The sequence below is a fragment of the Phyllostomus discolor genome, chromosome 9 (assembly GCF_004126475.2).
Source record: "Phyllostomus discolor isolate MPI-MPIP mPhyDis1 chromosome 9, mPhyDis1.pri.v3, whole genome shotgun sequence".
Taxonomy (NCBI): domain Eukaryota; kingdom Metazoa; phylum Chordata; class Mammalia; order Chiroptera; family Phyllostomidae; genus Phyllostomus; species Phyllostomus discolor.
The window spans coordinates 86,242,833-86,314,323 of NC_040911.2; the positions used below are offsets into that span (position 1 = coordinate 86,242,833).

The 71,491-nt window shown below is 45.0% G+C and overlaps 2 protein-coding genes across 2 annotated transcripts; one reads left to right on the forward strand and one right to left on the reverse strand.

The window, feature by feature from the left end:
* Positions 1–13,659: 13,659 nt before the first annotated feature.
* On the forward strand, positions 13,660–20,080 carry LOC114506111 (agouti signaling protein). Its single transcript, XM_028523612.2, has 3 exons — positions 13,660–14,139; positions 15,338–15,399; positions 18,551–20,080. Exons 1-3 carry the CDS (start codon positions 13,980–13,982, stop codon positions 18,803–18,805), a joined length of 477 nt encoding a protein of 158 aa, XP_028379413.1. The 5' UTR covers positions 13,660–13,979; the 3' UTR covers positions 18,806–20,080.
* Positions 20,081–24,101: 4,021 nt separating this feature from the next.
* AHCY (adenosylhomocysteinase) lies at positions 24,102–39,225 on the reverse strand. The gene is made up of 10 exons (XM_028524119.2): positions 39,020–39,225; positions 34,865–35,055; positions 33,672–33,747; positions 32,154–32,303; positions 30,974–31,086; positions 30,314–30,521; positions 30,137–30,224; positions 29,920–30,037; positions 28,932–29,126; positions 24,102–25,003 (listed from the first exon to the last, which is right to left on the reverse strand). Exons 1-10 carry the CDS (start codon positions 39,045–39,047, stop codon positions 24,872–24,874), a joined length of 1,299 nt encoding a protein of 432 aa, XP_028379920.1. The 5' UTR covers positions 39,048–39,225; the 3' UTR covers positions 24,102–24,871.
* Between the last annotated feature and the right edge of the window lie 32,266 nt (positions 39,226–71,491).

Here is a 71,491-nt window from a genome sequence, read left to right on the forward strand (position 1 = left end):
CATGCTAGTAGGCTCACTGGCCTGTAATTCTTTACTGCATCAGTGAGAAGAACCAAGTTTCTGGGAGTTTCTCCCATAACCGTAGGTCATACAACAAATTAAATTTTAGAAAACATTTACATTTTTGGAGTGCTTCACAGTTTTCAAGGTGTCTGCATGGTCTCATTTGATACTCTTTTCAGCCCAGGGTAGTAGGCAGAGGAGACAGTGGGTTTAGAATGTAACAAAGCTTGATCTCCCCATGCCTTAGTCAGTTCTCCCTCCAATTGCCCCTGTCTCTACAAGCTACCAAAAAGAAGTTGTTCCCTAGAAATAAGGAAAAACCAGTGTAGTATTGTGTCACACTCTTCCACCACCATCCCCACAAAAACCAACACAGCTTACTACAGGGCCCTGTGGCGACCTGCTCCCTTCTACAGAGCCTCTAGGCTTCACATCACTCAGGGGGTCATAAATTGTGATCTTGTATAAATTCTAGCTCCATCAAGAAAAAACTGAATGAGTAAGAAGAGGAGAACTACAGCCTAATAACTTACAGAGCCAGCAAAAGAGCAGCCCCTTCAGCTGATGGAAATTTACATAGAAATTTGAAAATTATGAGACCAATATTGAAAGTCCCCAAAGAGATTTTATTAATAAAATAAATAAGATTGCCTCCGTAATCTGTCCTCCTAAGGTTTAACTTTTCTGTGTGCCCCTTAGCCCTCCGAAAGAAGCTGAATTAAACCCTTCTCTAGCAGGATTTGTTTTTCCTCATAATTAACTCATTAGGCTCATTAGGCTCATTAACTCAAAGTTTTACTCTGTCTCCATTCATTCCTTCTTAAATTCTGCCCATGAATATCCTCAGTGCAACTACTTCCCTTCCAACCCCTTCTAACCCCTTGTGACCTCACTGTCAACACCAATTCCAATGTTAAAGACTGGGAAGAAATAAGTATAGGGAGATCAGAGCACACAAATTGTGGCCATCTCTTAAAAGCCAAGAGACGAGCTGGAGAAACTGGTAGGACCCAGGGTCTTTTCAAAATCTCAGCAGCACATCTGGCCTCTGCTGCCTAAGGACAGGGAAGACCCTCAGCTCTGGCTCCCCTTAGAGAGGCTGATAAAGGGTGCTGGAAGTAGGAGGAAAACCATTTTCTTCCTTCCTTTTTTTTTTTTTTTTTTGCTGCCTATAGATGTTAACAGGAGAAACCTGGTTCTTTTTGCTGACACAGTTAAAAAAATTACAGATCAGAAAGCCTATTAGTGTGCAGGCAAAGTTTATTAGTGCTAAGTTCTGATGAGAGAGCAAAAGCAAAGGTGGCAAGAGCAAGGTGGCCAGAGCATGGGTGGCCAGCACCCCGCCCGCCCCCCCCCCCCCCCCGTGTGACAAGAAAGGGCCAAAAGACCAAGAGAAGGAGTACTTCGTTCTGAGGAGTTACATAGTTGGTGGCATGGAGGTGAAGAAGTTACATACTGATGGACGGGTAAAGGTGGTGCCAGCTTCCCTGGGAAGACATGACCATCCAAACAAAGGTATGTGTGTGGGGGGCTGTTAGCCTGATCCTTATCTTTTTTTCTTTATCATTTTTTATTGTTTTACAAATACAATTATCTCTGTTTTCCCACCACCACTTTCCCCTGTTCCATCCACTCTCACCTCCTACCCTCCATCCCTCCTTATCTTGCTCCAGACTCCATTGGTTCATTTTGCATACATGATAGGAGGCAGGCAGTTAACAAAAGTTATTTTGTGGACTTTTTCTTTGAGCGCTGTGGATCCCTCCCCTCCCACCTTCTAGGCCTTGGGATGAATACTGTCTTCAAGGGTTTCCCTTTCCTAGCTAGTGGAGATGATACATATAGACTTTCAAGGGCTCCCCACTGTACTAGCATAGTTTTGCTTGTGTGGAATGCCTGGCAGCCTTATGGAACCAGGCAGGCTCAGGACTACTGATCAATGGGTGAGACATGTTTTCCTTTGCTTTTAGCCTCCTGTATTAAGTTCTTGGATAGATTGCAATGGTGAGGGCCCTAACTTTGTTTCCCCTCTGGCCACTCATTCCTACTTGCTACCTAACTGCTAAAAGGTATTGCCTGGCACCAGGATAGCCACTCGCCAGCAATGGCAGCACAGTCTCAGGGTTCTTCCTCTGCTGTCTCCTGCCTCATGGAATCCTATTCTTTAGGTTTGAGTTTCAAATAAATAAATGCTACCCTGTACTTTTGCTTCTTTTATAAAACCTGCTTTCCTGGTCTGCTTGCTGCTGCTTTTCAACTGACGAAACATTTCTTCTTTTCATTGTGAATCGATGAAAATCTTCTTCCTGTGAGACAGAGTGAAGTTTGAAATAATTTTTGTACTATGGTTGGTTGTGTTCTTCTCTTCGAAATTACAGACAAGCAAGCAGAAAGCGCCCTCTCCTGCATAGCAAGAAAGGAAGCTCCTTTGGCCTCTGTTCTTTGCAGGAAGGATATGAGTTTAGTTGGCAACTTAAATATGCTTTTAAAGTGAGTGAAGCTGCTGCTCCTTTGGACAATTTAAAGACCTTGTCAGTCACCTCTCATTTCTTAATTTTCAGGAAAGCTAAACAGACTTTTTTTTGTTTTACTTTTTTTTAGGTCAGAATAGTTAGGAGTTTAGAATAAAGGAAGCAGTCTACTTTTCACTAGCTAGTAGCTTCTTATTTCTCTTTACCCTGCTTTTTCCATTTTCTAGCACTAAATTATAAGATTCTTAGAAAGAATTAACACTTCAAAATCTAAACCCTGGTACAGGAGTCACATTTTAGCACTTCTTTAATGTCTTCAGAAAGTTACTTATGGTATCAGATTTCTAATGACTTTTACAAAGCAGAATTTAGGATTTGGGATTAGTCTGCCTGTGTAGAACTGGTTCATTTCATATTTTTAAAGTTTTGTTTAAAGATTTTTATTTATTTATTTTTAGAGAAAGGGAAAGGGAAGCAGAAAGAAAGGGAGAGAAACATCAGTGTGTGGTTGCCTCTCATGTGGCCACCATTGGGGACCCGACCTAAAACCCAGGCATGTGTCCTAACTGGGAATCGAACCAGAGACCTTTTGGTTTGAAGGCCCACACTCAATCCACTGAGCTACACCTGCCAGGGCTCATTTCATATTTATTAGAGCTGAAACAGATAAATAAAATTTGATTTGTTGCAAATCCTCGTTTTCCTTTCTAAGTTCTTTATTTTTCAGAATGGACGCCCATTTGGGCACATTTTAATGACTACTAGAGGAAATCTCAGGACAATGTTTTCAGTTGTAGATGAGTATGCTCTGCTTTAGCAACATTGTACATTTGTTCCAGGAGGCTACAGAGAGGGCACACTGGAGTTGCTTTTTGTTTCTTTGGTTGTTTGGGGAGGTCTTTGTGGTGTCGAGAGATCTTGACCCACTCTAAAAAACACTTTCATTTTTTAAAAGATTTTATTTATTTATTTTTAGAGAGAGGGGAAGGGAGGGAGAAAGAGAGGGAAAGAAACATCAATGTGTGGTTGCCTTCTGCATGCCCCCTACTGGGAACCTGGCCTGCAACCCAGGTCAGGGAATGTGCCCTGAACTAAGGATCAAACTAGTGACCCTTTGGTTCCTAGGCCAGCACTCAATCCACTGAGCCACACCAGCCAGGGCTGAAAAACACTTTAATAGGTATCTATCTCAAAACCGTTTCTACTTTCTCTAAACAGAACTAATTCATACACAGCCTTAAGGTTTGCTAAGGTGTATTTCCTTAGTTCTGCTTTGATCCTTTTCTGCAGAAAATCTATCTGACATCAAAGCCTCTTCCCTTCCTTCTGCTGTCAAGTTGTTAAGAGATGTAGCAGACCATTGGCTCAGCTTCAGGCCAAGCATAGTGAGTGCAGAATGTACCCCTATGGAAAGTAAAAGGATTTCAGAAAATCAGAAAACAGCATGATTACTAGGGCTAAGAAACGGGAGAGAAATGGTTTCTGGAGGGCAAAACCACAGTCGATAAAGTCACCCCTATAGTCTTTGTTGAGTGAAGAGCACTAAATCAGGCTGAGGAGAATGATGTCAGGAGATCAATAATTTCAGCAGCTCTCTTCCTTGTACACTGTGGGAATGAGTATCTGGGAAGCCTGAACTCTGATCCCTGTTTCAATGGAACAGAGAGACAGATTTCACACCGACAAGTAGCTGTGTGGATGATTCGTGTCCTTTTGCCCTTTAGGCAGAGCCTGGGCCTGCCACACGTTTCTTAGTCTCAGACAAATCCTGAAGCAGGCTGTCCATACATGACCCAAATCACCCATTAAAATATTATTCAATTTGGCATCTGTTAGTCATAAGAATTAAACTAGTTAATTAAAAAAAAAAAATTAGTCCTGCTGGTATGGCTCAGTGGATTGAGTACCAGCCTGCGAACCAAGAGGTGGCTGGTTCGATTCCCTATTAGGGCACATGCCTGGGTTGTGGGCCAGGTTCCTTTTTGGGGGTGTGTGAGAGGCAACTAACTGATGTTTCTCTTACACATTGATGTTTCTCTCCCTCTCTTTCTCCCTCCTTTCTCCCCTCTCTGAAAATAAATAATAAAACCTTTTTAAAATTTTAAAAAATTAACTATTAAAAAAAAGAATTAGACTCATCAGTTCAGTCACAACAGGCAAATCAGCCTATGTGTATAGATACAACCCAAGAGATCAATCATTTTGGTGTTATTAAAGAAAAATTATCATGATGCTTGTTTAATTGGTAAGGAAGACTTTATCGAACACTGTCGTAATAGGGATATTGCAATGAGGGGTAGAGGGAAGATCAGGCTCACCTTTAATACAGCAAAGACAGTTAAGGAAGTATAGCTAATGAGCAGAATGAGGAGGTCAGTGAATGAAAATTACTAAGAAGAGAAAAGGTGCTAAGGTGTAAGGGTAGGAGGATTCTTGCAAAATTGACCTAATTGGATTCTTGCTAAAGGCAGGCTTATACAACAAAAGTGGGGGATGAGGAACTTGATCAGATATCAGGTGATCAGATATGAAGGGTAGAGGAATCCTCATTATATTATCAGGATTCTTGCTAAAACTGAGGTAGGTACGCCAAAGATAGAATGAGGGCCAAGTCTGAGGCCTAGCTGAGAAGAGGGTTCAGAGGAGCCTAACTAAACATTGGTCAGGGAGAGAGTCTTTCTTAGCATCCACAAGTTTTTTTCTCTTTCTCCCCATCCTTTCCCATCCGGCTTCCCCAACCCCAAAAGCTATAAGAGAGAAGTCTCCACTTTTCTTCATGGCCTGTCCCTTATACTTCCCAGACTTCCTCATTTTAAAACAACAACAACAACAACAACAAAAACCCCAGCATGCCAGACTCTCGAGACTTCAGGTTCAGAATCTAAACCAGCAGATGTGTCTCTGACTCACTCCAGTCCCTGATTGCTAGGGTGGGTTTTCTTCCCTAAGGAAAGACCCAAGACCCTCCTCACTTTGGGAAACTTGCTTCCCAGACATGGAGAGCCATCCCTGATGGACCTACAGCATCAGCCCCCACCTCTGTGGGGAGACTTATCAGTAGAGGAGGAGGAGCTAGTGATTAAGCAAACACATCACCCTCCTCTTGGCTGGCACATTTTTAGGCAATCTGACCATCACTTATTAGTGATGGAACATTGAGTGTACAGAATTGAAGGAATTCTAAAGCCAGGGCTTGAGAAGTGAGGTAAATACTATTTCCTTTTCTCTTTTATTTCTACCATAGCAAGCTGGACTGGGACAGGATGGCAGATCACGAAACCAAGGTGCTTCTAGTTTCCCCTATTTTCACTTCAGGAAAAGATACGAAACTTCTAAAATTAAGCAAACTTGGGCTTGTCTTATCTCTCCTTTACTTACCACCTCTGTCCCTTAGGCTGCTCTGGGTTTCAGTTTCTTCAGCTGTGCTGTGTGGCTGGTTAAGAGGATTAAATGTACATAATTGCCTAGAGTCGAGTCTGGCATATAGCAGATACTCAAATGAAGCTATTATGATTCATACCCCTGCCTTTGTCACTAATTAGAAGTTTGAGTTGTCTTACAGTGGAAAGAGTAGCACAGTAGAAGAGGTTCTAGTCTTGGCTCTTACTGATTCAAGTGTCTGCTTGGAAAACCTCCTTCCTACTCTGAGCCTCAGTTTCTTTATTTGTGGAACCTGAATGGATGGACAAACTAAGTGTTTCTCACTCATGGCTGAACATCACAATTGCATGGAAACTTTTTAATAATGTGCTTCTCATGCCCTATCCCTGGAAATTTGGATTCAGTGGTCCTAGCGCAGGCTTTGGGGTTTATATTTTGTAAAAGCTCCCCAAGAGAATGGGTGAACAAATTTGGTATACATACAGTGAAATACTAATCAGCAATAAGAAAGAGATCAAACTCCTAAGCATACAACAAAATGGATAAATCTGAAAAGTATTATATTGAGAAAAAAAGTCAGACACAAAAGACTTCTATCAGTATGATTTCATTTATATGAGTACAGAAACCAGCAAAATTGACCCATGGTGCTGGGAGACAAAATAGATGTTGCCTCTAGTGGTGAAAATGGGTACTGACTGGAAAGAGGTACAAGGGAACTTGCAGGAGTGAAAAAAAATGTTCTTCTATACCTTGATCTGAGGGTGATTATACAGGTGTATATGTAAGTTAAAATTCATCAAACTGGATACTTAAAATTTGTACATTTTACTATATGTAAATTATATCCTAACCAAGTACTATTAGCCTGGGGGCAAAAAGCTTCCATGATAACTTCAATGGATAGCCAGGTTTAAGTTCCCTGACCAGATAATTCCTAAGATCTCTTTTGGTTCCAAAGCCTTATGATTCTTTTCTTTTAAAGTTGATTTGAGAGAGAGAGAGAGAGAAACATTGATTTGTGCTTCCACTTATTTATGCATTCATTGGTTAATCTTGTATGTGCCCTGACCAGGGACTACGCCTGCAACCTTGGTTTATAGGGACAACGCTCTAAGCAACTGAGCTACCTGGCCAGGAAGGAGGCCCTATGATTCTTATATCCTCATCTCAGTCTCCTTGCCTGTCACTTTTACCCACAAATTAGATCACCTATTTTACCTTTCTTGATCAATACAAGATCAAAGATATTAAGAAAAGTCAGAGTCCGGAGCCTATCCTACCACTCAGATAAAGGATAGTGATGAAACTTAAGAGTCATCTATGCCCCAGTACTTCAGAACAAAGGCCAAGGAAAAGACATGGAATCACTATCAGTCTGGCTGGTAACCTGTCCTCTTAGCCCAACAGGACCAACAAGCCTGAGGATTTTCTGTTGGTTTTCTTTTCTACCCATTCATTCATTTACCAAATATTTGAGTGACTGCTTTGTGCCAGCTGTTACTTGGTAGTGGGAGAAGCAAAATGAATATGACAAGGTCCCTGACCTCAGGCTGTTTAAATTCTATAAAAGAGAAGGAAAGCCAATATGAAGATAAACAGAGATCATTGCTAACTGTGGTAAGAGTTATGAAAGAAATAAGATGATGGGATAGGTAAAAACTGGGGAAGAATACTTTTAGATAGAATAATCAAAGAAAGAGGTGATATTTGTATAAAGATTGCCAGTGATCCAGCCATGCAAAGAGCTGAGGGAATCAAGTTCAAGGGCAAGGAGTGAACTTTAGGACCAAGGTAGGAAAGAGCTGAGCATATTCAAGGAACAGAAAAAGAATTACAATATATCTAAAATGCAGTGATTGAGAGGGAGAATCTATCAGATGAGGTCAGAGAGAGTAACAGGGCTTTGCAAGCAATTTTTGTTTTATTTCAAGAAACTACTAAAGGTTTTAAGCAGGGGTGACATGTGATTTGAATTGTGCCCCTCTGCCTCTCCCCCCGGACCACTCTGACTGCTACTGGGAATGGATGGAATAGGGCAGGAGTAGAGGCAGGATGTCAACTAACAGATATTAAGAGTTATCCAGGAAACAGTGATGGTGGCTTGACCTAGGGTAGCTTTGGTTAGTGGTGCAGCACGCAGTCAGAACCTCTGGGACTGGGTTAACCAAAGACAGAGAGCAAGAATTATCCATTTGAGAGGCTGATGAATTCCTCATGCTTAGTTGCCCTTGTCTTTTCCATTATTTTTCCCACATGTCATAGATGAAAATAATTAAAGAATTCATTGGGATATTGGGCTCAGTCCCTGAAGTGCCTTTCTTTAGACCCATTCACAAAGTGGCAGTCTTGAGAAGCAAGCCACATTTATGACAAGGGCTTCTCCAGGCCCTTTTCATCAGCCCTGTCCTACCTTCTGGTGTCCTATCCCCACCCTCAGCAGAATCTGCCTTTCTAACACCATGCACCAAAGTTCCCTGGACCCTTATTTCTTTGCTTCTCCCTTTCTTCCTCTCCTCAGAGGTAGGAAACAGAAAACTAATCCAGTAATACTAATTGCTACCAACCTAATCATGACTGAGAGCATTTTGCACTTTACCCTGGTAGCCCACAAGACATGCTATGGAACCTGGCTGGTTTAAATCCTATTTTGTAAATTATCCCATTCTGCCTTCCCATAGAATTCAGGCTAGCAGATAGAGGTTGTCTGAAGAAAAGCATTAACTGGAGACATTGTTGATCTCGGACCACGGTGGCCTGGGTCCCCCGGTGTGGCAGATACCGGCCAGCAGTATCCATCTCTGCTTCAGATGCTCGTTGAAGCACAAGAAAAACATACACAGAGACAACCAGGTCCTGTGGGGAAATAGGGACAGAACGGCCACTCTCTAGTGGAGAGTGCCCCGTAACCATTCCCAAGCAGATTTTTATTGAGAATACAGACTTAGTTTGTGGGTTCACAGTCTGGAAGCAAAGATCAAAAGAAGCAGGTGACTTACAAAGGTGCAGACAGAACCCCCGCTGTGATTCTGGGCAGAGCTTAGAGTTTTAACATATGGCCCAAAGGGCTAGTTTTGGTTTCCTGTCTGTGCCTTCAAATTCTAACCTAATAACATCCTCCAGCAAACAGATCTCACAGGATCTTGCATATTCTATGTCCCAGGCCTGATTACCCCGGGGGTCTGCCGTTTCTGGTCTGGGCTGCACTGCCCCTGCTATTTCTGCAGGCCTGAGTCAACAGCAGCCAGAGACAAAAGCAGCCAGGAAACTTGGATTTCTCACTTCTAAGAACAAGGACTCAGGCTTTGACAAAGCCAAGGGGACAGGGGTTGATGTCCTTCGCCCCTTCATTTCCATAGCCCTGAATCTCTTCCCAGAGGCCTCCTCATGATCATGCCTGTCTTAGGCAATTCCCTCCGTGGGAAATCTTACCCATCATTGGCTAACTGATCAAGCTTAGGAGGTCAGGCACAGAACAGGCAGCGTTCATGCCAGGGAAATAAGTTTTGTCTCCTTAGTGGCTCCTGGTCCGGAGGTCTTTCACTCAGCCTAAGTCATGGGGGGTTACAGCTTCCTGAGACCAGGCAGGGCAGTCCCCAACACTCAGGTAGAGGGATTTGGAACAACATAGGCAGAGACTGGCTTTCCACAGAAACCTTAAGAGATGACAATCCAGGCAGGGGTCCAAGAGGACACCACTCTTATCTGGCAGAAGATAAAAGCCCAGACATAGGCCAGAGAAGACTGGACCTGGAAAAGGCAGGACTTAAAACAGCTCCTAAAAGGAAGGGTAGGATTTGGAAAAGGAGATGACAAATGGCCATGGCTTCTACACAAGATGAAAAGAAACTCACATTTGCAAACTAGAAGCTACAAGTCCAGAAATGTACAATCTGCCCTTACATTGCTCCCTATTCCCCACATATGGCTGTAGAGAGGCATGCTGGGGGTCAAGCATCAGCCAATGTCTGACAACAGCTGACTCTGACCTATGCTGTTGGGGCTGTTTTCCTTCCTTCACTCCCTTCCCCAATTGGGAAAGCTGGAGTCCACTTAGGAATGTGTAACACTAAGTCACAAACTCTCATCTTGTGGGTAAGATGAGCCATGCTGTATTCTGGTTAAAGAGAGCCATCCCATTCACAAAGAAATGGAACTACCATCTTGGCTTGACAGTAAACAATTGCCTCACTCTTATTAAATGATCTATCTAAAGACTTAAGAGCACTGAACCCCTAATCAACATTTTAAAGGTCCATAATCTAGCAGATAGCAACCAAACTAGAGTACAGTTTACCTCTTTTTTTCCTTTTTAATATTGTAAGAATATTTTTAAGTATAGAAAATTTCATGTAACTTCCACCCAGAATTATCCTTAATTATCATATTTGCTTCAAGTCTTTATTTTATTTTATATTTTTTTAAGTCTGACTTTTTAAAAGATTTTATTTATTTACTTTTAGAGAGAGGGGAAGGGAGGGAGAAAGAGAGGGAAAGAAATTCCTGAAAGATGCATCATTCAGTTGCCTCTCGCATGCCCCCAATTGGGGACCTGGTCTGCAACACAGGCATGTGCCCTGACTGGGAATTGAACCAGCCACTTTTCGGTTGGCAGGCCTGTGCTCAGTCCACTGAGCCACACCAGCCAGGGCCAAGTCTCTATTTTAAAAAGTTACAAATAAAGTTGTTCTTTTTACCCCGCAACTCCAATCCCCATAATTCTTCCATTTCTTTGCTTTTTCCTTCCTAGTTTTCTTTCTTTTTCGCCTACTTTCCTTTTCTGCCTTTTCTTATTCGCTTCATATAAATTCTAAAATCTAGTGAGCTTATTATTTTTTTAAAAGGAGACTAATTTACATTGATATTTACTTCTTTAAGGCTTTTGATTACTTTTTGGGTACATATCTGGTCCTCAGTTGAAACAGGCTGCCATCCCCAAGATAAAAGTTGTGATTATTAAGTTACATGGTGCTTTTTCTTATATGATTTTTAAATTGCCCCTGAAGGCATGTCTAGAATTGTGAAGATAGTTTAAGCAACTTGCAGCATGAGGATGAATGTATGGCCTCTCAAGGTGACAACTTTGAGGAAAAACACTCAAGTAGCTCTCTTAATTCTGGTTGTGTCAGCTAAAAAATAAAATCATTTTTTTAAATTGTGAAATCCCATGATTTAGGCCACACATTATTATCCTTACCATACATACTTGGCTACAAGTATGTATTTCTTTACTTTCAGAAATTAGATTTATTCCCAAAGGGAAGTTCTTGCCATCAAAAGGAATATTCAAAAGGATGCCTTACAGCCTCTCTAAAGAGGATGCTGCTCATTTGGAATTATAGCAGGTCAGAGTTAGAAGAGAACTTAAACATCTAATTCAGATCCTTTCTCGTATAAGTGAAGAAAAAGATGAACATAGAGAAGAAGTGTCTTGCCAGGAGTTACACAATGAATTACTTGCAGGGCTGGGTCTAGAACCTAGTCCATTCATTAGCTCTGCTCCACTGAGATGTCTGATGCCTGGGGCCCTGGTTAGACAGCTGCAAGTGATGCCTATGAGCAGTCCCATTGTTACACAACCTACTGCTGACACTAAGTGTATTTTAATGTTTCCCACAATACACAAACTTCTTTATAGCCACCATGCCACATCATCAGTGTCAACTTTCTCAACCTTGAAACCAGAGCTGGCTTCATGGGGGTGCAGTTTGTGCCGTTGCACAGGCTCCACATTTTGAAGGCCTCACACTTAGTTTAATACTCTCCTGTAGCCTTCTTGAAATTCTTAATTTTCTAACAAGTGGTCCCATATTTTTCTTTTGCATGGAGCCCCCCCTGCAAATTAGGTAGTTTGCCTATAACTTATATCCTAGGAGACAGGGACAAGAAGGAAATTGGTCTCCCTGTTTTATTGGGAGAGAGGTAATGAAATGCCTATAATTATCCCTGGTGAGAGGATCGGGAATTTGGCACCTATAACCCCTGACTCGGGCCACCCACTAGTTCCCATTACCCCAGGCTGCTGCCCTGATTTGGATGTGTAGGACCTAAAGGTCTTTCTCCAGTATGAAGTTTGGCTTCTTAAGAAAAGGTCTAGCCAATATAACTGATTAAAATAGGATGGATGGAAATCTCAGTTGTTGGCCTTGGCTATGCTCACCTGGCTACCACTGGCCTGATAGCTATGAAAGGAAGCCACCCTGTAGGGCAGGAAGTTCAAGGAGACTGCCAAGGGGGAAAGGTGACAGAGGGTGGAGAGGAAAGGCACCCCTGTCTGCCACACAGAACCACGTAAGAGAGGGAGGACCCAGCAAGAGCAGCACAGAGGTGAGTGTGGGAGTACTCCAGGAGCTGCAGCCAAAATTGGAAGGAGGCAAAGGAAATCAGAGAGGTCCTGGCTTGAGAATAACTCGCCATATTATACAAGACACTGTACTGTTTAACCACCCTCTTTCTGCCTACCCAAGGCATTTATTTCTGTCCTCCTCAGCTCCAGTGCTATTCTCCTCCCTTTTTTGTTAGTTGTCTTCCTTGCAGGACCAAAAGTCATTTAAAGACAGGGACTCTGTTATTCATCTACACTGAGCATACAATAAATTGATTCCATTGAGAGAAACAGTAACTGAGGCCTTATTTTGTGCTGTGCATGATGCTAGGCACTGGCTCCAGGAGGCGGAGGGACAGCGGTGGGCATGGGGAGGAATAAGGCACAGGTTCTTCCCTTCAGTCTGAAAGAGACAAGCAAATTAACAAATCATCACAGTACAATGTGTTTAGGGAGGAGGAATAATTAAGTTCCCTGGAGTGGGGGATCATGGAAGGCTTCCCATGGCATTCAAAAAATATTTGTTGCTTGATTGCCTATTCCAGGACAAAACTAAGTAGATAAAACATATAACCACCCTCATGCTACCCCAGAAATTATTGTCACAGATAAGCCTGAGTGAACATTAAAGAATGGGCCAGTAGCCCATTGCAACCTCCTAAGCTCAGACCAACTGCACTTATCACAGATGTGTACCACCAGCTACCCAAGTGGGTGAAAGGTGTGTCGAGCAGTGGGATCCTTTTGTAGCCCTTGAACATCTGGTGGGGGACATCTAGGCAACTATGAGTAAGAGGTATTTCTCCTCTGGCCCTGATCTCAGTATTTGATACAGCTTGTTTGGCAGAGAAACTGAATTACAATAAAAGTTGTGTTACCTCTCCCAGGATTTGGTGTATCAGAAACAATGGCTGAAGAACCAATAGAATAATAGGCTTTGAGAGTGTTCCAGGGCAGTTAAGGGGCCCCAGGTAAAAAGAAGATACACTTGTAGAAAGTCCTATGTTTTAGTGACAAAGCAATAGGTGCTGAGAGCAAACTTTACCTTGAATTTGAGGTACAAAGAAGGAGGGAGTTACTGCACATTCCCTTTCCTCATTGTCACTAATCAAATATAACTCTCTATTCAGCTTCTTTAAATACTTTGATGAGATGTCAAGTGGCATCCAATATTTATATCATTCTTCATTGTTTTTATTACAAAGTAAATACACGCTTGTAAAAAAATTTCAAATACAGAAGTACATGAAGAAATGCATGTTTCTACCTCAGTCACATCCTCAATTTCACTCCTGAGAAGTAATCATTATTAAATTTTAATGTGTGTCCTTCCAGGCTTTTTTTTTTTTTTGCATATGTAAGCATATACACATTTGAGGGAGATTTGATATTTTTCACAAATGGGACCACAATGTTTATAGTCTTCAGTTTGCTTCAATGTTATATTTCTTAAATATATTCTTTTTAAAATTTTATACATTTTATTCAATCTTTGTATTTTTTCCCCATTACCATTTAGTCCTCTTACATTCTTCTCCCTGCATTAAATATATTCTAAATCAGCACTAGCGTGGAATGGTGTGCCCCTTCCAACGAACCCTCTTCCCCAACTCTAGAAGTGAATTTGCCTGAACAGAAAGAAACCGACAGACTCTGCTCTCATGTGCCTGTGATTCTGTGTGAGCCCCACTCAGGTTGCAGGAACATAATATGCAAAGAGAGGGTCTCCATTTTAGCTCCTAGAAGCTGAGTGGTTCTAAGCTTATAGATCCTTTCCTGTCCCACTCAGGCCTCCCGAGATGGATGTCACCCACCTGCTCCTGGCCACCCTGCTGGTCTGCCTGTGCTTCCTCACTGCCTGTAGTCACTTGGCACCTGAGGAGAAGCTCAGAGATGACAGAAGCCTGAGGTGCAACTCCTCCATGAACCTGCTCGATTCCCCCTCAGTCTCTATCGTGGGTAAGTCACCTGGACTGGGGCCCAGCTTCTGGGTTCTAGCCCATGAGAAGGAACTTCAAGATGTCAAACATGATCTCCAGGCTGATACCAGGATCCACTGCCACAGGTCAGGGCTCCTTCTTGTTCATTCCATGAAATAATCCTGGAGTATTAAAGTATCTCTCGACTCATTTGTTTTGCAAAAGCCCTGCATACCACCCATCTAAAGTGCAGCTTAGCATGTTAGAGGGTCTGAGAAAGCCTGAAGTTAAGACACTTGATGAACTTGGTGTAACTTAGCATTTCTGGAACTTACTGAATTACAGCACTCCTATCAATGGTAACAAACTTTAGGAAATCCTATAGAATATAACCAAGTGGGATGAACCAGTCTGTCATCCCAGGGTTGAGAATGACTGGTCAGGGAATAAATATACCAGAGCCATTAGAGCTGACACTGGAGACCTTCTGCTTTGACTTCATCTGGCAATAATAACAATAAACACACTGCTTGTGTGCTAGGCACTATGAGGTGAGTACCATTTTTACTCCTATTTGGCAGTTGAGGGAGTTGAAGCTCAGGAAAGTTAAGTAACTAAGATGAGGTCGCACAGTTCTCAACTGGCAGAGCCAGAATTCAGACCCAGGTGTTTAACTCCAGAACCTAAAATCAAAACTAATACCTTTTACTGCCTTGCCTCTCACTAGGAAAAGAGGATATTCTAGATATATCAGTGAAGTGAGGCAAGAGAAAGGGTTGGGGCACATCAACACGGATTGATCCCCTTCGATGTGCTAGACTTTCTACTTCACAAACATCCTTATTTATGCTCAAGACAACCCTACAGGGTAGGTATTGTAGTAGCCTATCTGCAGATGAGAAAACAGTCTTAAGAAGGTTAAGTAGATTGGCTAAGGCTATGCAGTTGTTATATGTCAGAGTATAGATTTAAATCAGGTTTGCCTGGCTCCAAAGGTCTGAGAAATGGAAAATAACACTACGTGAAACACAGGTCCATCCATGTATAAGACACTCCAGGTCAGCAGCCAGGATAACAAGAACCTGATGGCCTAAGTACCAATATGTGATTCATCCGGCCAACATCTCAGCTTCTCCCCCACCCTGGGACTTCCCAGAGCCCCCTAATCTCCTCCTACTTCACTGCAGCTCAGGGCCCCCAGAAACAACTGTCTTTGCTCTTTCTGTCTCTCTTTGAAGCACTAAACAAGAAATCCAGAAAGATCAGTATAAGAGAGGTGAAAAAGGAAAGATCTTTCAAGGTAGGCCTGGGAGTTCTCACTGTGGAGGTGGGACTGGACTTAAAAGGGAAGAACCCCCACACTTTGGCTAAGAACTAAGTGATTTTCTAGGCCTACGTGCACAAAACAAGCTGACGGCTACCTAAAGACTTCCTGGCCCTGGCAGGTGTGGCTCAGTTGGTTGGAGCATAGTCCTATAACTGAAAGGTTGTGGATTCAATTCCCAGTCAGGCACATACCTAGGTTGTGGGTTCGATCCCTGGTCCAGGTGCATGTGGGAGGCAACCAATCAGGGCTTCTTCCCTCTCTCATCAGTGTTTCTTTCTCTCCCTTTCTCCTGTCTCTCTAAAAGCAATGAAAAATGTCCTCCAGTGAGGATAAAAAAATAAAATAATAAATAAAGGCTTCCTGGCCTTGAGCCCTGAACTAGACCCTCACAGAAGCCCAAGGAACTGAAGTTTGCTGAGTAAAATAGTTTACATGCTAGAAAGCATCTCCGTATACTAGCTAACCCTACAACTTTTGCCATATCTGTGATTCATCTATTGATTAATTATACTGCTTTAAAATTAAAACTTAAAAAAAATATGTAACTATGATAGAAAACCAGTATCACTTGTTGTAAGTAGAAGGTAACCATAAGTTAAATGAAAACAAAACATTGTTAGTGGAGTCTAGCTGAACAGTGTTTCCTGTCACAGGCTCTAAATCTGAGGCTTGCTCTCTGTGTTAAAAGGAACATTGGGGAGGCATTGACATATTGGCACCAAACTGAGCCTTTCAATTTAGATGAAATTGAAAAAATCAATCCTTTCTCACTTGGATTCAGCATTATATAATATTCATGCATCATTTAAAATCATACGACTATGGCCCTGGCTGGTGTAGCTCAGTGGATTGAACTCAGGCCTGCGAACCAAAAGGTCACTGGTTCGACTCCCAGTCAGGGCACATGCCTCGGTTGCAGGCCAGGTCCCCAATTGGGGGAGTGCAAGGGGCAACCACACATTGATGTTTCTCTCCCTCTCTTTCTCCTTCCTTTCCCCTTGCTCTAAAAAATAAATAAATAAAATTGTTAAAAAAATCATGCAACTATGGTACACACACCCATACTTTGGGAAATACTGGAGTAAGGCATTGTTGAAATGCACACATTATTCTTGTCTTAGTGTGCCTCAGTTTATCAGATCAGCTGTAACCACAGCAGGGAGTTCTAGACTAGGAATTAGGAGGTAGAACCTGGCACTGTCTGTCTGATCTTGAGAAAGCCTTTGCTCCTCTCTGGGCCTTCTGTAAAGTGTACAAGCAGATCAGATGACTGACAGATAAAAGTATATAATTGACAAATATGTTTATATGCTAGATACTGGGAGTATAGAAGTGAATAAAGGAGATAATATCCCTGCTCTCATCGAGTTTACATTCTTGTGGGGAAAATACGAAGATAGCAAATAAACCAATAAATAGGTTAAATAAATTTAGAATACAATAAACACGGAAGGAATTAAAGCATGGTAGTGAGACAGTGAAGGGAAGAGTGGTTAGGGAGGGCCTCTCCAAGGAAGCAGCAATTAAACACGAGACTGAAAATTTCAGTAGTGTTGAACAGCAACACCCAATAGAAATATAATGGGAGTCACATATAATTTTAAATGTTCTAGTAGCCACATTTTTTTTTAATTTTTAAGGTTTTATTTATTTATTTTTAGAGAGGGAAAGGAGGGAGAAAGAGAGAGAGAGAGAAACATCAATGTGCGGTTGCTGGGGGCTGTGGCCTAGCAACCCAGGTATGTGCCCTGACTTGGAATCGAACCTGTGACACTTTGGTTCGCAGCCCATGCTCAGTCCACTGAGCTACACCAGCCAGGTAGTAGCCACATTTTTTAAAAGTAAAAAGAAACACATGTAGTTAACTTAATATTGTATTTGACCTAATATATCCAAAACATATCATTTTAGTATGTAGGCAATATAAGAAAGTTCAGATACTTTATATTATTTTTTCTTGTATTAAATCTTTGAAACTTAGTTCATATTTTACACTTACATCTCAGTTCTGATGCTAATTTTTACCAAAGTCAAATGTAGTCCTAGGAGAACAATGAAGTGCCCTGGCTGATGTGGCTAAGTTGGCTGGAGCGTCATCCTGTAAAATAAAGGCTGCGGGTTGGATTCCCAGTCAGGGCACGCCTAGGTTGCATGTTGGATCCCAGATCCCCAGTTTCCTGCCCCCACACTTACACGCTGGTCAGGAGGCAACCAACTGATGGATGGGCATCGATATTTCTATCCCTCTCTCCCTTCTCTCTCTAAAAAACAATAGGGAAAAGAAATGTCCTCGGTTGAGGATTTAAAAAAATTTTAGTGTTTAGCGAAAAAAAAATGTTACACTGCTTCAGTTTTAAATTAAAATTAAATTTGAAAATTTGGTTCTTCATTTGCACTACACATTTCAAAGACTCAGTAGCCACATACAGCTAGTGGCTACATGTGTGGGGCAGCACAACGAAGCATATTCAAGGGCCCTGGAGCAGGAACACCTTTTCTGTGCTTCCTACACAGAAGGAAGGCCACTGGGGAAGTGTGGGGAAGACAGGGTTGGGTGGGTAGGGGGCAGGTAATGGAGGGGGGTCAAGGGCTAAAGTTTAAGATTTATTCTAAGAAGAAAAACCATTGTGGGTGCTTTAAACTAGAGTGGGATGCCATCGTAGGTCTTCTGAGAGGTTCCTTTGGAGCACTGGAGGGAGCATCGTGAAGGGGCCAGAGCAGCAGACAGAACACAGTGGCCTGGAGGACTCAGGACAGCAGAGGTGAAGTGGGTGGACTCCAGATTTATTGTGAAGGCAGAACTGAGAGAGACTGCACGTGCACAGGAAGGGAGAAATCAGAGATGGTACTTAAAAACTGTGGAGCTAAATGGCGTCCCCTAGGGAGCGAAGAAGGCCAGGCCAGGCCAGGCCAGGTTAGTTTTGATGAGGGTGCAGGAGGGATGTGATTTCGGGGGTAGGCAGGGTTCCCTTGGGCTGCCTGCTAGGCAGGAGTAGAACAGGTGGAGGGGAGTGGGTGGGGATGTCTAGTCCAGGGCCTTCATAGCCCAAAGAGTTCCCAGGCAGAGGTGAGGACTGGTGGGACAGGAGTGGGCGACTCGGGCAGCCCGGGCATTTCCCCACAGAAAAAGGCTTCAATCAAGAAGGTGGCGCGGCCCCGGGACCGGCCTCGGGTTCCTTGCGTAATCACCCGTGACAGCTACAGGCAGCCGGCGCCCACCTGCCGGGACCCTTGCGCCTCCTGCAGGTGTTGCTTCTTCCACAGCGCCGGTTCCTGCCACGTGCTCAACACTGCTGCTGAGAGCAGTAGCCTCCCCGCCCCCTGCGGGGCGCAGCTTTCAGTTGGCGGCTCGGCCCTCCGGCGACCCTGGGGACCCTGAGAGATTGGAGATCTCTAGGAGGTGTGGCTTTTTAGAATTGAATGCAGGCGTGGCTACTAAGGTCGGGATTTAGCTTTTAGAAGAAGGGACTTAAAGGAGATGTGGTGTGGACCAGGCTAAAATCCAAATAATATTATACATTCAGGCTGATTGAAAGTGTGTGGCTGTTTCTTTAAAGGAACCAAAAGCTCCTTTTCCCTTCCCTGAACCCACATCAGAAGTCCAAGTGTTTGCACAAACGCTATCTCTGGGACCTGGGGAAAATCCGATTACCCCAACCCTAAATCTGTGCTTCGTTTAAGCCCTTCTCCCTATCCTACAGCTAGAGACAATGCTGCCCCCTACCTTTATACTGGGGAACACTCGAATTGCCTTCAAATCCGGGGAATGCAGGCCTCCAGAAAGAAACGAAGCATTAAGGAGCTACCATTCAGTCTTTTCACCTTTCTAGGAGCTCCCCCTACCCACTCTCAAGACAAACAAGAAAGGCTACAGTTCCGTACACAATCTCACTGGGCTGTCTGTCCTGGGGGATCTGCAGACAAAAACAGGTGGCTGGTTGTGGCTGGCTGATGCCATGGGTCCCTACAGCCAGAAGGTTCTGCCTTAGGAGGCTCCCAAACAAAGATGCCACTTGTGCCCACACCTCCCTTTCTCCCAGAGGTGCAGGGGCCTGGGAGGAGTTTCTCCCACTCCCAGGCTAAACAATGACTATTGGTCCCCAAGCATCTTTAACCATGACATCCTGAAGTTGGGGCTCCCAAATAAAAAGCAGGGGTTCAGGAATCCTCCCTCACTCATACCCCAGCTCTGTCAGATAGTAACCTGGCAGTGGGCTTGGATCTGGTGCTCTGATAATAAAAGAAAACCGCTAAAATGGAGGCCAGAGGCCAGAAGGAGGAGCTCAAACACAGTACTATTACTAGGCAAACAATTGCCAATTACGTCAACAAGAATGAACAGGAAAAAATCAATTATAAGCACCAATAGGAAAGGATGTGCATTGCATCTCCTGCAAGAAATCAACTACCCCAGCAACTCAGCCAATGAGAAACCATTATCTCCCTGAAATCTCACTTGTCTCCAGTGGATTTTGGTTCAAAACAACCTCTCCCAACTTCCTCTTTCTCCATAAAATAGTTCCTTTCCTTCCTTTGTTGGACGTGTCTCTGTGGCGTTTGTTACAGCATGCTTGTCCTGATTTGCAACTCTGCTCTTCCCAAATAAGCCTATTTTGCTAGTAAAATAACTGACTTTTACAAATTTATTTTGTTTTAAAATTTGTATTTAGTGATTTCAGAGAGAGAGGTAGAGAGATAGAAACATCCTTCTGTTGATCCATTTATTTGTGCATTCATTGGTTGAACCTTGTGTGTGCTGACTGGAAATGGAACCTGCAGTCTTGGCGAACCAAAACAATGACCTAACAAATGGACCTACCTTGCCAGGTAAAATTAACTGACTTTCATTTTTAAGGTCAAAAGTGAGTAGGCAACAACCTTGGTCCTGAATTAGCAGGGTCTGTCACCTAAAGTGTCCCAAACTGTTGCCTGAAGTTTCATTGTTAGAGATTCTCTGAGTCTGTGAGAAACTGAGTACATCACATCTTTAGAAGGACCCTAGAAAGGGGACCACCTGAAATATTGTTTTGGGGAGACGGGATAGAGGAGGGATAGAGGCGGGAGCAGGGTCTGTGAGGAAGGACCAGCTAAGGTCAAGGATCACATAGAAACTCCCAGCACCTTGAGGCGCAAGGGCTGCAAATGACATCATCTGCTTGAACTGCCAGGAGGGAAAAAGCTGAGATGCCACTTGTCAGTGCACCCTGGCAGAATCATTGTAAACGATAAACAGGAAGTTGCAAACTAGTATAAAATGATTTTTTAAAAGATGTATACAAGAAAGATTCTGAAGGCTGAGACAGAAAAATGTGGAGCAGTTGTCTCAGCCCTGATAACTACCATGTATCTCTGTCCCTGGAGGTGAGGACAGTGAAGCTCAGGGGCCAGCACAGCTGAAGTCACCTCCCTGCCCACTTGTCCACTCACAATCTTCCACCTTTCAAATTCCTTAAACCCCTCCTTTCCAAGGACCATGAAGACCCAGATTGTGCCTGCAGTGACACAACCTGTATGCAATAGGGGGCAAACTTCAGAACTTGGACTGGAAGAGCAGGAACCACCTGAATAGAGTACAAGAAAAATGGTGGGTGTTCTGGAGTAGACTTAGCAATGCAGTTCTGCACACTGGGCAAGTCTGTTTCTCTGGCTTTCCTTTTACTTGTCTGTAAAGTAGAAGTCCCTACTATTTATTGATTATTCCTGCTGTTATTCTTATAAGTCTGAGAGAATGATACTTCTTGTGCCTTAACAAGAAATATGGTAGGCGGGGGTGGGGGAGGAGCTGCCAGTTGCTTGTTTTGTTTTCTATCATTTAGGCTGCATGCCCACAGGACAAGAACCTTTTGTACCCTGTACACCACAGCTACTGCTGATAGATGCCATCATTAATGAGAATACTGGGAACATATTGCAGCCACTGCTCCTGTGTTTACCCAACATTGCTCACCAACCAGGCACCATTTGACCCCCAGGGTTGAGGCCAGGGACGCAAAGCCAAAGAAAGACCCAGTCCACTAGTGATAAAACCACTTAGCTGCTGGGTCCAGATGACTATGTGGAAGACTAACTATTTATCCATTCAGCAAATGTGTACTGAGCATCTACTGTGTGCCAGGTGCTGTGAATACTGTGGACAATTCCAATATGGATCCTCTCCTTACAGAACTTACACTCCAGTGGGCTGCGACCATTGGCCCTGGTAGAGGCTAGAACAATTATTAGGAATGGTTTCCTTTCTGGAAAAAAAAAAATCCAGCCATGGCCAGGTTAGATACTACAGGACCCTCAGCCAATTCCTTCTTTCCCCATGAAGCTTTCTTTGATGGCAGAGCCCTGACATCAGGAGTCAGGGTTGGGTTGGGAGCTTAGGAGACATATCCTCTTTCATTGTGAGTACCTGGTCAGTGTCACCCATGTGACAGATTAGCAGACTCAAGATCAGAGGTAATAAGGCTGAGACCAGACTGGCAGGACACCTCCAAAGAGGAAAGGGAAAAGGGCCTGGATAATAAACCAGAATCCCTGGGGACTGAAAGTTGCGGGGGGGGGGGGGGGGCTACATGGGATCTCACAGGTAGGAACATCTGGAAAGGTATTTCCTGCATCTGGGTGGAGGCAGACAAGGAAAGGAAGTGTGCTAACACCCAGGCAGGGGCCCCTTAGAGGGAGCAGCGTGGCTATGATGAGAAATAAGGCATTAATCTCTCTGGCTCAGATAAACAATGTCCTCCTCCCCCTTTCCCACTGAGAAGTCATCTTCCCGAACACCACCATGGTAGAGTGGCTGAGGCAGGCGCTGTGGGCAGCACTCTTTGGTGCTAGTCTTGCCTGTAGGGAACTTGTGCTACAGTTCCAGAGTTACTGCTCCAAGTGTTGGAGGGTCTGAAACCAGGCTCCCTTCCTCCTAAACTGGGGTCTGTGGGTATAAAAAGAACTTGAGGCTGAGAGTTCTACCTAGCACAAAAGCCAGTTCACTCTCAGGGTGTCTCTCAGAGCCTGTTTCCTGATTTGTAAAATAGGAATTTAAGTCTCTATAAGGTTATCGTGAAGAATAAATAAGCGCCTACTTAGCACAATGCCTGGCACATAATTGTGCAAGAAATAACAGTGGGCATGGTAGTGAACCTTGATCTCTTTTGATCAGTGGTGTCATGATCAGTTAAGAAGTGGGTCCCATGTCATTTTTGACTAATAACCATTTAACCACCAAAGTTGGTAAATTATTTACAGCAGAGTCATATCATATGTACATACAACTTACCATATAATCTAGGATCAGCCAGTTTGGCCTCTCTGAACCTCTGTCCTCATTAGTAGCATAGGAGTAATAACACCACCTCAGAGCCAAAGGCTGAGAACACAAAAATGAATAAGCTACAAGTGTGGAATGTTCAATCAAGAAGGGACATTTTGCCCTGACTGGTGTGTCTCAGTAGGTTGGGCATTATCCCACAGACCGAAAAGTCATGGGTTTGATTCCCAGTCAGGGCACAGGCCTGGATTGACCGCCAGGTCCCCAGTTGGGGGCATGCAAGAGGCAACCAATCAATGTTTTTCTCCCCCGCTTTCCCTCTGTGTAAAAATAACATCGTTTTTAAAAAAATGACAACTCAGGAGTCTGCAGCTCAAGGATTAAAACCAAAGGTCTTCTCTTGATGCTTCAGACCCTTCCTTCCCGTCCCCCAGGCCACCTTTCTAGTCCTCCATCTCCTAACTCCCCTAAAGCACAGCCAAACAACTCTCCTACTCCTCACCCCCTCACTCACCCCAGCTTAAGCTGTTCTGCTGCCTGGAATACCCTTGCTTTCAATTCCTTCTGTTAAATTTTCTCTCAAGATCTATTTCAAGTTCCACCTCTTCCCTGCTGCCTTTCTCTTACTGATCCTAAGACTGAGCAGATAAAGATGTACCAGTAGATGGCAAAGCTGCTTGGGTGCCTGCCCACTCCCTCTATCTTGAGATCCCAACAGGCTGGCATCAGGTCTCAATCATCCCCATCAGGCCTTCCATCCAGCAGACGACCCTTAGAGTAGTTTCCAGTTACCGTTCCCAGGTGGGCTCTTATTTTGCTTTGATTTCCAAGACCAGAACAGAGGTTCAGTAAATGACCATTGAGACAAATAGGAGGGAACCCAACTTTCCACCCACCCTTCTGTGATTTCATTCATGCTAAGACCTCTTATAAACTGTTTGATTTTAGGAAAGACACTTAACCTCTGTAAGTCTCCATTCTCATCTATAAAATTAGGATGTTAGTAATAAACTTGTGAGAATAAAGAAAATCAACTACAAAGCTCCTAGCACCCAGTAGGTGCTCAGTAAATAATAGTTCTGCAAAGATCAATCCAAAGTGGGTGTGGGGAGAAAAAGAATGTATGAACTGGGACACAAAAACTAAGGTAGAGGAAATAAATGCAAATAGGAATTATAATAAATATAAAGGGTTAAATTCACCTGTTAAATGACCATCTTAGATTGGGTTAAAAACAGCTGCTTACCACAGACAGGCCCAAAGAGGTAAGAGTTCTCTTCCCTTTACCCATCTTTCCAGACCCAAGGGTTTGCCTGCAGCCCTTATAACCCCACACCGTATCTTCATCAGCACACAAATATTACCCCTTGCTCATGGCTGACATTGCTAGCAGCAGATTATCTATAATAAAGGCTCAAACTTCTTTTAGGCACCAAAATTTTTATTTAGTTACCTTTCTGCTCAAACATAAGCATTATACAAATAAACATTATAAACCAAATTAATCTCTTTTTGATCCAGGGTTGTGATAGGAACCATTACAAAGTGGTGGCAGATCTATGCCTGCGTTTAAGATTCTTTGGCCCCTCTCAACCTCTGGCTGTCACTTCTCTTGTCTTTTCTTGGCTATCCCATAACAGTATATTTTATAACCCCTGTAAAATAGGGACTGAAAGTACCAACCTCATTGTTCTGAGGTTTAAGAGAATGTCCAGCCCTAAGCCAGACTCTCAGGAGAATTCAAACTCCAAAAGTTCCTCCCTGCCCACTGATACAGCTCCTTCTCATCTGTCATGGGCTGAGGAGCCAGTGAACCTGTAAACCAAGAACGTGGGTACAACATCAATAGGCCAGGTGAGAGGCAGTAAAGTGCACAGGCATGGTGACCATCACTTCCAACTCCCAGCCTAAGGAAAGACTGACTGAGCGAGCAGTTCCAAAACCCCTGAGCTCTTGGTTCCCATGTATATCACGGTGACCAGGGCTGGAGGAGGGGCTTCTCAATTCCTCCTGCCACACATGGAACAGTATGAGGGATGCAGCGGAGGCCAAAGACTGAGTGAGCAGCCCCAGGAAGTAAATGGGGGGACATTAACAAACCATTCTCAAAGTTGGCGCCATTTGCTCTTGGGGAGGAGAGGTGGGACCTGGGCAAGGACAGCAGCTAGAAGGCAGAAAGGGCAGGCCTGGTCCTCAGTAGCGGTAGTGATCTGGCTTGAAGGGGCCATCACGGGGCATGCCCAGGTACTGGGCCTGCTTCTCAGTCAGCTTGGTCAGTTTCACATTCAGCTTGCCCAGATGAGCTTCAGCTACTGCTTCGTCCAGCTGGGGAGAAACACAAGAAGACGTGGTATCAGGACCATGCTCTGGAACCCTTACTTGCAACCAGCTGCCAATAAAGGTAAGAACTGTTCTGTTGGGGTACATGCCACGTGTTACACATACTACCTCATCCTGTCCTCAGTCAGCCTCCGCAGATGGTTTTGCCTGTCCTCTTCCTCAAGATGGAGTCATGCTACAACCCTCCCCTCCAAGTAACCCTGGGGGGACCATCAGTTACATTTCCTTTCTCACCTTCCACCAACCCAAGAAGCTAGGGCATTTTTCTTTTCTTTTTTTTAAAAAAGATCTTTATTATTTATTTTATATTTTACTTGTATTCTAGAGAGAGGGGAATGGAGGGAGAAAGAGGAGAGAAACATCGATTGGTTGCCTCTTGCACAACCCCAGCTGGGGGCTTGGCCTGAAACCCAGGCATGTGCCCCCACTGGGAATCGAACCGGCAACCTTTTAGTTCTCAGGCCAGTGCTGATTCTACTGAGCCACAACCAGCCAGGGAAGACTTTATTTATTAATTTTTAGAGAGAAGGGAATGGAGAGAGAAAGACAGGGAGAAAAACATTGATTAGTTGGGGCCTCTTGCATACCCCCAACTGGGGACCTGGCCCACAACCCAGGCATGTGCCCTGACTGGGAATCAAAGCAGCGTCCTATTAGTTTGTAGGTCAAAACTCAATCCACTGAGTCACACCACCCAGAGCCAGAGCAGTTTTCATAGCAGGAGGAGATAGGATCTCTCTAATTTCACTGGGATTCCTAGACTGGAAGGGTATCAGTCCCAGCTTGCTAATGTTAAGTCTATTTGACAAGTGGCATTAAATAAAAATAGTAAGAGACAGAGAAACATAGAGCTCCAATAATCATTGAATCCCTAGGCCCACTATCTGAATCTTGGACTCTTCCATTGTACAGTGTGGGACAAAAGCAGGTTTACAGTCGTGAGTACATGGAATACAGCTTATTCTTATATTATTAATTATTACTTATTGAATTATTTTCCATATGGACAACTGTAAACCTACTTTTGCCCAACCCTGTATAGCCAATAGAGTTTATTTTCAGATTAAATTAGTGGTGGTTGTTTTAAAATATGCTCTTCTTTGTCTAGAAATTGATAATACTCATTCCTTCAAGAGGTAGAGCCTAATTCCTCGCCCCTTGAGTGACTCACTTCTAATGAACAGAATACAGCAGAAGTGATGGTGTGTGACTTGGAGACTAGGTCCTAAAAAACATTGTAGCTACCTTCTTTCCTTTCCTGGACCACTTACTCTGGGCAAAGGCCAGCTGCCATCTCATGAGGACACTTCACCAGCCCTACGGAGATACCCATGCAGCAAGGGACTAAGATCTCCTGCCAACAGGGAAATGGTTCTTCCAGCCCCAGCCTGGCCTTCAGACGACTGCAACCTCATGGAGAACCTCAAGTCAGAACCACCCCACCAAAGTGCTCTCAAACTCCTGACCCACACAAACTTAAATAATAAATGTTTACTGTTTTAAGCCACAGATTTTGGGGTTAAATTGTTATCTAGCAATAGATAACACACCAGTTTAAACAGGGTTTCTATCTACCAATTGCCACCAAAAGGATCCTGACTGCTAAAAAACTGCCATCCTATTTTTACAAATGTAAAAATCAAGGCTCAGAAAGGTAAAATCACTTGCCCAAGAGCACACAGCTAGTTACCCTCAGAGCTACGATTTGAACCCTAGTCCAAAACCCCCAAACTTGTCTCAAGCATCTCAACTAATGGCCTCCAAGGCAGCTTTGAAAAGATGGAACAGAAACCAAGGAGGACAGAGGCTGGGGGTTAGATAAAGCCAATTTCTAGTCTGACCAGTGCCGGAATGCATAAAAGGGTCTGCAAAGAAGGGAAAGCATTTGCACTTAGAAAAGGGTCAACTGTGTGTTTATGTGTGTGTGGGCAGGATGTCTCATTTTCTCAGTTTTTGGCTCTGGGTGGGATCTCTATCTCGAATATCCCAAGTCCCATCCTATGATGATACAACAGCCTTGGACCACAGCCCAGCCCCAAGAACTTTTACATTTCCAAGTGGTTTCACATGCACTGTCTCGTTAGACCCTCACAAATACCCCTAAGGAGGGCAGGATCTATTCTTCTTTTTAACAGATGATGAAACTGGGGAGAGGCAGGCAAAGATATGAGCAGAGACCAGGCCCACGTTCATGTTAGTCCTGGAGGCAGAATGAAGGTCTTCAATTTCTGGAGTACACAGTGAATCTTATCTTGGCCTGGCCTAGCCCTGAACACACTTCTTCCTTCTCTCTGTACCCACACTCAAAAGGCAGGGTATCATAATGGTGAACAACTTGGACAGAGAGTAGAGCTGGGTTCTACTCCCGGTCCAGTACTCGACAGCTGTGGGAGCAAGTCAATCTCTGAACCTTAGTTTTCTCTTTTGTAGGATGGATCTCTCATGGCCATTATGAAGATCAATGATAGACTCCTTGGTGCAAGTCAATAGCTTAATAAATGGCGACTGTTCTGTCATTGTTAACCAAGGTACCTAATCCCTGGCCCACTTACCAGAATGGAAGGCATGAAGCAGAGGGTGTCTTGCCCCTATCCATGTCTTGCCATTGACAAAGGAGGTAAGGATGGGGGCCATGTGCTGGGGTGGGAAATGAGATCTTTGCCTTATTCCTTCCAATACTAACCTCATTTCAAAGGTTTGTCCAATTTCTCACCATATTCACGGCCATCTTTCCTACAGGTGGGATTGGTTGGAGGTCAAATGAGACTTTTCTAACTCTACAACAAGGCTGGGCACCTGGCAGGCTGCATAGAACAGGACAGCCCTTGGAGCGCTTATGGGTAAAACATTTGGTCCAAGGAAGACTAGGGGGAAAGGAGTTGGCTGGCTCTGGGGAAAGATGGCTCAGGCCTTGAGAGGACAGCAGGCCTCTTCCTATTTCACTTTGCAGGACCAACCTTTCAAGGAGTGAGAGGAGTAGTAATGGAGACTCCACCATAGCCTCTCCAGTAGCCAAATGCTAGAGAGCAAGAGCTACTCTTACCATTTAGCTGATAGAGAAACTGAGGCCCAGACAGACTATGTGGCAAAGCCATGTTCACCCATGACACTGGCAAAAAGAAAAAAAAAAGCCAGGACTAAAACATAGCAATTCTGATCCCTGGGGGTGTGCACCTTGCATGGGGTGTTAGAAGGAGCACTGGGTTTGATGTCAGAGGACCTCCCTGTCACGGTTACTCTGACCACACACCCAGGGTATGTCAGGTGCTATGCTGGGTGTGTTAGTGGTATCTCATTCCAAGGCCGCAGTCCTACAGCCTGCAAACTGCATATGGCTTACAGATATATCCAAGTTGACCCACCTGGATATTTTTCAAAACTGTAACAAGTTGCCTATATTTAAAAATTGAGTATTTCCTACAAAGATCTTAATATCTGGCTTCTCTTAAAATGTCAGAAGCCCTGGTCCAATGGGCCCGGGTTCCAGGTTACGGAACCCCTCCCTGGGGTATGTGCTCTTCTGTTGTAGTCCCCCACAACCCCAGTTCACTCACTCACCTGCCCAATCTCTGTGGGCATGTGGGTTTGTGACCCCCAATCCTCACAATCCTTAAAGGAGGGAGAGGAGAAAGTAAGTCTCAAAGAAATTAACTTGCCCCAGTTAGACAGCCTCTAAGTGGTAAGGCTGAGATTCAAACAGGGGTGTGTCTCCCTACAAAGCCCACGCTCCTCTCACCACCTAGCCCAGCCACTCTGGGAATCATTCCCTATCCTGGGCCTGCGTTTCCTCCTCTATTAAATGAAAAGAATGATTTCTGCTCTGCGGAATACTGTGTGGATCTCTAAGAGGGTAGAGAAGTGAACTCTGGCAAAACCCTGTGTGTTGAGCCCAGGGTTGGAGGTGGGTACCCACCTTCTTGGGTAGGAAGTGGACCCCAACGGGGTACTTGTCCGGGTGGGTCCACAGTTCAATCTGGGCCAGCACCTGGTTGGTGAAGGAGTTGCTCATCACAAAGCTGGGATGCCCCATTGCACAGCCCAGGTTGACCAGCCGGCCCTCAGCCAGCAGGATGATGCGGCGCCCATTCTTCAGCCGGTAGCGATCCACCTGCAGGTGGGTAGAGCAGAACTGAGGGCTGGTAGGGCAATGCTCCCAATGGCCACCCCTGCCTCATCCTACCCTCTTGTCCGGCAGGCCTCCCTGCTTCCAACAGCACCTGTGAAGGGCCTGGACTGCCCTAGAATAATAACCTCCAGCATAGGCCCTGGCACATTCAGTAACAGACAGTATTTATCAAGCACCTCTGAGCTACAAATCTCACAGGTCTGCTGTGAGAATTTAAAGAGGATTGTAAGGTACTTGACACACGGCTTGGCACATACCAGGCACTCAATAAGTATTAAGCTAATGTTGTTATTGTCATTATTATTATTATTGCCATGTGCCCTGGGCTAAGAACATACACATAACTATATCTATATGTATGCATATACAGACAACTAATAACGGCCCCATGATTTATCCCCACTTCACAAATAAACAAAAATTTAACGGGTTAAACTTGTCTGCAGTCACATGCTAAGAAGGAGCTCCTATCTGAGCCTGGACAGTCTGAGGACAGAGCCCATGTTCTCAAACACCATGATTAGTGAGTTGAATGCAGTGGCACTAAACCTTGGCTGCACATCATAGTCATCTTGGGACCTTTAAAAAATGGGATGCCTTGGCCTCACTCTGAAATTCTGATTTAAGTGAGCCTGAAACCAAGCCCTCTTCCCCCCATCCTGCTGCCCAGGTTGCCAGAGCCTCCTCATCTGCCCTCCTTTGGTGGCCAGCCCATAAGCATGACCCCCTCAGCCCTCCATCTGCCCTCCCTGCTGGAAGGGCTGGGGCTTCTCACCTGGGGCTTGATGTTCACTTTCTCCACAGCATTCTCATTCAGCCATTTGACATCAATTTCCACATCAAAATGTCCAATGTTACACACAATGGCGTCATCCTTCATCTGCTCAAAGTGTCTATGAGAAGCCCAAACCCATGGGAGACCATCAGGGACAAAGAGCAGCCCCAAGCCAACCCCTTCCCTCACTCCCTAGGAATCCCTACCTGGCACCTACCTGCCAAGGATGATGTCAATGCAGCCTGTGGTGGTGACAAAGATGTTGCCCTCCTGACAGGCCTCGTCCATGGTGGTCACTTCATAGCCTGTGCAGACAGTGGCCACGGGTCATCTCGGATGGCCTTGCCCTTCCTCTGATCCCAGTGGCTGACAGCCATCCCTCACCCTATCGTACCCTCCATGGCAGCCTGAAGTGCGTTGATGGGGTCAATCTCAGTAATGATGACTCGGGCCCCAAAACCCCTCAGGGCCTGAGCACAACCCTTGCCCACGTCGCCATATCCTGCTACCACTGCCACCTTGCCCGCAATCATCACGTCTGTGGCCCGCTTGATGCCATCCATGAGGGACTCCCGGCAGCCATAGAGGTTGTCAAATTTGCTCTGAAAGGAGAGGGAGCAAGGGGATGATAGGGACAGGCAAGGTCCCGGGGCCTCAGACCCTCTCCCAGAACGCCTGGTGGGCCTTGTGCTGATCATCTGTGACTTCTCCCCACCAGCTAATGTCCTCATATGCCTCTCACCCTGATCAGCCCCAAGACCTTCTTGCTAGGCTTTCTCTGCTGATCCAGAAGGCTTCTTCAGGATCAATTACTAGGAGAGATTGCCCAGTCAGAGAATCTGCTTCACTTTAAAGCTCCTGATGCCCAGTTCTCACTGTATAGTTCTTCCCCTCTTTAATATACTAATTACCCTCAGTCTACAGTCTCCTTCCTCTCCTCAAATGAACCTTCAAGTCCCTAGCCTGCAGCCTTCCTGGGGGTCCTTCCTCTGGGGTCTACTCCTGAGCTGCACTGAGAGCGAACAACTAGAACTGTCATTGCCCACATGCTCACCTTTGTGACGGAGTCATTGACGTTGATGGCAGGAACCTTCAGGATCCCATTAGCCATCATCTTGTATAGGTTGTGGACCCCCGTTGTGGTTTCCTCAGAGATACCTCGGATGCCTGAACATGAGGGGGAGGGGTGAGCCTCAGGCTTGGAAGGGACTGCTCAAGGGACTGGCCAGGGGAGAGGAGCCCTCTGGAATGAAGCCCCAAGAGCCTATACCTTAACTCACCCAAATCCCTCATCTTTGCCCCCTAAAGCCACTCCTCTTTCTGGGTTCATATCTGTGACTGATACCACAGTCCACACAATTGTCCATCACCAGGACACTCCCAAACTTCCCAACCACTTCTGAACTCTCTGTTCCCACTGCCACTGCCCTAGTCCCTGATACCATCCTCACTCACCTGATCTCCCAGCCACAACCCATCCTCCACACAGCAGGCATTTTGAACATGTACATTTTCAGAGAAATCTTTTCTAAACCCTCCAATTATTTCTATTTGCTCTCAAGATCAGGCCAAATTCATTCATTCATTTATTTATCCTCACCCAAGGACAATTTTTTCATTGTTTTCAGAGAGGGGGGAAGGGGTGAGAGAGAGGAAGAGAGAGAGAGACAGAGAAACATCAATTGGTTGCCTTCTCATATGCACCCTGATGGGAATTGAACCTGTGACCATTTGGTCTACAGGACGATGCTCCAACCGAGTCACACCAGCCAGGGCTCAAGCCAAATTCTTTTAGCCTATTAAGTACTCATACATCAGGCCTTCACTGAAGTTCCAGCCACATTCTATAATACTCCCTCCCAGTGAAGGAAACTACTATGCTGGCTTCCTGTTTCCTGAGTCAGTCCTTTCTTGCTTTAGGGCCTTTGCACTCACTGCCTCCTTCACCCTACTTTCCTCTCTGCACTACTTTGAACAAAGATGACTCATTCCCAGCCCTGACTTATACTTCCTCTTGAACCACCATCTCAGCCAGACCCCCTGCCCCCACCCTGCCATCACCATCAGAAGTCAGGATGCCCAGGCCCCAGCATGTCTGCGGGGATCTGCCATTCTCCTTTCACAGAATCTGCTGCTTGAAGTGCTGGGAATCCTGCCAGGCCTGCTGCATCCTCACAGGCAAGCAGGCTCCATCTACACTGCCAACATTCAGCCTACCCATCCACCTTACTCACCTGACAAGAGCTGTGGGTACTTGGTATGGATGAGGTTGGTGAGATCGCCGCCGTCGTCCAGAATCATGTTGAGAGGCCCGTTCTTGAAGTACAAAGTCTGCTCAATGCACCACAGGTACTCTTCATCTGTCTCACCCTTCCAGGCATACACTGGGGGGGTGGGGGGGGGAGGTGGTGAGTGGCACATCAGGGTCTGCCTTCCTTACTGGTACCTGCTGCAGGGCAACTACCTGGAACAATACTACCTTCTTCCTAATTCCCATGCCCAGCCACCTCTAGCCCCTCTGAGGACTCAGCAGTAGTAAGAACACAACTTGGAACCAGAGAGATCTAAGTTCAAATCCTGCCTCTGCACTTGCCAGCTGTGTGATTTTGGGCACATCCCTTCACCTCTCTGAGCCTCAGTTTCTTCATCTGCGAGTGGGAAAACCAGTATGGATTAAGTGGGATGGAGGCCGGATATAGGTAACTGGAAATAATTATTTACTTTCCTATCCCCTTCCGTCTGGGCACCAAGGACTGGAGCATCAACCCACTGACCGGGTTCCAACTCAAAATGCTGGGATGGGGTGCTGCAGAGGCAGGGTGGCAAACTCAGGTGGACCCACAAGGCAAGATCTAAAGACTGTTCTGCACTGAAAGGACTTGAGGGCCCCGCAGTCTCTGTGGTGGGTGGTCTCAGGCAAAGTCTGGCCAAAAAATTACTAATAGCAGCTACCATGTATGAAGCACTTTCTCTGTGCCAGACGTTACTGCCAGTCCAGGCTCCTCCCATCACATGGTATGACTAGGACATGTGTTTAGGGCTCCCATTAACCTCCTGTGAGCAAAGGCCACCAGCCAAGCAGGGAAGGCTGCCCCTCTGCCAAACTGGGGTAGACAATAGTCTTCAAAACAAAGCATTTCCCAGAAAAGGGTCATGAAGCCCAACTAAAGGCTGAGAAATGGGAGACATACCTATCCAGCTCCAGTAAGTCTCTGGACGGATCCTCTGGACCCTTTCCTCTCTACCTGAGGCTAGTTAGGACTAATGAAGGTCCTACTTAATCACCATCAGAGCTAACCACTCCCCTCCACAGGCCCAGGAAAACATGCCAATTTCTCCAGCAGCTTATGAAAGTTCTTCCTCCTAGTTTTGGTCATTCCCCAGCACCCTAGACCATCAGAGCCCAGGCAATGAACCTCTGGGGCTCTTTTTCTCACCAGTAGTCCTCACCAATTCTTTTGGAAACAGATCTACTTCCTTTCTTTAAGGAACTTCCCCTCCTCCACACCAAGTGGTTCCCAACCACAAAATCCTGACCTTGTTGATCACATGACTTAAGCTGGGACAATAAGCACCTCCCATAGAATTTTAGATGACAGCAGGACAAAATAGCTCTTTCCTATGGGTCATCAGGCTAGGATTATGTGGCCATGACTCCTCTCCGCTGCCACAGGGAAGTCTTGACACAGTAGGAGTTAGTGAAGCAAACATGGAGAAGCAGAACCCCTACCCCAGCAGCAAGCAGGACTCACCCGGAATGCCGGCCTTGGCAATGGCAGCTGCTGCGTGGTCCTGGGTGGAGAAGATGTTGCAGCTGGACCACTGCACCTAGAAGAGCCAGCAAGACGGACTGTGGTCACAGAAGCACTAGGGTCACTAGACAAGGATAAGGAAAAGCCCTGGAGCTAGAGGTGACAGGCTTGTGATAGAGGCTCAGCCAGCTCTGTGAACATAGAGTAGGGGCCCTGGTGAATGAATGGATGCCAAAGCAGTGACAAGGCCCAACTTATTTTATAAAAACATCACTCTGGTGCTGTGGAGAACGGTTCGCAAGGAAGCAAGGAGACAAGTGAAGATGTTGTAAGAGAACAGACTAGAGATGTGACAAGAGTCGTGGAGGTGATAATGGGTATATTTTGATGGCTAAGCTGACCAGACTGGCTGCAGGATTAGTTGTGGGAGTGAGAGAGAAAGAAGAGTCAGTGATGACCCCAGGTTCTTGAACTAAGAAAACCTGGAAGGCTTAGCTTCCATTTGCTTATGTGGGAAAGACCACAGAAAGGGGGTGGAGAGTAGCCTATGAAATCATGAATCTGTTTGGACATGCTGAGGTTGATATGTCTATTAGATCTCTTAGTGGATATAACACATCAGCTACTTAATATAGAAGTCCGGAGTTCTGGGGAAAAGTCTAGGCCGGTACATTTTTCTGGGAGTCATCACCATGTAGACAGTATTTAAAACCATAAAATCAGATCACCAAGAGTGTGAATGTTGAAAAGAAAGAAGAGGTCCTAGGACTGAGCTCTAGTGTAGTCTGTTAGGTGGTTTTGACTGCTATGCCCTGACCTCCTTAGGAAGATATCTAGTTCAGAAACTCCTGAAAAGGTTAAAAGAGCTGTCAATCACACACACAACCCAGACTGAACCAATCAGAACAACATCCTTCTGGCAGCCATGATTGGCCCAAGGCAGGCACACAACCCTAGGAGGGCCAATGAGAGCCAGTTCCTTCATGATTCAGTTGGACACGGGGTCTGAATTTCTCCTACCACAGCTCCTCAATCAGGATGTGAATGAGGGCTATCTTCCCAGTCAGAAAAAAAATTTGCACAGCAGTCACCACAAAAAGTGACAACACTGTGACAAGGCTGGCGCCCCAGATGGGCCCGAGGGGGCACCACACTGGATTTCCCACTTTGCACGGAATAGCTGCAGGCCTCACCTCAGCTCCCAGGGCGATGAGGGTCTCAATGAGGACGGCTGTCTCAACAGTCATGTGCAGGCAGCCAGCGATGCGGGCGCCCTTCAGTGGCTTGGAAGCCGAGTACATCTCTCGCATGCGCATCAGGCCTGGCATCTCATTCTCGGCGATGTCCAGGGCCTTGCGTCCCCAAGAGGCCAGGCTGATATCAGCTGCAGAGGCAGGATGGACGGCAGTTCCATGAGCAGCTCACCCCACCAACCAGGCTGAGCAATCTAGTCACTGACTCTCACTCATTCAACAAGGATTTATGGAGCTGAGGCAGTCAAAAAAGAAAGGCACGATCCCTAGCTAACCTCAGTTTATAGTCTTCTGGGAAAACACATTGAATCAAAGAATCACACAGGTACATGTAAATAACATAGGTAAGTACCCTCTTGAAAAATTAGCTATCAGCGCGAGTGCACGCGCGCACACACACACACACTTCCCACTACCCTTTCTGCTGCCACCTACCAACCTCCTCATTCCCTAACTTTAGTTCCAGCTGTCCATCCATCTTCCACATCATCACTCATGCTGACTTCAACACTCGTGACATTATTTAACACTTTGGATTCCACACAGTTCTTTGATCTCCTTAAAGGTATGAAAATGCTTCTCCCCCACTCCTGATGTTTCCACATGGAGAGAACTCATCTGCGTAAGTGACACTCTCGGCTCCTCTCTGTCCCAAGGGAGGGAGTGACTTGTCTGATTAGTAAACTTGGGAGGAATAAATTGAGCATGCTCAGTTCATCTCTCCCTTCTTTAGCAAACAAGCACCAGTCACCCTGCCTGCAGGAAGCATGTTCTTCCACAGAGACCTACCCAGGCCCGCCTCACCTGAAACTGAAGTGTAACTGAATTTGGGGGATCATTAGACTGTGACACTAATCTACATCCTCTGGCTCCAATGTTATTAGTCATGGAGTTTTATTTTGGCGTCTATCTGCCACCCTAATGTCTCAAATTTGTCCAACTTCTCAGGCAGGAAAAAAGGATACTATTATGAGCTTTATAAAATTTACGTTATGTCACCTCCATCCTTCTGCTAAGGTAAAAAACAAACCTCCAGTGGCTTCCCCCAACCCATGAATAAAATCGCAACTCCTCACATGGCCTCAAGGCCCTACCCACATGGACTTCTGAGGTTGTCCACCTACCTTCCCACCTTCTCCCCCTCCCCGCTAGCTGCTTAACCACACGGATCTGCTTACAGGTGGCCTTCAGACAAGCTAATAAGCTCACTCCCACCTCAGGGCTTTAACTCAAGCAGTTTTCTTAGCCTGGATGGCTCCTCCCCAAGCACCTACTACAGACTTGGCACATAGTAGGTGCTCAGCAAAAACCTGGGAATAGGAAAGAACTTGGTATATTCCTGCTGGAGGAATGGAGTGAACCACGGTGACTCTAATAGAGGGAGCAGGATAAGTCAGGATTTTATTCCCAGTAAGGTGGGAAGACTACAGAATTTTAAGGGGAAGTACTGTACAATATCATGACTAGTTTGTCTTTTCAAAAGATCCCTTTGGTTGCTGCATGTATCTATGGAGCAAGAGACCCAGGAAGAACTGTGAGGTTGACCAGAACTGGGGTGGTGGCTGTGGAGATAGAAGTGGAGAGAACTCCACGCTTATAAAATGGGGACAACGATACTACATTACCTGTGTACAGGTAATGTCCCAACCTCATCCTTGAGTCACCTTTGTATGTCCAGTGCCCAGCAAGGCCTGGCACAAAGAAGTGGTCAGCAAATGTTTACTGACCATATCTGTTGTTAAGACTGAATGAGAGAAAGTCCTCGAAAGGGGCTGGCACTTGACAGGGGTGGCAAAAAAAGAAACAAATCTAAACCCTGTACAACTTGCAGCATTTACCAATGAGGAAAGGGCCCGGAGAGGGATTTGCCCCAGGTTCCACAGCCAGTCAGTGGCAAAAGTGGCACTGGTGGCCAGGAAGAACTAGAGCCAAAGGCCTTCCCTAGGCTCCTGAGAGGGGCCCAGCAGTAGTGGACAATGGCTGCTGTCCTATCCTGCTAAGCTCCACCCCCTCTGTCACCATCTGTCCCTCTAGCTAAAAATAACTCCCCTCCCCTCCTGGCAACTATGCCAGCTTCAGATTTTCCATGGATCCCTCAACCCCAAAGGAGGTTGCCCAAAGGCAAAGGAGGTCTGGCACTCGAAGCTCTGGGGCTTTTGGTCCTGCAGGAGTTGAGGACTTAAAGAAGTTGCAGGAACACCTGTGCCCGGACAAGCCAAGAGGAATAGCAAGACCCTCTCTGAGCCTCACTTTCCTCATCTGTAAAGTGGGAATAATCACCCCCAACTTTGCTGAGTCCTGAGGATTAAAGATGTCATATGGGTAAGGTCTGGCACAGTATGCCCTCCTCAATGGGGGCTTCCTCCCTCCAACCCTACCCAGCTGAGCTACCTCACTTCCAAATGCAGCCTTCTCTCCTCCCACGCAACTTGATGCCCTCAACCCTGACCCATCATTCTCTTAATAGCCTCTATTCCAACTCTGCCACTAATGTGACCTTGACTTAACCTTTCTGGGCTTCAGTTTCATCATCCACAAAATGGGGACAACAGTCTACTCTGGCCACTAACTACTTCATGAGCTACTACTGATAAGTTATTACAATTGACCCTTGAACAATGCAGGGGTTAGAGGCAATGACCCTGCTCAGCCAAAAATTTGGGTATAACTTCTGACTCCCCCAAACTTCAGTCATCCCTTGGTATCCGTAGGGGATTGGTTCCAGGACCCACCCATGTAGATACCAAAATCCATGGATGCTCAAGTCCCTCATATAAAATGGCATAGAACAATGCATTCAGTTGGCCCTCTGCATGGACTAATTCCACCAACTACTGATGGGAAAATACCATGAATGTGAAACCCAGAGACATAAAGGGCCACCTGTATATTTATTGAAAAAAAGCCGCATATATGTGGACCTGCGTTGTACAAAGGTCAACTGTATTTCACAGAATCTCTACAAATCACTTCCCATTAAAGCCCCAGCTTCTTTCTCTGTATAGCACAAATGGGATAAAATTCACCTCTTCAAGATTATTCTGTTAACACATGCAAATCACCAGATACACAAATGCTCCATAAATGTTGATGCCTTACCCCAGATTTAAAGTTGTCTTGAATTTACTTTAAAACTTACTAACCAGCCCGAACCGGTTTTTGCTGAAACTTCACTACGTGTTGTTCCAAGTGTGTTCACAAATATACACTGGTGAAAAAGCGTACTCAGAGGCCTACACGGCCTGGGTTCATATACTGCTCCACCTCGTCCCAGCTGTAAGATTGTAGGCAAGTTACCTTTATTGCCCGTGTTTCAGTATAGTCACCATAAAATGAGGAAGAGAGTAAAATGAATTAAACTAGAGTAAGGGTAGAAGGTGGAGCCCAGCCCCCAGTGAACGTCCAATAAACGTAAACTATCAGTACATCAGCTTCAATCCATAGGACAGCAGGAGGGATTTTTCTAGTCACTCCAAATTTTCTTCCAGATTCTCTGCAGGTCTGCCCCTGTTGGCCAGGCGGGTGACCCTAGAGGTTGAGTAACATGCCCAAAGTACCCTGTGAACCGACCAGTAGTGGCCTTGGGGCTCGCTGTCCAAGCCTCTCTTCAGCGGCCTTTAGGGGTTCCAGTGCTCTCGCCTTCCGTGGAGGAGGCTCAGAGGGGGACCAGCTCTTGCCCAGGACCACCCAAGTGGCCAAGAAGCCGGTCCAGACCCCGGAAGTTGTTTCCAGACCTCCTAGAGCAGGTTCTGGCATACGCTTAGTGGTCCCACTCGGCCGCCAGGTGCGCACTCCTAGCCTGCCTCAGCAAGCCGTGCAACACACGCCGGCGCTTAGCGGCTCCGCTCCACAGCCCGCGCCGCTGCACTGGGCCTCGCGAGACACGCCGGGATTTGTAGTCCACGGCCGCCTACCACAACTAGCTGGATACGGCGCGAAAACTCCAACCCCCAAACCGCCTCGCGCAGCCAGGATCGCGCCCAGCCAAGCAATTCAAGGGGGTCTGGAGCCCCCGACTTCATCTCCGCGTTCTCCGCCGTATAGGCCCCAAGGTACACAGAGCAGAAATGGCCTGCTGCATGTCCTGAAACTCACCAACTTTGTAGGGCAGTTTGTCCGACATGCTGACGGTGACTCCGCACGGAGTGATAGAGGCGAAGGGGGCCGGGCCTCAGTCTGGGTATCGGAACTGGGCGGGCTGCAACGGTGAGAGATCTGCGCTAGGCGCCCGCGTCTTTAAATATCTTCCATAGTTTGCATATTCATGATCCCGCTTGGACTGAGCCCTCCGGGGCGGGGCCCAACGCCCAAGGGCGGGACCAAGAGCCGAACTCCGATCTCTGCTGCGAAAAGAGCAGGTTTTATCCCACGTGGGTCAGGAAGGGAGCCTGAGAGCAAATGAGAGGCCGTTCTTTCGTTCAGCCAGTGAATTGGATGTCAAAACCGAGCGGCATTGAAATTGCAACCAGTTCACGTCCCTGAGCCTCCATTTCCCCGTCTGTAAAATGTGCCGAATGATATCTACCACACAGATTATATGGAAATTTGCAATTTGTCAAGTAACCAGAATTACAGACCTTCCACCCTCTTCCAACCTAACTGACAGGGGACTCAAGACTTGGAAAATTTTAGCTTAAGGTAAAAAGTTATAAGTCTCGCTAGTAATGTGTATGTTAAAGCTTTTGTTTTAGAAACTACAGATAAGGCCCATCCTGGTTCCTGGGAAAAACAACTGACCTCCTGGGGCACTGGCTAGAGATTACCGCCTGGGGACAAGTTGGAGGCATCCCGGCCTTTTGTGTGACCACCCCTCCCTTGGGAACAGCTAACTGCCCAGGACAGGAATGTTGCATCTTCTGAATCTCAAAGCCCTCACGGCACCTTGTTTGTCCTCCCCCACCCCCTCTTATAAAAGATCTGGCCAGGAAAGAGAAAGAAAGATGGTTTGTTAGGGTATGAACCTACCATCTTTTTGGATCGCCAGTCATCTGAATAAAGCGCCCATAAAAGATACAATCACTGTCATTGCTTATTGGGTTTGGTAGTGACAGGCAGCCCTAACGCCAGTGTCTTTTCCAGTTACATAACCATTATCCTGAGTTTAAATAAGTTTGTATGCGTTTTATACCTTTACTACGTGTTTAAATCATTCAATGCTTCATAGAAGTTTTGTGTTTAAAAACTGGCTGAATCCAACAGATGTGCCTCAGCCTGCATCCCAACCCATCTATGTGCTCTTGGTTTCCACTCTCCTACCTCTCTTCCCACTGTTCACAGGATTCCTTATCAGGCCTTAGCAACTTTCTCCTTCACTAGCGTCTTCAAGTGTTAATGTTCCCTTTACCTCTTTTTTTTTAATTAAACATTTTTAAAGTATTTATTTATTTTTTAGAGAGGGAAGGGAGGGAGAAAGAGAGAGAAACATGAATGTGCGGTTGCTGGGGGTCATGGCCTGCAACCCAGGCATGTACCCTGACTGGGAATCAAACCTGCAACACTTTGGTTCGCAGCCCAAGCTCAATCCACTGAGCTATGCCAGCTAGGGCTTCCCTTTACCTCTTATTCTGCTGTATCTCCTGGGCCATCTCATCCACACTTATGGCCATTGTGACCATATATATCCAGGTAATTCAAGTGTTTATGCAGTAAAACACTGTCTTACCCCAGGTGCCACCTGTTTCCCTTCTCAGTCACATGCTCCTCCCCAAGCCTGGAGTTATCGCTGCAGTGAATTTTGTCATAATCTTTTCACCATCACTAAACAATATGTTGTTTAGTTTGACTGTTTTTTGCCTTTTTGTAAATGAAATCATACTGTATCTATTCTTCAACTTGCTTTTCTCTTTCAACGTTACTTTTGAGAGTCATTTGTATAGATGTTGAAAGCTGTGGACTCACTTATTTTCATTTTTGTATAGCCCATTTATTTATTCATTCTATTATTGATGAACTTTGGGTTGTTTTAGTTTTTGCTACTACAGAGAATACTGCTCTAACATTCTGGGATGGATATATATATATATATATATATGTGAGTCGAGTTGCTTGAATGCATGTGCTCATGTCCAACTTAACTAGGTAATATGAAACTCTCAGCGTGGTTGCATCATCCACATTCTCACCAACAATGATAAAAATTCTTGTTTAATGCCCTTATCAACACTTCCTATATAAAATTTTTATTTATTTTTGGTCAATCTGGCAGGTATGAAATGATACCTTATTGTGGTTTTAATTTGCATTGCTTTGACTACTAATGAGGTTGAACATCTATTCATATGCTATAACCCATCTGGGATTCTTTCTCTGTAAAAGTTTCATTCATGTCTACCCATTTAAAAATAGATGGTTTGCTTTTTCTTTTTAGATAATAGGAATTCTTTACATATTTTGTATACTAGTCCTTTGCTAATTATATATATTGCAAATATCTTCTCCAGGTCTGTAGTCTGTCTTCTCACACTTTTAATGTGTTTTTTTTTAACCTTCACCTGAAGAGATTTTTTCATTGCTTTTATTTGAAAGAGAGAAAGGGGGCAGAAAGAGAGAAAGAGAAAGAGAAAAAATATAGAAGTATGAGAGAAACATCGATCGGTTGCCTCTTGTAGGCTCCCTAACTGGGGATTGAACCAGCAACCTAGATAAGTGTCCTGACCAGGAATCAAACCTGCAACCTATCGGTGTATGGAACGACCCACCAACCAACTCACACCAGCAAGAGTCATGTTGTTTTTGGTATTTATTTAGGTATTCTTTAATATCTTTCAGTAAAGTTCCATATTTTCTCCATAAAGATCCTGAATATATTTTGTTATATTTATTCCTATGTATTTTTTGTTATTTATTTATTTTTAAAAATTTTATTTATTTTTAGACAGAGGGGAGGAGAGGGAGAAAGAGATGGAGAGAAACATCAATCTGTGGTTGTTTCTCACGTGGCCCCCACTGGGACCTGGCCCCTCAACCCAGGTATGTGCCCTGACAGGGAATCGAACCTGCGACTGTTTAGTTAACAGGCTAGCACTCAATCCATTGAACTACACCAGCCAGGGCTGTTTTTTGTTATTTAAAGTTTATCTTTTAATTTTTTTATTTTTCGATGTTTGTGGCAAATATATAGAAAAGAATTGCTTTTAGTAGATTGGTCTACTTTGCAGTTTAATGAATTCCTATTTGCTTATAAATTCTTTGTAATAACTGTGTATACAATCATATTATCTGTAAGAAATAATAATTTTCTTATTTTTCAAATTCTGACAGTGTTGTTTTGCTTTCTATTTTCTCGCCTTACCGCACTGGCTAGACTTCCTGTACAATCGTAAATGGAAAAGGTGGACATGGGTACCCTTATCCTGTCCTACTACTTCTTATGCTCTTCATCTCGTTGACTGACTGGTGCCTCCCTCCATCCAGTACTTTCCCGTTTTATCATCAAAAGAGCCCTTAAATTCATCCCCTCCATGGCCAATAGCCTGATTCCATTTTTCATCATCTCCCATCTGAATCAGTGCACCAATCTCCTCACTGTTCTCCAAGCATCCAGCCTAGCAGGACCCTTGTCCAAAAACTTGGGAACTAGGGGGCTGGGGACTGGTGGTATGCCATTAAAGATACTAAAATATAAAGTTTTTGCCTTTCTTCTAAAGTCTCTCTCTTATCTTGTTATGGAGCTTTTAAAATTTGTAATGTCAGTCTAAGTAAAGAAAAAATTTTAAGTTAAATTTTACCATTTATCTTTATATTGTACAATGCCAGTTTTAAAAGTAAATATAAGAGCATTCAATTAATATGCAAAATCACCAAAATTACACAACTTGTATTTTGTAGCTTGTTACATGCATATGTGTTTTGTTCTCCAGAAAGAGGAAATGCTCAAAACCAATTTCATTTCACTTTTTGGTATGTGCACATTTTGTCAACACTCTATCTTCAGCTTACTGATGATGAGCAGGGAAGGTGTTTGGCTAGTGCAAAATAAGTAACATGGGAAAGACATGACAGGGTCCCTCAGTTGGAAAGTGTCTCTGGGAACTGTCGACACTCCTGCTTATGTATATTTAACAAGTCTACCTTGTATGTACTCGGGGTGCCAGAAGGAGAAGAGGAAGATCAAGAAATTGAAAACTTATTTGAAAAAATAATGAAGGAGAACTTTCCCAGTCTGGCAAAGGAAATAGACTTCCAGGAAGTCCAGCAAGCTCAGAGAGTACCCAAGAAGTTGGACTAAGAGAAGCACACACCAAGGCACATCATAATTACATTAGCCAAGATTAAAGATAAGGAGAGAATCTTAAAAGCAGCAAAAGAAAAGGAAGGAGTTACCTACAAAAGAGTTCCCATAAGACTGTCAGCTGATTTCTCAAAAGAGACCTTACAGGCAAGAAGGGGCTGGAAAGAAATATTCCAAGTCATGAAAGGCAAGGACCTACATCCAAGATTACTCTATCCAGCAAAGCTATTATTTAGAATGAATAGGCAGATAAAGTGCTTCCCAGATAAGGTCAAGTTAAAGGAGTTCATCATCACCCAGCCTTTATTATATGAAATGTTAAAGGGACTTAGATCTAAGATAAAGAAAATGATAAAAAATATGAACAGTAAAGTGACAACAAACTCACAACTATCAACAACTGAACAAAACAAACAAACAAACACACACAACAAAACAAAACCAGACTAAGCAAACAACTAGAACAAGAACAAGATTCACAGAAATAGAGATCACATGGAGGGTTATCAGCAGCAACTGATCTGTTTCTTTCTCTCTCTCTACCCCCACCTTCTTCTCTCCCTAAACTCAATAAACATATTCTCTGGTGAGGATTAAAAAAAAAAGACAACAGTTGGCACTGGTCAGCTAACTCATGTTGATTAGAGCATTGACTGGATACACCAAGGTTATGGGTTTGACCCCCAATTAGGGCACATACAAGAATCAACCAGTGTTGCCCTGGCTGGTTCAGTGGATTGAGTGCTGGCCTGCAAACCCAAAGGTTTCTGGTTCCATTCCCAGTCAAGACACATGCCTGGGTTGAGGGCCAGGTCCCCACATGGGGGCATGCAAGAATCAATATATCTCTCACACATTAGTGTTTCTCTCCCTCTCTTTCTCCCTTCCTTCTTTTCTGTCTAAAAATAAATAAATAAAATGTTTTTTAAAGAATAAACTAATGAGTAAATAAATAAATAGAACAATGTAGGAATTCTTCTCTCTCTCAAATAAATATTTAAAGCGAAGTAAAATTGGTTGAAAAAATGACAAGTCAACACAACAATAGCCGTCCAGTGTGAATTAATCAAAATTATACCTTTTGTGGGGTCAGGTCAGCAAAAAATATATGTTTTGGTGTGCTGCAAAATTTTGGTAATTAGTTCATGTGTACCATGAGATGGAAAAGGTCGAAAATCATTGCATTAATTTGACCCTTCTGATGCATTATGGCTTCAGATAAATTTCAAGAAATAGAATTGCTTGCTTAGGGAATATCAGCATTTGTCAAGGTCTTGATCCAATTTGCCAAGTTAATTGCCCTCTGGAAATTTGGTTCAGTACTCTCTGAAAATGAGTATAATTATGTACTTCAAATATTTCCTAATTTATTGGGTGACAGAACTTTGCAATAGGCTCCACAGCAATAGGCATTACCATTTATTAATTTTTTATTCTCACCCAAGGATTTTTTTTTTCATTCCTTTTAGAGAGAGAGGAAGGGAGAGAGAGAAACATCGATGCAAGGTAGAAGTACCAATTGGTTGACCATTGGTATGCACCTGGACCTGGACACCTGGACCAGAGATCAAATCCACAACCTAGGTATGTGCCCTGACCAGGAATTGAACTCACATCCTTTTGGTTACAGGAGGATGCTCCAACCAAGTGATCCAGCCTGCCCAAGGCTAAAATCTTTTTATTCATTGATTCGAGAGACAGCCAGACAGAAACATTAAGTTGTTGTTCCATTTATTTATGCATTCATTTGTTGATTTTTAAAAAAATTTTTAATCACTACTTATTTAATTATTTAGAGGGAAGGAATGGAGGGAGAAAGAGAAGGAGAGAAACACTGATGTGAGAGAGAAACATCAATTGAATGCACCCATATCAGGAGTTGAACCTGAAAGCTAGGAATGTGCCCTAATGGAATCAAACTGGTGACCTTTCACTTTCCAGGACAATGCCCACCCAGCTGGGCCACACTGGTCAAGCCTGGATTCTTCTTTTTTTTAATCCTCACCTGAGGATATGTTTTTGGGTTTTTTTTAATTGATTTTAGAGAGAAAGAATGGGAGAGAGAGAAACATTGATTAGTTGCTTCCCATATGCACCCCGACTGAGATCAAACCCACAACCTAGGTACATGTCCTATTGGAAAATCAAATCTGCAGCCTTTCGGTGTATGGGACGATGCTCCAACCAACTGATCCACCTGGCCAGGGCCATTGGTTGATTCTTGTTTGTGCCCTGACAGGGGAACACCCTTGGCATTTGGGGACGATGCTCTAACGTGATCACTCTCAGCTTTTTTCATTTTATGGCATACGTAAAGTAATTACAAAAATTCTGCAGCACACCAAAAATACATTTTTGCCAATCTGACAAAAAATAGGTATAATTTTGATTCATTTACATTGGGCAGCTATTGTGTTGGCTGCGGGCATTTTTAAAAAAGATTTTACTTACTTATTTTTAGAAGGGGGAAAGGAGGGAGTAGAGAGAGAGAAACAATCAGTTGCCTCTTGCACACCCCCAACCAGGGACCTGTCCTGCAACCCAGGTGTGTGCCCTGACTGGGAGTCGAACCGGCAACCTTTTGGCTCATGGGCTGGCACTCAATCCACTGAGCCACACCAGCTAGGGCTGGCGCTTTTTGTTTTTGTTTTTGTTTTTTTTTTTGACAATGTAAGAGAAGAGAGGTCAGCACCCCTGATTAAAGAGCCAGGTATTGCATGTTTTAAAAATTCTTGTGTCCCTGGCTGGCGTAGCTCAGTGGATTGAGCATGGGCTGTGAACCAAAGTGTTGCAGGTTCGATTCCCAGTCAGGGTACATGCCTGGGTTGCAGGCCATGACTCCCAGCAACCGCACATTGATGTTTCCCCCTCTCTCTCTCTATCTCTTCCCTTCCCTTCTCTCTCTAAAAATAAATAAATAAAATCTTTAAAAAAAATTCTTTCATCACACAGGTTGAAAATTGCTGCTGGGACCAACTGAGCTACCCAGCCAGGGCCTTTGTTATTGATTACCAAGTTTGATTCCATTGTGATCAGAGAACACACTCTGTATGATTTCAGTTATTTTAAATTTGGTAAGATTTGTTTTATGTCTCAGGATATGGTCAATCATGATATACATAAGTGCTTTTTAAAAAACTTTTTAATTATATTTTTTATTTTAATCATTGTTCAAGTACAGTTTTCCCCCTTTTACTCCCATTCCAGCCCACCCACCCAACCCTCCCCACTTCCCTCCCATTACCACTCTCCCCCTAGTTTTTGTCCATGTGTCCTTTAAATTTGTTCCTGTAAACCCTTCCCATTCTCCCCTGAAATTCCCTCTTCTCTCCCCTGTGGTCACTGTTAGCCTGTCCTCTATTTCAGTGTCTTTGGTTATATTTTCCTTGTTTCTTTGTACATAAGTGCTTTGAGCACTGAAAGGAATGTGCATGCGCTGTTAGGTGGAGTGTCCTGGATGCATCAGTTCATACTTGGCTGATGGTGTTGTTGGGTCCTATATCCTTGTGGATTTTCTGTCCAGTTGTTCTGTCAATTGTTGAGAGGTGTTGAGGTGTCCAATCATAATTATGAATTTGTCTGTTTCTCAGTTCAGTTGTGCTTTGTCTTCTTGGTGGGTTGACCCTATTATTGTTATATAATGGAAAAGAAACAAACAACGACAGGGAGGGGAAGGGATTTCTTAGTAGTGCTAGATGGGGTGGAGTCTAGACTCCTGACGTGGTTGGCTGGTGGGGTCGGGGAGAAATTTTGCAAGTGTACCGTCAGATGGATAAAAATGAAGACATGTGATAACTGTTGGTGAGACTTTGGGGAAGCAGGTTCCCTCATACTTTGCTTTCGGGATTGTACTTTAGTCCAACTTTCACGGGCAACACTCCAGTAATAGCTAATATTACAAACTCACATACCCTTTTACCAGCAGTTCCACTTCTAAGAGTTTGTCTCAGTGAGGTGAAATGCTGTGAGTGAAGTGAGGATAAGAACAAAAAATTGGAAACAGTCTAAATGTTGTTTGGTAGGAGACTGGTTACATAAAAAACGGTACATTCCACACGGTGGAATGCTGAGGCAGCCACTTTTTATAAAAGGAGATGTTGCCCTGGCTGGTTCTGGCTTGGTGCATTGAGCACCAGCCTGCGAACTGAAGGGTCTCCAGTTTGATTCCCAGTCAGGGCACATGCCTGGGTTGCATGTTTGGTCCCTGGTTGGGGAGCATCTGAGAGGCAATCAACTGATCAATGTATCTCTCACACATTGATTTTTCTCTCCCTCTCTTTCTTTCTCCCTTCCCCTCTCTCTATAAATAAATAAATAAAATCTTCAACAATAAAGAGGAGATGTTTATCTGTTGATAGGGAATGATCCATTGTCAAGTGAAGAAAAAAAGAAAACAACATGAACAGTATGTCTACTATGTTACTAGTTGTATAAAAGGCAAAAAACAGACAAATAGGTATTTTCCTGTATGTGCCAACAGGCCAGATACACAAGCAGCTGCTGACAGCACGTCCTCAGGGCTACCCCCTGTCCAACTCCACTGAAGGCTGCCTTGGATAAATAATTGTCAGATTGGCCTTCTTCCAGCCCGGGCACCAGCAGCAGACTGTACGGTGGCTGTGTGTGGGGGGCCCGCCCGAAACAATAGGCAGAGACAGGCCAAGCACGTGGCTGCACAGCCTGCCCTTTGAACCTGCCCTTTCAGTGTTTGCTTTTGTAGACACTGAGATCCCCAGTGTGGAGGCAGGAGAGGGGCGGAGAGGGAAGGAGCCTGTCCATTGGCTGAGGGGCCATCTGTACTTGGCCTCGTTCCAGCATCCAGCACTCAGACTTGGGATTAATTGGGACACTGTGAGATGGGGGAATGTCCAGATGCTGAAGACACTCACTGGTAAGGATGTGACAGAATAATGCAGTTCTGGGAAGAACCCCCACTGCTCCAATCCTATCATAATGTCTACCTTGTTCCCCAATTCCTTCCACATCTCTCCCTCCAGCCTCCCTTGGATTTATAAACTGTCCTTTGAGTCTGCCCTGATGCCACTGCCTGGGCAGTGGAGTACACAGGTAGGAGGATTTCTTACAGAGCTTGGAACAGGGCTCCCTCTCCCTCCAAGCCCCCTCATCCCAGACTGCTCCATTGTGGATGGTGAGGGAGCTCACCGAAGTTCCAGGAGCTGGCCACACTCTCCACCAACACACTTCTGCCCTTGAAGGAGTCCTCCAGACTCATAGAATACAAGGGAATGTTCCCCACAAGGTGAGTGCTCTCGCTGAGCCTCAGTCGTTCTACCTGTAAAATGGGTGTGTGTGTGATTATATATCATTATGTCAAAATTATCTGATTATGTGTATGGCTGTCCCACTACTTCTAGGAGGATCAGGAATGTGTCTGGTTTCGTCTGTTGCTATATTCCCAATGTCCAGTTCAGGTCCTGGCACACAGAAGGCACCCAGTATTTGTAGAATGAATCGTTGCTCCCAGGTGTCTGCCCGGAAGCTCATGTTGTGGTGTTTCTTGGCTTCAACCTCCAGATCGGCTGTCCTTGGGGTGGAGGTCAGGATATCCTCCAGTCCAGGCCTCAAATGTCCCTGAATGAGGCTGGAGTCTTCCCCAGAGGGGCTGGCTAGTTCCCACTGGAGTCAGTATTTCATTCTTTTATTCTAACATTTGCTGAGAACCTAGTCCAGAGACACTAGGAATTCAATGGTCTGGGGTGCTCCACTCCTTTTCATTTCTCAGATGACCCTTTCCCTTGTGAGAAGATAGACATTGCTTAAATAATCCCACAGAGGAATGCAAAATGACCCAGAAGCTGCTCTGGAACTTGTAGCAGGGGTTCCCGGCTCAGGCTGGTCCAGGGTCAGGGAAGATGTCCCGAAATGAGATCTGAAGGAGGAGGAGTTTAGCAGGCAGAAAAGGGGAGGCTGCTGTGAAGCTGTAACACTCCCCTCCCCAGCCCACTGCCCCATTTGCTGGGTGTCCTGACAGCACCCCACAACCTCCACCATCAGTCCCTGTCTGGCAGGAGCCAACCATTACCTCATACTGCCAGGAGAGGGCACCCTGCCCCTAGGTTTTGCCTGCCTCGGTTGTGTGACACGTAAACCTCCCAGCTGCCCTGACAGACTGGCAAAAGGCAACTTACTGCTCCCTCTGGTACAAGAAACCAAGGCTCAGAGAAGTTTAATGGACTTAGATAGCCAGTAGTTTTTTACTTGTTTTGAGGGCTTTTAGCCCATGGAAGCATCAGCTCTGGGTGTTGGTCATGACAGGATAAAGACACTAGTTGGAATTTATTAAATACTTCCTATGCTCCGCCCTATAAGGTAGGTGTTGCTATTGTATCCATGTTACAGATGAAAGAAAAATGAGGCTTATTATGGTCAACTGGCCCAAAGTTAGGAAGCACCAATGGTGTCTGATTCCAGAACTTCTACTGGTAAGCACTGTGCTGCTCTGCTCTCCCATCATACTCTCCGCTGTACCCGCCACCACACATTCAGACCAGATCGGGCGCGTTCAGGGTGGTATGGCTGTAGACTACACCACCACCCATTCATTTGAGAATGCTAGATGTAAAGACACAAGAAGGAAGGGGACAAAGACCCTGCTCCCCAGCTTCATCTTAATGAACACATGTGTGTTTACGCATGAATACAGTTATACAGACTCTCAGATGCCTATTCATTCACACATATGGTATACACTTTCCCCACCACCACAAATGTACACATACACATATATTCACACTCACACATATGCACACATAGTCACATCTCATATATTCAGCCACACATATTCAGACATGCACACTGTTAGGTGTTACTCAAGACCAGTGCCCCAGTGCCAGGGTCCTGGGGCACTAGGTTCAACCTGTGATCTGTGAGCTGACCATGACACCCCTCCCTTCTTCTTCCCTTCCATTCATTCCACAAACATTGCCAGCTGCCCGCTAGGGGCAGGCTACCAGGGAGAACAGCTGACTCAGACCTGGCCCCTGCCCTCAAGGAACTTCCTAGCCAGGGGGGAGAAAGACTCACCAACAATTGCCACAGTCATGGATGCCAGGGCAGGGCTGGGTGGAGCACCTAGAATGGAGGGAGGGGCTCCACTCCTGGACACACCATCCTGGGGCTGTGGGTGGTTTCTCAGAGGAAAAGACTCCCACCTGAGCCAAGTTGAGAAAGCAGAAAGAGGCCTACCCAGGTGTGGGGACAGTATTTGCAGTCATGGCAGAGTAAAAATGGGGCGAGGGGAGAATAGCCAATATCGGCTCTGGCCAGTTAGCTCAGTTGGTTAGTGTCGTCCGATATGCCAAGGTTGCAGGTTCGATACCCAATCAGAGCACATGCGAGAATTAACCAATGAATACATAAATACGTGGAACAACAAATCGATGTTTCATTCACTCTTTCTGAAATCAACTTAAAAAATAGCCTATGTCATGAACTGTTTCAAACCCTCTTTGTAGATTATCCTATTTAACCCCCTCAACAACATTGTCGGATAAAAAGATAATTAACTGCATTTTGTAGGTGAGGAAACTGAGGGTGAGGAAGACCCAGCTGGGAAGCTGCAGGGTCAAGATCTGAACCAAGGTCTGCCGGGCTCCAGGGTATAGGCTCATGGCCCCAGGGCTCTGCTGCCTTGACTGTGGTCACTTCTGCTTTGCACACGTGTACACCGTCCTTCTCTCTCCCTCTGCTCCTGAAGGGGGTGCTGAGAGGTGCACCAAAGCAGTGTACCCTCCTTACTCCAAAACTCGTCTAAGTACCCCGATGCCTCCTTCTGCACCCAGTGTGCCGTTCCGCCCAAGAACCTTTGTGCAGTGTGTCCTTATGGACCACGCTGTTCTGTTTTGTTTTTGGCAGACGTCTTTGTAAAATGTGTAACACACGCCCCTAAATTTTTCGTGGAGGACTGAAAGCTCAGAAGACCATGGACTCCTCCAGGCAGCCACCAAACCTTGGGTGTCTCTGCAACCGAGCATCCAGCTCCCAGCCTGGCCCCAGGGCAGCTACCTGGTTAAGGTTTGCAGACTGGCACGGATGATACATGGGTCTGAGCAGAGGTTAGAACATGGTAATCCTTGGAATTTTTGTCCCAAAGCTAATGTTTTCTGATGTTTTAAATTAGTGTTCAATTTTTTAAAATTGGGGGAGATCACAAGGAAATTCATATCTCCAGCTTCTGTTAAAAAATTACCAGATCTGGCAACTGAGCCTAGACTGTCCTATGGCAAAGGGTGGGTGAGCTGGATGTTAGCTACCCTCTTTTAGATGGTATGTAAGCTCTCCAGGCCAACATATATCCCCACCCGACAGCCTGAACTCTGGCTTAAAGTTTTCTCAATAGAATGGAATCCTCATGGATTCCAATGGAACATCCAACCAATGAACATTGGCTGTCTTTCTCATTTGCATAGCACCCATTGAGTTGTTTGTTCCTATGTTGCAGGACTTCCTGAATTCATCTGTTGGTTATAATTTACCTATCTCCTAGTTGCTAATCTGGATCCTAAAATGCAAACATTAATAATAACTACTCACCCTGATTGGTATGGCTCAGTTGGTTGGGTGTCATCTTGCAAAACTAAAGGTTGCTAGTTTGATTCCTGATCAGGGCATGTGCCTGGGTTGCGGGCCAAGTCCCTCATTGGGATACATGCAAGATGCAATTGATCAATGTTTCTCTCTCTCTCCTTCTCCCTACCTTTCTCTCTAAATAAGTGAAATCTTTAAAATAATAATAATAATAATAACCTCTTAAACTCAAGCTTTCAGACTGGGATCCTTACTCATTCTACAGAAGATGAAACTGAGGGGTGAGTACTTTCCTGAAGCTTCACAGAATCAGCATTGGACGAGAGCCTGGGGCTTGAGGAGCTCAAACGCAAGTCAGCAGACTGATGTTCCAGGGGGCATGTGGTGTGCGAATGAAATGGTGAGGGTTGTGCTTGGAGATTCTGGATCTTGGGGGTGGAAGAGGAGGGTCCAGAAGGAGGACAAAGAGCTTGGCATGGCGGTCTGAGGCTAATTGTGGGTAATTCTCTGCCCTGTCACTCAGTTACCCATTACTGTGTAACAAACCACCCACACTAGTGGCATAAAGCAACAATAATCATTTATTATTTATTTTTTTGGTTTGTGGGGTTGATTTAGCTCATCTGGGAGGTTCTTGCTTCTGTTCTCTTGCGTGGTTGCAGTCAGACAGTGACTGGGCCCATGTCATCTTGAAGAAGCTTCCTCACTCATATGGCTGCCAGCGGATGCGGGCTGCCAGCTGGGACCCCAGTGGGCCTGTCAGCAGGAAACCCAAACCTGGCTTCTCCATGTAGCCTGAGCTTCCTCACAGCATGGGAGCTGGGCTGAATGTCCCAAAAGAGAGCCAAGCAGAAGTATCACTTTTTAAAATGTGTTATTTATTTATGTACTTATTATTTTAAAAATCCTCTCCCAAGGATATCTTCATTGATTTTTTTTAGTGAGAGAGAGGAGGTGGGGGGAGGGGGAGAGAGACATCAATGTGAGAGGGAAACACCCATCATTTGCCTCCTGTACGTGCCCCGACCAGGCATAGAACACGCAACCTAGGTATGTGTCCTGATGGAGGGCCTAACCCACAACCTTTTGGTGCACAGGACCGTGCTCCAACCAGCTGAGCCACTCAGCCAGGGCAAATTGCATCATTTAAAAAATATATATATATATTCTTTTAAAATTTTTTCTAGCTTTATTGAGCTATAGTTGACATATAACCTGGTATAAGTTTAAGATGTGTAATATTATGATTTGATACACATATATATTATAAATGATTAATACAGTAAAGTTAATACATCAATGACCTCATGGAATTAATGGTAATTTTCTGTTGAGGTGGTGATGGAGGTAGTGAGAACATTCACGATCTACTCTCTTAGCAACTTTCAAGTATATACTATAGTTAACTATAGTTGCGCTGCTGAACATGAGGCCCCCAGAACTTATTCAGGTTAGGAAGTTTGTGCCTTCGACCAACACCTCCCCATTTTCCCTCCACCTCAGCTCTGACAACCACCATCCTATTTTATGTTTTTATGAGTTTGGCTGTTTTAGATTCCACATGCAAGTGAGATCATACAGTATTTGTCTTTGTCTGGCTTTTTCACTTAGCATAATGCCCTGAAGGTCCATCCATATTATTTAAAATTCCAAGATTTCCTTCTTTTTAGGGCTGAGTAATATTCTGGGGTGTGTGTGTGTGTGTGTGTGTGTGTGTGTACCACATTTTCTTTATCTGTTCATCCATCAATGGATATTTAGATTGTTTTTATGTCTTTTTTTTTAATATATTTTATTGATTATGCTATTACAGTTGTCCCATTTCCCCCTTAACTCCCCTCCACCCTGTACCCCCTCTCCCACCCACGTTCCCCCCCTTTAGTTCATGTCCATATGTCATACTTGTGAGTTCTTTAGCTTCTACATTTCCCGTACTATTCTTGCCCTCCCCCTATCTATTTTCAACCTACATTCTATGCTACTTATTCTCTATACCTTTTCCCCCTCTCTCCTCCTCCCACCCTCCTACTGCTAGCCCTCTATGTGCCCTCCATTTCTGTGGTTCTGTTCCTGTTCTAGTTGTTTACTTAGTTTCTTTTGGTTTTGCTTTAGGTGTGGTTGTTAATAATTGTGAGTTTGCTGTCCTTTTACTATACATGTCTTTTCTTTATCTTCTTTTCTTAGATAAGTCCCTTTAGCATTTCATAAAATAAGGGCTTGGTGATGATGAACTCCTTTAACTTGATCTTATCTGAAAAGCACTTTATCTTCCCTTCCATTCTAAATGAGAGCTTTGCTGGATAGAGCAATCTGGGATGTAGGTCCTTGTCTTTCATGACTTGGAATATTTCTTTCCAACTCCTTCTTGCCTGTAAGGTCTCTTTGGAGAAATCAGCTGACAGTCTGATGGGAACTCCTTTGTAGGTGACTATCCCCTTATCTCTTGCTGCTTCTAGGATTCTCTCCTTCGTTTTTACCTTGGCTAATGTAATTATGATGTGCCTTGGTGTGTTTCTTCTTGGGTCCAACTTCTTTGGGGCTCTCTGAGCTTCTTGGATTTCTTGGAAGACTATTTCCTTTGCCAGATTGGGGAAGTTCTCCTTTATTATTTGTTCAAATATCTTTTCCACTTGTTGGTCCTCCCCTTCTGGTACCCCTATAATTCGGGTGTTGGAACGTTTAAAGGTGTCCTGGATGCTCTTAAGATTTTCCTCGATTTTTTGAATTCTTATTTCATCATGCTTTCCTGCTTGGTTGATTCTATCTTCCTTCTGGTCTACTGTATTGTTTTGAGACTCATATTCCTTCCTTTCACTATTTGCTCTCCTCCGCGTATCTTCCTGCATCTCTTTTATGGTAACCTGCATCCTTTCATCTAAAATTGTGCCCAAAGTCAACCAATTCTGTGAGCTTTCTGATCACCAGTGTTTTGAACTGTGCATCTGATAGATTGGCTATTTCTTAGTTGCTCAAAAGGGTGAGTCCTGGGGGACTGATCTGTTCTGCTGGAAACATGTCTTATGTCTTTCCCTATCTCTCCTATTATTATTTATTTTTTTTTCCTTTTCCGGTCTGGTCGCTCTTGTTACGGTGGGGGGCAGAGCCTTAGGTGTTCACCGGGGCTGGGCACCCCAGTCGCTGGATTGTGATGTTATATGTGGGGGCGGGGGCAGGGGTGGGAGCGGGGACGAGAGGGAACGATTGCAGCAGTTCCGTTCTCCTGGGCTCAGACACTTCCTTGCTTGGGATCCTGGGCCGCGAGCTCTGCCCTGGTCCACAATCGCTGCCTCACTGGGTCCCCCAGCCGCAGCTTGCGTACTCAGGGACCACCGCTGCATTCTTGCGCCCCAGGTGGCTGTCGCGCTGATTTTGCGCCAAATTTCCCCCGACCTCCGCGCACCACCGACCCACGCCAGCCCTGCGCCCGCCCGGCTCGTCGTCCCCTACCAGCCTGGATGTACGGGTCTACTTCAACTTCTTGGCTGTCCGACTTCCATTCAGACAAATCCTCTGACAGTTCTGCGTGAAATTATGACTGTATATTATTGTTGTTCTATTCTTGGTTGTGTGAGGAAGTACGGTGTGTCCACCTATTCCTCCATCTTGCCGGAAGTCCCGATTGTTTTTATGTCTTGGCTATTGTATGTGTCACCTTTTATTTTTATTTATTTATTTATTTATTTAAAAGATTTTACTCCTGGCTGGCGTAGCTCAGTGGATTGAGCGCGGGCTGGGAACCAAAGTGTCCGAGGTTCGATTCCCAGCCAGGGTACATTCCTGGGTTGCAGGCCATAACCCCCAGCAACCGCACATTGATGTCTGTCTGTGTCTGTCTGTCTGTCTGTCTCTTTCCCTCCCTTCCCTCTCTAAATAAATAAATAAATAAATAATCTTTTTTTAAAAAAAAGATTTTACTTATTTATTTTTAGAGAGAGGGGAAGGGAGGGAAAAAGAGAGGGAGAGAAACATCAGTGTGTGAGAAAAACATTGATCAGCTGCCTCTCACACATGCCCCATCTGGGCACCAGCCCACAACCCAGGCATGTGCCCTGACAAGGAATTGAACCAGTGACCTTTCACTTTGCAGGACGACGCCCAACCAACTGAGGCACTCTGGCCAAGGCTGTGTCACCTTTTATGATCTAGTCATAGGATTCTTATGGCATTACTTCCACCATACTGGTAGTTGAAGCAGTCACAAGAAACCAATAAAGTTTGAGAGAAGGGACCATAGACTTGACCTCTGATTGGAAAGTTGCAAGGTTCTAGAAGGACATGAGGGATAGGAAATATGATTGTTATTATTTTTTTAAGATTTTATTTATTTATTTTTAGAGAGGGAAGGGAGGGAGATAGAGAGAGAGAGAGAAACATCAATGTGCGGTTGCTGGGGGTCATGGCCTGCAACCCAGGCATGTACCCTGACTGGGAATCAAACCTGCGACACTTTGGTTTGCAGCCCCCGCTCAATCCACTCAGCTATGCCAGCCAGGGCTGTTATTATTTTTTTAATTTAATTTTTTAAATTGTCAATTACAGTTTGCATTCAATATAATTTTGTATTCGTTTCAGGTGTATAACATAGTGGTTAGACAATCATACACCTCACAAAGTGTTCCCCCCAATATTTTCAGTATCCACCTATCATCAGTGGGGGCCCAAAAAGCCCGGAATTATCTTCTGGAGGGTGGGCCCTTTGTAGTACAGGTTTCCCCCACTAGGTGAGTGTCCTAGGAACCCATCTGTATCTGTACTAGCTGGCATTGTTGTGAGAGGCTGGGTTTGGCTTTTGTGAATTTTTTTTGGAAGGCTCTTCGCATTTGCCCACTTCACGATGGGTAGTTTATGAGTGCATCTGCCCACACCATGCTGAGTGTTCAGCAGTTTTTGACCAAAAATGGCATGATCTCTATGCCCCACTCTCCCTATTCACCCAGTCTCACTCCACGTGACTTCCCCCCATCCTAGTGAAGAAAGTCCTCAACAGAAACATTTTGCCAATGTGGAAGAGGTGAAACAAAAAATGGTAAAAGCATAAAAGGCATCAAAATCAACGAATTCAAGAACTGTTTTTGAGCAGTGGAAAAAAACATCTTGTAAGGTGTATTGTATCATATAGAGAGTAGCTTGAAGGTGACTAAAGTTCAAATATGTAAGAATAAATACACATTTTTTGTAAATAAATTTGGGGGTGTTGGGTCCCCTTCATACATAGTTATTACAATATTATTGACTGAATTCCCTCCACTGTGTTTTATGTCCCCATCACTGTGGTCATTTTAAAAAAATATACTCTGTCACACCAAACGGGGTGAGTTCTGGAGTCAGATGTGTGGGTTAGAATCCCAGCTCTCCCATTCATGGCTCTAAGTCTCATTTTCCTCATCTCTACAGTGGAGCCAATAATAGCACTTACTTCATGTGGTTGCTGTGAGGGTTAAACAAGTTAGGGACCCAAAGTACAAGGTACCTGGCACGTGACTGGGGCTCAGTGGGTATCACCGTCGTTGGGACAGGCCATCGCGCTAAGCTCTGATCGGTGTGGTCCATCACACTAGGCCTCTAGCCTGTTGGCGTGTGTATGAGGAAGTCTAGAGGTCTGTTCAAAGCTGTGTGTGCAAGTGGGTCCATGTGCACATGGCCACAGGAGCGGAAATGAATGTGTGCATCTGTGGTGTTAGTGGGTGGGAACTTGGGTGGAGGCCTGCCTGCGCACACGAGGGCACATCAGGACTTTGATGAGTGTGAATGTGTGGGACAGGACTGGGAATGGCTGAGGCCAAGTGTGGGCGTGTGTCCACAGGGGTGTGCGATTAGCACTGGGTGTGGGCAGCCTGAGCCATGAGGGTGTACAAGAGTGTGGGGCACGGCCAAGCATGTGTGTTAGATTGTGTGTGTTTGTGTGCACGGGTGTGCATGTTTTCTAGAAGTTGCCTGTCCCTACTTGGAGCTTGGAAAAAATGAGAAAATGTAGAAACAAAGAACCCTTTCAGAGCTTCCCAGGGATGTTCGAATCAAATGAACCCCTGGTGACTACAACCAGCTGGAAAGACGAGGCGAGCCGGGTGGAGGGGCGTGGGGAAAGGCTTTTCTGAGGTTAGTAATCACGCTTGGGCTGGGAGCCAGGGTTCCTATTAGGGCCAACTGCTTACCACACAGAGTCGCCTCTTCAGCTTGGATGACAGCTTAGCGTCGCAGCCTTCCTCCTCCTCACTCCCATTGCAATTAGTAGATAATTTGTTCGTTTATTCAAATATCTATTGACTACCTACTATGGGCCTGGCACTGTGCTAGAGGCCAGGGATACAGCGGTGAACAAAACCTCCATCCTAGCCCTGGCTGGTGTAGCTCAGTGGATTGAGCACAGGCCTGCAAACCAAAGGGTCACTGGTTCAATTCCTAGTCAAGGAATATGCCTGGTTTGTGGGCCAGGCTCCCAGTTGGGGGCACGTGAGGGATGACCACACATTGATGTTTCTCTCCCTCTCTTTCTCTCTCTCTTCCCATCTTTCTAAAAAATAAAAAAAATCTTTAAAAAATATGCCATGAACAAATATAACATCAGGTGGTGGTGAGTACCGTAAATAAAAGGGATGGGAATGACTGACTTGGGAGGTGGGAGGTCCTCTAGAGAGGAGATCAGGGCAGCCTCAGGGCGGCCTCTCTGTGGGGCAGACAACTTAAGAGTGTCTGAGGGGAAGACACTTAGGCAGAAGGAACAGCAAGCATGAGGACCTTAAGGTGAGGATGTGCCTGGCACATTCCAGGAATGCCAAGGAGGTGGTGGAATGAACTCGGGGCAAAGGGGAAGAAATTGGGTCATAAAGCCACCAGGAGGTAGAGAACCATGAGCTTTTGCAGGGAGGATGACTCTCCTTCCTTTCCTTTCCCCTTTCCCCTGCCCATATGTGTGTGTATCCTGGGGGTGGCACAGTGAATTACCGTGGACTGGTGGTGTAGAATGCAGAAATTTATTCTCTCACAGCTATGAAGACCAGAAGTCCAAGATCGCCGTGTCAGCAGGGCCACACTCCCTCCATAGGCTCCAGGGGAGAATCCATTTTGCCTTTTCCAGCCTCTGGTGGCTCAAAGATTTTACTGGTTTGGGGCTGCATCAGTCCTGTCTCTGCCTCCTTCTTCACATGGCCTTCTCCTCTTCCTCCTCTGTCTCTCTCCACTTGTTTCTCCTGGAGCACTTGTTATTATATTTAGGATTTAGTGCCCACCTGGATAAACTCATCCTGAAATCCTTAACCGCATCCACAAAGACCCTTCTTCCCAACAAGGTCACAATCACAGGTTCTGAAATTAGGATGTGGATGTATGTTTGGGGGCGGGGTGGGTCACCACTCAACACACTCACCTCATTTTTTCAGGATCTAAGGCAGAGCCAAGTGTGGCCTGTCTGGGTTTCAGTTCCCATCTTTGTAAAAGAAGACAACAGCCTGTGTTCTGAGCATTGTCAAGAGGGAGAGATGTAGCCCTGGCTGGTGTGGTTCAGTGGATTGAGCACAGGCCTGCAAACCAAAGGGTTGCTGATTGGGTTCCCAGTCAGGGCACATGCCTGTGTTGTGGGCCAGGTCCTCAGTAAGGGACCCAGGAGAGGCAACCATACATTGATGTTTCTCTCCCCCTCTTAAAAAAAAGAGAGAGAGAGAGCAAATTTAAAAAAGGGAGAGATATAATCATGAATGTAAAATGCTTTCACTAATGCCCCACATATAAAAGGTACTCAAATTTGAATTGTTATTATTTGAGTAATGTCCCCATGAAATTAGGTCACTTGATTAAGTTTCTCAAGCTTCTTTTGAGTACAGATCCTCTACTAGGCACCACGAGAGTCAGAAAGAAGGGGCAGGCCCAGCACAGGAACTTCTGCCTGCGGCTGCTCTGGTCAGCAAAGGGTACCTGCCACCCTCACCCTTTGTGATGGTTAATTTCATGTGTTAACACGACTAGGCTGTAGGATGCCCAGATTAAACATTATCCCTGGGTGTGTCTGTAAATGTATTTCTAGGTGAGATTAGCATTTGGATCAGTGGACTCAGTAAAGTAGGTTGCCCTCCTCAACGTGGGTGGGCATCACCTGACCCACTGGCAGCCTGAATACAACAAAAAGCACGGTGTGGGAGGACTCCTTCCTTCCCTTCCTGACTGCTTGCGTGAGCTGGACGTTGGTCTTCTGCCCGTGAACTAAATTACACCATCAGCTTTCCTGGGTCTTCAGCTTGCAGACGGCAGATCATGGGACTTTTTAGTCGCTGTAATCATGTGAGCCAATTCCTCAAAATCAATCTCTCTCTCTGTCTTTCTCAACATGGATGACTCTCAGATACTGAGTGGTGAGAGAAGCCCAACAAAAAAGAGCACACGCTGTATAATTCCACTTGTATAAAGTTCAAGAACAGGCAAAACTAATTTACGTTTATAGAAATTAGAATAGTAGTTGCTTTGGCTGGGAAACTGGGGACTCTCAACTTGGACAGAAATAAACTGGATAGAGGTTACATGGGTTTAACAAATGTAAAAATGGATGAAGCTGGACACTGAGGACAATTGCACTTTATTTACTTAACTGTATGTATGTTATATCTCAGCCAAAACATTAACAAGTCTGTCAGTGCCGAGTGTGGGCAAGGATAAGGAGCGCCAGGACTTCTGCTTTGTTGGTAGGGAGGAGTAAATGGGTATAAATGCTTTGGGGAGCCACTTGGTAATAACTTCCAAGGGTGAAGTTGTGCATGCCCTTTGACCCACTGATTCATTCCCAAGTCTATACATGAGAGAAACCCACAAGAGGACATGTACAATGGTGTTCATTGCACCACTGTTAATGCAAAATATTAGAAGGGAGACAAAGGTCCATGAACAGGATAATAAAATGTGGTATACTCATGTAATGTAATGCTACTTTCCAGGTTAGAGAGACGAGGTAAGAGAAACATGGGTAGCAGGTTGAGGAGGGCCTCAGAGATGAGGTCCATGCTCTGTTTTAGACATAAAGAAACTGAGCCTCAGGGAGGTTGACTGATTTGCCTCAGGCCACACAGCAAATTAATGAACAAGTCATGCTAGGCCTAAATTTTCTCCCAATCCAGCACTCACCCCTGGAAATAGAAAAGGAAATTTGTTTGTTTCCAAAATATTACAAATGAGCCCTGGCTGGTGTGGCTGAGTGGATTGAGTGCTAACCTGTGAACCGAAAGGTCGCCAGTTCCATTCCCAGTCAGGGCACATGCCTGGGTTTCCGGCCAGGTCCCCAGTAGGGGGCGCGCAAGAGGCAACCACACATTGATGTTTTCTTCCCTTTCTTTCTCCTACCCTTCCCCTCTGTCTAAAAACAAATAAATAGATTTTTTTAAAAAGACATAAAATATTACTAATGAATTTATTTATAAAACAGAACACATAATCACACATATAACTTGGTCTTATTAGTCCATCTACAAAATATTAAGCTTTTATTTACCAAGGACCAAATAAAATGCTCATTTGGGTATTATTCAAATTGACAACAAAAATAAGGGAAACCAAGCTTATCTTCACCCCCTTGAACCCAATAGGAAGGAAATTAGTTTTAGTCCCAGCTCTGTCTGGGCTGCTGGTGACATCAGGAAGCTTCCGTGGGAGCCACGGGCACAGACATGGTGGGGCAAGTGCAGTCGTGTTTGGGGTATCCTATGCCCAGCTCAGCACCATGCTGCCCCGTTACAAATCTCATGACACCTTTACCACCTTTACCCAGAGGGACCAGGCCAGGATTGCTCAGCGACCCTCAGCGTTGCTACCACCAGAGGGGGATGGGGCAGAGTGATGACACTGGTGCCAGGCCCTGCCAGGGAGACCCTCATCCCCTGGGATCTAAACTCCGTTCCCACCCTGGCCCCACCCCTGCCCTGCCTGGAGTACTCCCACCCTTAACCATACTGTCACCTTAGCTGCTCCAGGCTTTTCTAACCCTGGTCCCTCCCACATTGGTCCCTGTCTTAGATACTTTCTCTGTGGCCTCTGAGCTGCCTTTTCCATACAAAGTACACTTTTTGACCCTCCTAGCATGTCTCTTTCCTTCAGGGCCTCTGTAGAAGAGTAAATGGGGGGCCTGACTCTAGGTTGACTTCAGTAGGAGGAAGGGTCCTGCAAATTTGCAAATTTGTCCTGGGAGGTGTCCTAATCTTCACAAAGGCTCTTGCGGTGTCTTGTCTCTTCTCCTGAGCCCTTGGAAGCCGAGGCCCCTAATTCCCTGACAATCACGTGTATCTCAGAGCCGCCTTCATTCCCCAGCGCTCCTTGCACGTTGTTGCTTGTAGTGGGTGTTGAACATTCCTTTTAGATATCCAGCAACTGAACTCCTTTGCTGTGTTGGGGAAAATCCCCTGCCTCTGAGACGGAGCCCTCCTTCCACACTAGAAACTAGAAATGCCACCCTTGCTGCTAATGTACCGTCATGTGACCTGACCTAGGCCCCATCAACAGACACTCACAGGTCCACAGAGACTCTGTGTGGGGACAGCTATGTCTGGGCTGCTGGTGACGTCAGTGTTCTTTCTCTTCATAGGGCCAGTTATGGCCTATGCTTTGGGGCATGAACTGTGGCTCGGTAACCTCCAAGCCTGGGTCTATACACATCCAGAGGATTCTGAGTTATCCATTATCTTTCCATAAGTACTTTTTCTGCTAAGTTAGCCAGAACTATTTTTTGTTGTTGCTTATAACCCAAACTGTCCTGATTGATACACTCTTCTTCTTCACATCCAAACCCCAACTCTTTGGGGGTTTGTGCTACTTCATTACATCCCCCTGTACCTGCTTTGCTGCCTACCAATCTCCCCTTCATTCACTGAAGACTTTGGCCCCTGCCCCAAGCTCTTCCTCTCCCTTGCAAGTCCTGCCTTCTCATACACTGGCCTCCATCTTCCTCATCCTCCTGATTGTTAATGGCCTTCATCTGCACTACATATCGGCCACCTACTCCCAAGGCCAGTGTCCTAGGCCTTTATCATTTTGCTTGTACTAGTTAGGATTTTGATTGCAGATAACCTAAAACCCAAATAAAATGGCTTTAACAATAAAGGGAATCTGTTACCTCAGGTGACAAGAATCTGGAGATAGACCAGCTCCAGGGCACATCAGTTCAGGGGCAGCTCTGTGACTTCATCAGGTACTCAGGTTCATCCTTCTTTCCCTTCTGCTGTCCTCGGGTACCAACTGTCATCAGACCGGTTCCCCACGTGCTCATGAGATGGCTGCCCCAGGCCCAAATATCACATCCTATGACGATGTTAAGAGGCAGAAGAAAGGGACCTTCTCTTCCTTATGTCATTTTATCAGATGAAAGGAAAATTTTCCTGGGTGTGTTCTCCTCCTCCCACTCCCACCTCTTGGCAATAAACTTCCCCAGCAACCAGAACTGCATCATCTACTCATGTCTAAACTAAATCCTACTGTATCAGCAAGAGTTAGACTTAGGTACATGGAACTGAGAGGAAAATTTGGCTTAAAAAAAGTACTAAGTTTTGCTCTGGCCAGGCAGCTCAGTTGGTTAGAGCATCGCCCAGGTACACCAAAGTGGTGGGTATGATCCCCAGTCAGGGCACACACAAGAATCAACCAATGAATGCATAAATAAGTGAAACAACTAATTGATGTTTTCCTCTTTCTCCCTTTCTCTATCTTTCTCTTCCCCTTCTTCTCACTCTCTCAAGTCAATAGATTTAAAAAAATGTTTTTCAAACCCTTAAAAAGTAACGAAGTTTATTATATACAAAGATTGGAGGTGACCTGGAAGTAAGCTGTCCAGGGCTATTAATGGCAGCCTTACGGTATCATTAGAAACCCAGAAGCTTATCTTTCCACTTCACCATCCTTAATGGTTTCCATTATTGAAGTCATCTCATAGTTCAAAAGGGCTGCTTGAATTTCAGTCATTGTATTATCTTTCTAAGCAAGAAAGGAAGAAGGAGGAAGGTATGACATCTTCCCACCCCCACCCCCCAGATATCTCAGAAGTCACCACATCTCACTGGCCAGACTAAATCATATGACCACAGCCAGTTGAAAAGGATTGCCACATCTTTCCCTGAACCCAAACTTCCTTTCTTTGGGATGCCAGGAAGCTGGAAGGAGAAACTCATGGTTTGGAGTTGGACATATTTGAAATTGCATCCTTTGGCCAAGTCGGTTGAACTATCTGAACCTCTGTTTTCTCAGTTAAAGTGGATTGTCAAAGTATTACCAAAGAACGCTCTTGGTTGCAAGTAATAGAAAACTTGACCAATAGTAGGTTAGGAGACTTCTTTGTCTTACAGGAAGTCACAACACAGGAAGCTGTTTGTATTGTTTCACTGGCTTGGTGACGTCATGGCCAATCTCTCTGTGATTTTCTTGGACTTTTCCTCATGTTGTGGCTTCACAAAATAAGTTGTTCCATGGATGATATCATGTCCATGTTCTAGGAATAAAGCATGAGCAAACTGAATTCTTAATTCTCATTCAAAGACATATTCATTGATTTTTAGAGAGAGGGGAAGGGAGAAGACAGACACATTGGTATGAGAAACATCAATCGGTTGCCTCCTGTATATGCCCTGACTGGGATCAAACCTGCAACCTGGGTATGTGCCCTGACGAGGAATTGAACCAGTGACCTTTTCATGCATGGGACAATGCTCCAGCTAACTGAGCCACACCAGCACGGGCCTGAGTCTCTTCTTCTTCCAGAAAAGCCAACATGTTCCCAGAGTCTCACCTAAAGGATATTCTCTTCTGTCTCATTGTCCAGAACGATATTGCAGGGTTCCCCTTAGCTGGAAGGTAGCTAGAAAGGAATGTGTTGATAAAGTCGGCCACTAACCACTGTCTGCACACACATCTACCTCTCAGGGGTGACATGAGTATTAACATAGCATAGTGACACCGGAATAGCTAAAACTGGCTATCAAGCGTTGATGAAGATGTGGAGCATTTAGGACTGTCATTCGATACATTAATGGTAAGAGAATAAATTGGCATAACCGCTTTGGAAAACTATTTGGCAATGTATGCTAAAGCTAAATATATACCTCCTTTATGATTCAGAAATGCTTCTGGGTTTATGTACCCAAGATGAGTGATACGTAGGTCTACCAAAAGATGTGTACATGAGTGTTCATAGCGGTCTTCTCTGAAAACAATCCAAATGCCTGTCACCAGCAGGACAGGGAAATTGTGAACTATTCATACACTGGAACATTGAATAACAAAGAGAGAAGGAGAAAGTAGAGGAGAGGGGGAAACATGTCCTCAAAAATATGATTTGTCCAGAGTCATGTTGCAAAAGCAGGACTCAACCTCAGATATGGTAACTTCAAATTCTGTGCTTCTCAGAGGTAATCGGTGGGAGTATAGACTAGAAAGGCCTTTTTGAGAGAGGTGTGGCAGTATCGCAATTAATAATGTAATGGCCTTTGACCGAGCAACTTCATCATCATAACCCATTCGGGAAACATACCTACCTGTGTGGACATAAGGAAGCTTGTGCAAGGTCTGCCTTGTTTGTAATGGGAAGAAATTGGAAATGACTCAAATATCTACCATCAGGGTAATGAGTTAAATAAACTATTCCATTTAGGAAGACAGAAGAGCAATGGTTAAAAGTGTGGACTCTTAGCTCTGGCTGGTGTGGCTCGATTGGTTGGATCATCATTCTGTGGCCAGAAGGTCACTGGTTCGATTCCTGGTCAGGGCATAAAAAAAAAAAGGATGGACTCTCAGTTCAAATCCTGTTTTATTCACTCGCTTAATATACTTAGCCTCACCAGACTTCATCTTCTTCATCTTTAAAGTGGAAAGAATGCTAGTGGCCACAGGCAGGAGGGTTAAAATTAGATACGCACGTGAAGCATGGAAGTTGGGGCCTGGTACCCCGTAGGCTCTTGGGTGTATTTTCCCAATATACACACTGTGGAATATTGGGCAGCAGTTTCAAAGAACTGGTAAATCTATATGTACTACATAGAAAATAAATCTCCAACTCATGAGATGAAGTACAAAAGGCTAGTTGCAGAACAACATGACTACCTTCGAAAGCAAAATAATAGATTTCTATATGTTTATGTCACATATACATAAAAACAAGACCTAGGATGATATGCATGACATTGATGACAGTGTTACCTCTGGAATAAAGAAGGCATTTTGCTTTTTTTACCCCTGGGCTCTGCTATTTACTAGCTGTGTGATCTTGATCAAGTTACAGTGCCTCATCTTTAAAGTGGAGGTACCCTAGTAGCTCCCTGAAAAGTGGCTGTAGCATTAAATGAGTTAACACGCATAAAACACTTAGAATAGTGCTTGCCTGTTATGCAGTGTAAGATCATTGTTAGCTATTACTCATGGAATTAAGTTTATTTTTTTCTCCTGTGCCCTTTCCCTGGTCTAAATAACCTCTCTGTCTTCAGCCTCCCACTCACACAATTCCTCCAGGGTCTTATGCAGGAAAAAACTTTAAAAAGTCTGAAGGATTATATTGGAGACAACCCCATCTTAACAGGATTAAGACAACACTGCAAGGCTTGGACAAGCCTGTGGGTGTGAAAAGGAGTGGCCAGGGGAGGGGCGGGGAAGGGACACAGTAGGGCCCAGGCTCCAAGAACAGCACCTGGATTTCACTGGATTTCACCAAATTTAATCCACCATTGTAATGTGCATGATTACTTTATTTTACGAGACACTACATAATTTTTTAAATGCTGCATTTAGTTTATGAGTTGTCATCAGCCGTTACATGCATCCCAATTTCAAAGATATTAAAAGGCAAACAGCTCTGACCTGTGTGGCTCAGTTAACTGGGTGTGATTCTGCAAAGCAAAAGGTCGTTGGTTCAATTCTCAGTCAGGGCACATACCTGGGTTGCAGGTTCAGTCCCTGATCAGGGCTCATATAAGAGGCAACTGCTTGAGATTTCTCTCTCTCTTTTTCTCCCTCCCTTGACCTCTATCTAAAAATAAATAAATAAAATGTTAAAAATAAATAAATACAAGGCAAACAGATGTGCATTGTAGAATCATTAAAATATGGGTTCCTAGGGCCCTGAAAGATTATAATGTCCTCACCCCAATTTTTTATTATCCCATTAAACTATAAAATAAGTATAAGAGGATTTTCCGCATGATGATTCCTTTGAAGTTTTTTTGGGGGGTGTGGGGGAGAATAGTAAATGTCAAATTCTTTTCCTAAAGCATAGCTCATCTCCTTTGTTCCCCTGCAGGGGCTGAGTCAGCCTGTTGGGTGACCCAGTCCTGCCCTGGGGGAGGAGGGAAGTCACACAACGGCTCTTTGAGCTTCTGTCCTGCAGCAGCAGCTGGAAAGGGGCCCGGCTTTATGGGGGAACAATGGTGCCAGCCAGCTGCGGGTGAAGCAGAACTGAGCGGCCTGGCCTGACCTGGCCTGGGTCCAAAAAAGTGACCCTTGCACCTGAGGGTTCCGCTTCACTTGGGCAAAAGCCTAAGAGATCCGGGGGCCCTGGAGAGGAAAGCCCGTCAGCCTTCCCGATAACTAACTGTACATGGAATCCCAGAACCTCTCAGTCAGAGGACTTCAGGGCCCATGAATTAATCAAAATGCTCCATTGCACAGACAGGAAAACAAAGGCCTCAAAGGGGCTGCTGCTTGCCCGAGGTCACACAAAAAGTCAGTTGTAAAGATGGAGACGGAATCCAGGTCCCTTTTGACTTACCAAGTTTACTATCAAGTGATGATTTGTGCAATCTTCTCTAAACATGCCCAGGGCATGTTGGTTTGACAGCGTGTCTGTCTGACGTATCAGATAAAGTGGCTGATGTACATGATTCCTGGAATGAGATGCTTGTGACCTTTAAGTATGAATACCTCCAGGAAATGGGAGACCTGTGGATACCTGCCTGCCTCTACTCCTTCAGACCAATATTTGCTGTGACATAGTAACTGCCTGGGTTCCAAGTCCACCTCTAATGCCTTGCATGTTTCTGACCTTACATAGATTACTTTGTCAGTGATCCTCACCCCCTGGTATTCATACTCTTGTGTAGCCAGTCCTCTCCCACAATGATTGGGGCCGACCTGTGTAACCACTGGAACAGAGCAGAAATGACAATATGACCTCTGAGGCTAGGTCAGAAAAGACATTTCAATTTCTAGTGTGCTGTCTTGGATCACTTGCTCAGGGAGAAGTCAAGACACATGGTGATGTAAGAAATGCTCAAACCTGTAAGAATTGTTAGGCGTTTATTTGAGCCAAACTGATGACAACTGCCAGCAAGCAAAATCTCAACAGATTGAGAAAATGCTCAAGAGAATGGCAGTTTTGCACTCTATCGTATACAATGAAGTAAAAAGAGAAGACGAAAGGGCTTACATGAAATCCATTGGTGATGCATCAGGAAGGCAGAAGAACGCAAAGGGAGGGCAAAATCTCTGAGACTGGATACAAAGAAAACTGAATTAGACACTTCTTTTACATTCGTGGGTATAGGAGTTAACAGTTCATAACACAATTGTAATAACAATGAGGGGTTGTGTGATTTGTGCTCTGGTGCAGTGATTGTGCCCTGAGGGGTCTGGAGAAAGGAAAGTACCCTGATATTTCAAAGGTATATTTCTGTAGATGCAGAAAACAAAACCAAAACAAAAAAACCAACAACAACATAAGCTCAGTTAAGGTAAAGACTGACCTTTGTCAGGGAAGATACCAGCCTAGGACATGACTACCTGCCATGACCTGCTTTTAGTTAGGAAGTTTTCATTTCTAAGTACCCTATATGGTTACTTCAGGTCTCTGAGTTTGTAAGGCCCACCATGCAGGCCTCCCCTGAGCTTGTCAGGTGTAGGTTGTGGGCCCTTTTCCTTCTGTACACTCAACAGCCCAGTGGAGAGACCCACACGGCAAGTGACTGAAATATTGACCTTGTCCACTGCCAGATCGTTTGCCAGTCATGTGCATGGGCCACCTTGGAATTAGATCCTGCAGCCCTGGTCAAGCTTTAAGAGGACTACAACCCTGGGCAACATTTTGCCTGGGACCTCCTGAGATGCCCCAGGCCAGAATCAGCCAGGTAATCTGCTCTTAAATTCCTGACCCACAGAAAATATGGGAGAGAATAAATGTTTATTGCAGTTGTAAACGAGATAATTTATCATACAGCAACAGATAATAAGTACAGTCACTCCCTGCCTCCCTTTCCTCATCTTTAAAATGGAGATGGTGATAGCACCTGCTTCATGGAATCATAGCGAGGATTCAACAGGATGATGTCGGGAAAGGGATTGGCTCACAGCAAACACTTGTTGATGGGAGCCAAGTTTGCCGTATTATTTTACGATCCGCATTAATGGAGAGCAGAGGTTAAGTACTGTGTGAGTAAGGGCCAGGAGGGAGGATGAAGTAACAACGCCCAGTATCTTCTTCATTTTCCCTGCAGTTCAGCTTCGACTGTACACTTGCATACTTTCTCCCCAGGCAGAAGTCTGTAGAAGAGACTGTTCAGTGAGGAGACTGCTGCCAGACAGAACAGAAATGGTTTCCCGTAAATGCCCTCAGAGACTGCCTGATGGACCCCTCCCCTGTGCCTCGTGGGCTGCTGATTCCTGGAACAGCCCACTGCCCTGAAAAGTGAGGGATTTCCCCCTATCTGGGGCGGGTCACATACTAGTACCCCTGTCCACCCTGCCCAGTTCTATACAATTCTCTTTTAAAACTTTATTTATTTATTTTTAGAGAGAAGGGAAAGGAGGAAGAAAGAGAAACAGAGATGTGAGAGAGAAGCGTCGATGGGTTGCTTCTCAAACCTGCCCTGTGCAGGACCGAACCTGTAATGCAGGCATGTGCCCTGACTGGGAATCGAACTGACGACCTTTTGCTTTGCGGAGTGACATTCAACCAACTGAACCACACCAATCAGGGCTATATAATTCTTCAATGCCTGTCACACTGTGCAGAGGATATCCGTGTTGTCTCGCCACTGCTCAGTGGGCACGTTGCTAGGAGGCCCTACCAAGGCAATTTGCTTTGAGTCAGCGCTTTGCTGGGATGTTCCCTCAACCCTGGCAGCTAACCTGCTAAGCATTGCTTTCCTCAACTTCCTCTGAGTTTAAATTTTAACTGTGCTACTGATTTGCCCTTTGTTGAGTCAGCCAGCCTCTTAAGCACCATGTTCTCATCTGCCGATCAGAGGCACTGAATTTTGCCTCAGGATTGTTGGGGGAAGAAAATGAAGCAAGACAGTATGAAAGCTTTGTTAAATAGAAATAACGAACTGCAGTTGACCTTTGAACAACACTGGTCTGAACTGCACAGGTCCACTGATACATGGATTTTTTTTCAATAAATGTACAGTTGGCCCTTACCCTGGAGTTTCTCATCCATGGATTCATTCAACCAACTTGCGAACAGAAAACGGTATTTTCTATCCACAGGTGGGAATCTGTGAATGTGGAGAGCTGCCCACATGCATTGTTCTCTGCCATTTCACGTAAGGGACTTGAGCATCTGCAGATTTGGGTATCTACTGGGGTCCTGCAAACATTCCCCCTCATATACAAGGGGCTGTAGTCATGGTTTGGGGGGAGTCTAAAGTTACATGCGGATTTTCAACTGCATGGAGGTCAGTTCCCTAAACCCCTGCATTGTTCAAGAGTCAACTGTGTAAATGCACCCAGTCTGCAGCCCAGCTCCCTGCTCTGCCTATTCTCCCCTTTAGCTGGAGCTACTTAACTCTCACACGCGGGCTCATCCCTGCTCTGGGCTTGAGACCAACTTTGTTTTTTAATCAGGGCAACTTAAAAGAGATTTCATCTCTTTAATCATGAGCTCAGCTATAAGCTGAAAATATGCCATAGTAACTTCACCAGACAAATAAAATCACAGTATAGAATACTGATCCTGCCCTGGATGGCATAGCTCAGTGGATTGAGCTTGGGCTGTGAACCAAAGTGTCACAGGTTCGATTCCCAGTCAGGGCACATGCCTGGGTTGCAGGCCATGGCCCCCAGCAACTACACATTGATCTCTCTCTCTCTCTCTCTCTCTCTCTTTCTCCCTCCCTTCCCTCTCTAAAAATAAATAAATAAAATCTTTAAAAAATTCCTTAAAAAAATCTTTCGTTAAAAAAAAAGAATACTGATCCTCACATTTGGATGTGGATTAGTTAATGATGCCTGCACCCCACCTCCAGAGATTTGAATTTAATTCTCTAGGATGTGACTCAGACATTGGGAATTTTAAAAGCCCCTTTGCCTTACACCCTGAATGAAACAACTCTTCTCAAGTCACTGGACTTCAGGTAATGAAGGACAATGATCGCTGAGACTAGAAACAAATGAAGTAAGACCTATGATTTCCCGAAATTACTGTCTGGAGAGTTTCCAAGCTATGGTGCAAGGAGGTGAACCCAGGTGGAGCCCAGTAGACTCTCCGAGCTGGGGACACAGAGCTGCCAGTCTGGAGAAACCAAAGATGCTAGAGTTGGCGGAGTACCAAAGAGGAGAGAGCATTGTGTTTAGAGAGAACTCTGGATATTTACTCAAATAGTCACCTGAGTGCTCACTAGCACGTGCACGTGAAGAAACTGTTCAAAGTCTGGGAAAGAACCATCCAAAAAGATTAGAGGTGACAGTGTTTCTGCTCACTAAGTGCCTGGCCCCACTAGCCAGACTGAAAAGCCTTGTGGTTCATAGGGCATTCAGTAGAGAACACAGAACTCAGTGGTAGAGAAAAATTAGCCCTAGACTGACCGGGGTGTCCAACCCGCAGCTCTCAGTCCACATGCGGCCCAGGATGG

Excerpts from the sequence above, each read along its gene's own strand:
- AHCY (XM_028524119.2), bottom strand. The coding sequence starts at position 39,047 with ATGTCGGACAAACTGCCCTACAAAGTTG. Across the intron at positions 35,056-39,019 it reads CAAACTGCCCTACAAAGTTG|CTGATATCAGCCTGGCCTCT; the intron begins GTGAGTTTCAGG and ends CTGCCTCTGCAG. Across the intron at positions 25,004-28,931 it reads TCCACTTCCTACCCAAGAAG|CTGGACGAAGCAGTAGCTGA; the intron begins GTGGGTACCCAC and ends GTTTCTCCCCAG.
- LOC114506111 (XM_028523612.2), top strand. The coding sequence starts at position 13,980 with ATGGATGTCACCCACCTGCTCCTGGCCACCCTGCTGGTCTGCCTGTGC. Across the intron at positions 14,140-15,337 it reads CCCCTCAGTCTCTATCGTGG|CACTAAACAAGAAATCCAGA; the intron begins GTAAGTCACCTG and ends CTCTCTTTGAAG. Across the intron at positions 15,400-18,550 it reads AAAAGGAAAGATCTTTCAAG|AAAAAGGCTTCAATCAAGAA; the intron begins GTAGGCCTGGGA and ends ATTTCCCCACAG.